Genomic DNA, 72,089 nt, shown 5'->3' with positions numbered 1-72,089 from the left:
GCTATTACAGTGGTAATGTGGTCTTTGGAACACTGCCTAAAAAGATACTATAGGGGTAGCAAGAGCCTTGGACAGTATCTGGAAGCCCAGGGGTGACAGATGCAGGACATCTGTGGCAGAGGATCACGGTCTGTCGAACATGTCATCCCAGGTGCACCGATTGTGGAACCCCTTAATATGAAACCAGAGATGTGGACAATTGTTGAGATCAATCGTTTTCAGCTTGTACTGTGGTATCAGTCTGGGTGATGGTAGCATGCTGCTCAAGGCTAGGGTCATACACATTTGGGCTACATAGCCGGTGGGCTCCTCCATGTCTCTTTCCATATATTCCAGGGAGGTACATCTCAGGACATTCACACCAACATGTACAATGACAGAATCATATGTGTACCTTTTGTTGGGGGACCTCATTATGTGTGTTATGTGGTGGATCCTGTTGCCAACATACACCTGACTGTCACTTTCTCCTTTTATGACCTAGTGAGTGGGACATCACTGTTCCTCACTATCATTGAGCGAATCCGCAAATGTGGGTGTGTGGTTTGTGTTTGGCTGCAAATGCCAGTGGGAAATCTCACTGCTTTTGTGTTTTTGATTAAAAAAATTTTTGTGCATTTTTGGAGTTACAAATGCACAGCACTATCACTATGCCTATTATTTTGGCCATGCTTTTTTGCCTGAGGTGCTTTGGTTGAGTGGCACACTGGTTAGAAGACATATGTGTCTTGTGATTAGTGTTGTGTGGTGGTGGTGGAGTGCATGTCCACCTTGGAAGTCTCTGCTGTTTGTGCAGCTTTTCATTGAGCGAATCCGCAAATGTGGGTGTGTGGTTTGTGTTTTTATATGAAGGCAATTTTGGTGTGTCTTCTGGAGGGCTATGTGTTCCATGTAGTGTGGTGCAAGTGTTGAAAATCTCCTCTTGACCAAATATGCTGGTCTTGGCTGGGGACTGTGTGGCTTCCAGTTTGGATGCATAGGTGCATCTCTTGCAAGTCTGAGTGTAGATAAGTAAGAGGAGAGGGCTGTCAGTATCAGACCTCTCAACCATACTGAATTACTCTTTTTTTACCGAGTTTTGGGGTCCAAATGAAGGGGTGCCACGATTCCCGAGTGGCACCCGTTAATTTCTGACTTTTTTCATTTTTTTTTTAAATTTTTTAAATACCACACTGTTGGAGCTGACATCATCATGTGCGCGATGACATCAGCTCCATCAGGGCTACCAGCCAGTCAGAATTGAGCTCACATTGTCATTTGCGGCTGGTTTGGCTGCAAATGCCAGTGGGAAATCTCACTCGCTTTGTCTGTTTGGATTTAAAACATTTGTTTGCTCATTTTGGAGTTACAAATGCACAGCACTCCAGGAATTAACAACAACTACTCACTGTATGACAGAGCCATTCATTATTGGATCTACATGCACAGCACTCCAGGAATTAACGGTAACTTTTTCATTTTTGAATTAACAGCAACTCGCTCTATGAGGGAGCCATTCATTTTTGGATTTACATGCACAGCACTCCAGGAATTAACAGCAACTCATTCATTTTTTAATTAACAGCAACTCGCTCTGTGAGAGAGCTGCTCATTTTTTGTATTTACATGCACAGCACTCCAGAAATTAACAGCAACTCATTCATTTTTGAATTAACAGCAACTCACTCTATGACAGAGAACACAGCACTCCAGGAATTAACAGCAACTCGCTCTATGAGAGAGCTGTTTATGTTTGGATTTACATGCACAGCACTTCAGGAATTAACAGCAACTCATTCATTTTTGGATTTACAAATCATGAACAGCAGCAGAGTTTGGATGCTCACTCGTTCTGGAGATACAAATGCAGTTCATTTCAACCAGCAGCCAGGTTTGGATTTAAGGTGTGTGTGTGTTACAAATGCAGTTCATTTCAACCAGGTGTGTGTGTGTGTGTGTGTGTGTGTGTGTGTGTGTGTGTGTGTGTGTGTGTGTGTGTGTGTGCGTGTGAATGCCCCTATGTAATACACCTGGTGACTAGTGGTATTTCAGTCTCAAACCCTAAAGTCCCTAGTCACCACCATTTCTGAGCTTTGTCCACATATGTTCTGCTAGGTCTAAGAGTTGAGAAGAGCTATGGTGGGAAGTGAGAATAGAATTTGTATCCCCCCATTATTGGCTTTGTTGTTTGTCCAGCTTTTTTGTGCTAAGAGTTGAGAGCTATGGTGACTGAGGAGTGTGAACTGAGTTTATATTCCCCCATATTGGCTTTGCCCAGGTTTTTGTGCTAAGAGGTTGAGAGCTATGGTGAGAAGTGGGAACTGAATTCACTAAATGATGGTCATTAACTTTCAGTCTTCCTAATTTTTTAGGAAACTGCTGATTTGGCATAGTGGTATGTTGCTCTGACTGTAGTGCATCAGGTCCTGGGTTCAAGACTTGCCAGTGAAATGCATGGTGGTAACAGAGCATTTTATTCTAGCAACTTTCCAAAATTATGCAAGCAATGGTTAAAATGTGTCTCTGATTTTTGACCTTTTGCCTCCCCCCCAAAAAACAACTGAATTTGAAAATAAGTGTGAGAAGCTGTGCAAGATGTTCATAGCTTACACTACTGTCATTCTATTTATAGTGTGGGTGTGGAAGTAGACTTTTATGATGGAAATGTTCTGAATTCGGCAGTTGTGTCATTATTGGTTCATGCATTTTGTTTCATTGCCTCCAGTACAGCCTACTTGAAAAATGTTCCAACAATAAATTTAAAATGTGCTCTAACAAGTGTGTTGTATTATACAAGGAATATAACTTAATAAAGTCAGGAAGGTGTATCAAAGAAAAGAAAACATATATGTTTCTTCTTTTGTGTGCAATGGGCCAATGATTTGAAAACAGCCTAAAGGTAATCTTTATCCACCACTGGCCAGATGCAATTTCTTTGGATGTGGTGTGGGTTTCAATGTTATTTCAATGAATGTGAGTTTCAAAGGCAGAGACGTTTTAATGTCAAGTCTGTTTCCATTGAGACAGTATTGCTTTGTTTAGCAGATGTCAAAATAAAATCCAAATCATTGTAGAAGTAAAGTAGTATGCACACATTATTGTTTATGGTAAATGGGGTGAAATCCGCAGGTAATGGGACATTGGAATGGCTGCAGCGGGTCAGTGGTGCAATATTTTGGTTGTCTGTTCTTCAGTTTGCATTTGAAAGTTGATATCCCACAATTATATTGGAGTGGTTGGGTAACATAATTATGTATGCAAATTAGATATTAATGAGCGTACAGATTTGTACCTATTTTTCATGGGCCTTATCCAGATTTTTGATGTTTCCAGGTTGAGAGGTATGGTCAGTGTACATGAGGCAATTGTGACATTGCCTCAAGATGGCCAAGTTCAGCAGGTTAATAGGTGAAAGCACAGGAAACTGACCTATAGACATGCATGGGGGGGTGACCATTAATAATAATTACTGGAGCTGTTTCCTCATAGAACGCTTAGTGCTGTTACCATGTTTGTGTGGTAAAATACTTGCTATAAGACGTCTGGTAAAGTGCTAAAGTAATATGCTATTGAAAGTGCAGGAAAGGAGAGAACTAGCATATCTAATGACACATTAAAGAGCAGACTTGGGCAACACTCAGAACATACAGTAATTCTGTATCTGGACTAGGCTAGTAACAGGAAAGGTAACTAATTAGTATTATTTTAATAGCCAAATGTCTGATATATTATATTATATGTGTCTCCATGTAGTGTAGCTGGTGTACAATGGATGTGTGAGTGCATATCACATGTCCAACCACCCATGTGTACACATGTCCCATACAGTATACTCACACCTTTTGCTACTTTAATGACAGCACATATAGGCATGCTATGTAAAGGAAATAATATACACCTGGCCTGCAACAAAATATACAGCCCTTGCAGGTCTTGAACCTGTACACAACAGTCAAAGCATATAACAACGAAGCCATCTGAGCTGTGCTACTTTATGATGTTTTCCACCATAGCATGCAGTGCAGTTGGTTTATCACAGGGAAGGAAGACTGTGGAATCAATATATTGATTTAGTTTTCAATAACTTGCAGCACTGTCAGAGCCAAGAGCACCTTAGTACAATTACAATTCTGGACCACTCCAGATGAAGTAGGGAGACCAGTCTATGGACATACAAACACATTAGTAATGATACAAAGGGACCCATGCCACTGACATCTGCTGCTCCCCCCTACACAATGCAACTAATAAGTACACAGTACACTGCTGCAAAGTCAGGCTATGCCATACAGAATGGCCAGACATACACTGACCTCTTACTAATATTGCTAAAATGTCTGAGGATAGTAAAACAACAGACAACCAGCCATCAATACACACAAATGTTTTACTGTGTTTTGCCATCAAGTATTACATTACAAAACATAATTGCCTGAAATACAGGAAGCAATTGACAATTATGTATGCACTTAAATAGCCTCCAATTACACTCCTCAGTTAACCCCCTAGGGGATACAGTATCAAATAATACAATGTAAATTGATTCTTCACATAACAATGGTTCTAAGTGTTTGATCAAACTGGGAAACAGACCTTTTCCAAAAAAGTACATTGCAACCCACTATAGTCCCAATGGTGAAATGTATGACAAGTAACAGCTATAAAACATTCGGCCATGTAATAATTAATATCTCTCACATGTTCTAACAGACTGATTCTAAGCCATGCCCTACTATTCTCCAGACCCATCTCTTGACTGTACAAGGTTCTACATACTGTCCAGCCGTTGCACTCATATGTATGGCCCCTACCTCCCTTAATGTGTCTTATTCCACAACATCACTGGGATGATAGCAGGAATGTCAGCACTAAATACTGCTAGACCATACCTATCAACCTTCTACTGCATTACAACTGGACAAAGCCGGTCATATAAGTGGAAGTCAGAGGTCCAAACACATGGCCATATTTGATATATTGTTATACACTGAGAAAGTTGCTGGTGTAACAGGGTTGGTAGCAACATCTCTATTTTGAGGGATATGAAGTCAGAAACACATATGGATGTTGCCATTTACTGGCAGCAATGACCGGAGTATGCCATTGATTTACCTGTCTGGGTAATACACAAAACATAACAGGCAAACCTCTGGCCATTATGTGGATAGACCTCCAGTTCATAACTATGCAGACACATAACTTTGTCAGACTGATATCCATGCAGAAGGAGCATGTACATGCAAAGCTTGTAAAACTAGCAGTATTCACACCAGCAATACTCAAATTTTGTCCCCAAGTATGTAACGTTCTCCACCAGTTGCTTATAGTTGCATAGTTGGCCTATCTCCACAGGTCTTGTTGCAAGAGTTATTCACACCTGCTGTGTATAACACTCAGTAGCCATACACTCCAGGATGTATTCCTCACAGTCAAGGCAAAGGGACAATGCCTACATTAAGTACTCAGTTATAGGAGTGTATTGCCATGACATTGGCTATTGGAGGAACTACCCAGCTGCTATGCATGCAATTAGCAAGGGAGAACACCAATTGGTGCACAGGCCATCATTTGGTTAAGAGCATTACCTACAAGGGCATGCAGATAACTATTTCAAACATATGTCTACCAGTCCTCCGCATTGGGAAATGTAAATACATGGAGCAACCTGCTGATACAACCCAGTGCAGTGTGAAATAATAAAAAGGTATGTGAAACAGGTCAGCATATAAGTGAATATAGTGTGCATTTTCTAATAATGAGAAATAGGACTTAGCCATATTTATGTCTGAGTGAGATTTGCTGTAGTGATGACCTGCTAAACAGCACCTATGGCCATAGCATCTGCCTCTCTCTGCTGTGACATATAACACAGCTCAGCACCCTTACTCACTCCAGTAAAGGACAGCTCACACATGACAAACACTGGAGTCTCTGCCAAACACTATTGACTGAGCCACTGCTAGGCCAGCTACAGGGATATTGTACATATCCATATGCTACCTCTGAATATGAGTATGATGCACATGTTTGTCATGTAAATCTAAGAGAACTATATAGTGTGTATACACCTTCCATAGCCAGAGAACTGGCAGATTCTACAAATGTGGATGGACAGGGGTGCTCATAGGTGGACTGCTGCCCATCATGGCCCTGCCACAAGTGCCACAGCAGCTGTCACCAGACACATGTTTTGGACTGTCATGGAGGCACAGGCACATGTCAAATCAAACACTGGACATATTCTCAGGGTTAGAAATGCAAATCTCCATGCTATGTGTGGCAACATCCTTGATCTTGGAGATGCCCACCGTTATTATGCTGAGGTCAGAGATAGATGCTTGGGTGAGATGGTGGCAATCATCAACTGTGGGATGTCTGTGTCACAGCATGTGGCGGGAGTTAAGCATCAGCCATGTGGATGTAGGACAGCACATGTGCTGGGAGTACAATGGTGTAAAACTGTAAACCATGGCCACATTTGTCACTCAAACACACAGTCAGAATACTGATCTCACACACACAGACATACACACTCGGCACAACTGAGATTAGAACCATTACCTACCTAGGTCTTGCTATTCAAGTGCTCTGCATTTATTGCACATGCCATGGAGAAAGAAGGGTGAAGTGTGCTCCACAGTCCCTCTAAGGAGAGCAACATCTACTGGCCTTGCACAGTATGGCAATGGGAGATGTCTTGGGTGAGAATAGCCAGGAAATACTATCGGCTACAGAAATATACACAATGACCAACACAGAAATAGTCATACATACATTTGACACACCTGCGGTTAGCAGCCCTGCCTATCTCATCATTCAGTCCATACTGTTATAGAGTTTTGGCACACAGCACATGCCTTATTGAGCTGAAGAGCATCATCAGTTACCTGTATGGTCAATGTTGACAGCAGTCCTCATACAGTGGGCCTTGGGACATGTACTGGGTGTACCATGGTGTAAACATATTACACCCAGCACCCCACCCACATTGCATATAGTACTCACTCATACCAATGATAATGCTATGACAAACCCACAATCACACATTTACCAGGAATATAATTCAAACCTTTGCCTGCCTATGTAATTATTGCTATTACACTGATTTGCATTTATCACATGTGCCACAGAGCTAGTAGGGTGAAGATTGTCCATGGCTGTCCTAAGATGAGCAACATCACTATCCCTTGTAATATATGGTACTGTGCAGTGTATTTGGAGAATGGGGCCTCCTACAAATATACACACTCACACACACTTGAATAAACACACACACGCACACACACACACACACACACACACACACACACACACACACACACACACACACACACACACACACACACACACTCACATATGCCAGGATTCAGAGGGTAAAACACACTTGTCTACTCATTGCTAGAACAGTGTTATGCTGGTAATGCAGGCTCAAGGTAGACCATAGGGTGAAGTGTGTTACAAGGTACCTACAGTGCAGTACAGCAGCAGCCCTTTCTAAGTATAGCACTGGGAGGTGTAGTGAGTGAGAAAGTCCTCAAAGTATTTTCAACTACAAGTTTACAAACTCACAAACACTGTTATACTTAGTAATGCACACAGATACATTTTTCAGTACTGAGATCCATTGATGCAGGTGTACCTGGGTGTGTACCAGGCTAATGTCCATGGAGATATGAGAAGAGTAATGCATGTGAGTACACTAGCATCATGGCACCTGACATTTGTCTGCATGCCATCTATCAACTACTGCCACTTGAGTGATCTCCAGGGTGACAGCTATATTCATCATCCACTCATCTGGATTTCTCCTGAAGAGGGCCAGTGAGGTGCTTTGATTGACATGTATGCAACATATATCGCATAACATGGCCATTGTCTGGGTTATGGACCTGCCCATAAGCATGTTCTCTTGAATGTGGTAATACGGTTGAGGTATCCATGGCATGTGGTGCATACAGATTGTGATTTCCTAGCTGTGGCATTTGTAACACAACTGGGCAGACATGGCATTGTCAGTCAAGCAGGGATTGTCTGTAAGTAACCAAGATGTGACCAGGAACACTTAGAGGTTTTGGGCTCTTTCCATATCAGACAGTTGTTTCATGTCTAGGGTCATACATGTCAGGTATACTTGCAGTCTACACATTTGTTGAAGGTGTCTACTGAGTTACATGGCAAATGGGCCACTGGACCTGCTGATTGGCCTAATGAGTGGGGAGTAGAGAGAGACATTGACCTCTTCATTCCTGGATGACACACCCTTAGTTATGCAATGCACCATATGGAAGGACTTTCTGCCCACAGTGGCAGTGTGGAGGTTAGAGAGAGGTTGTTGTCAAGCTGTGTTCACAGACCTCCTATAAGGACAACAGTCTCCATTGGACTACCAGCAATGTGGTCATTTGTGGACAACACATTGCTTCAACAGGGGATTGGGACACATTTCTTGACATTGTGGCTAAGGCCAGTGTTCTGACAAAAGGTAGAGGAGTCAGTGGCAGCTTTATGCAGGGTAACATAATGTGGGGATGTAAACAGACCCCCCCCCAGTTAGCAATTGTCTGCAAACATTGTTAACCACAGTTCATTCCTGTTGGGCTGGTTATCAGAGCCACACACAACAAACAAGACTAGACACAGGACAATAACCTGTGGTACTCCACACATGACTGTTTGGGAGTCAGACACCACTCATGAAAGTTTTGCAGTTTGACATTTGCAGTGTGACACCACTCATGAATGTTTTGCAGTCTGACATGTAATCCACTGTTTTCACACTGTGAGATCCATCTGTGAGCCCATTTGCAGACCACTTAGTGCCATAGTGATTAATGAATAGATGAGTGTGTTTGCCCATGATTCCTGAGTGTGGAATTGTATCACAGGACTACAAGGCCACATATCTAGTTTTGGACTCCATATTGTTCTATAGTAATATCACATGACAAACAGATTATAGGACTGAAGAGTGTCCACAGCTACCACAAAAGTGGGCCTTGTACAGTGGACATTTGGTAGTTTTCTGGGTGGACCACACAAAAGTGTAGCAAAGCCCACCCCCCAATGGATATGGATCACAATGTTAATGACCCAACCACACAGACAGAGACACACTTGCCAGGGCCAAGCTTTAAATCCCTACCTAACTAGTTTACTCCACTATTATGCATTTATCAGATGCGCAGCAAAGTTTACATATCTAAGAGATGTCCAAAGGTACCTTTAACAGTGAGTGACATCAGCAGCAGTGATAAAGGAGGAGAATGAGAAGTGTAGTAAGTACCAATTGGCTCAAAATCATGTCTCTGCAGACACTTCCACACAAACAAGCACACTTTTACATTTCCCAGGACTGAGATTAGAACTCCTACCTAACTAGTTTACTGTACTATAATATTACATTTATCAGACACATCACAAAGCTTACATATTTCAGAGCTGTCCAAAGTTATTTTTAAAAGTGAGTGACATCAGCAGCAGTGATAAAGGAGGGAAAAGGGAAGTGTAGTAAGTGCCAATGAGCTGAAAATCATGTCTTTACAACTACAGACACTCTCACACAAACAAACACACTTTAATATTTGCCAGGACTGAGATTAGAACTCCTACTTGACTAGTTTACTGCACTATATCATTATGCATTTATCAGATGTGGCACAACTACAGACACTCGCACGCAAACAAACACACTTCCACTTTCACCAGGACTGGGATTAGAACTCCTATTGCTATCTAACTAGTTTACTGCATCATAGTATTACGCATTTATCAGATGCACCACAAAACTTACATATTTGAGAGTTGTCCAAAGCTATCTTTAACAGTGAGTGACATCAGCAGCAGTGATAAAGGAGGGGGAAGTGAATTGTAGAAAGTACAAATGGGCTCAAATTCATGCTTCTACAGCTACTCTCCCACAAACAAACACATGTTTATATTTGGCAGGACTGAGATTAGAACTCCTACCTAATTAGTGTACTGCACTGTAGTATTAAACATTTATCAGATGTGCCACAAAGCTTACATATTAGAAAGCTGTCCAAAGGTATCTTTAACACTGAGTGACATCAGTAGTAGTGATAAAGGAGGGGAAAGGGAAGTATAGTAAGTGCCAATGGACTCAAAATCATGACTCAACAACTACTCTCACACAAACAAACACTTTTATGTTTGTTAGGACTGAGATTAGAACTCCTACTTAACTAGTTTACTGTACTGCAGTATTATGCATTCATCAAATGTGCCACAAAGCTTACATAGTTAAGAGCTGTCCAAAGGTATACCCAATGGTGAGTGACACCAGCAGCAGTGATAACAGAGGGCAATGTAAAAAAGAGTATGTGGGAATGGCCTCAAAATCATTCACCTATGAACGCACACACAAACCAACACACCTTTCCATTTGACAGGACTGTGATTAGGATTGCCACATAAATAGTTATTGGTCCTTTACTGCTACACAGGTATCAGAAACACAACAGAGCCTATAGGGCTGAGGGCTAACAAAAGGAATTTGTACCTTGACTGACTGCAGCACATGTTCTGATATTGGGTAATGGGATGTGTACTGGGTGGGGATGGAGTAAAATAGCAATTCCTTCATACACATACAGTTGGCAGGACCAAGATTCGAAACCCTATCTACTTTAGTAAGTTATGGATTTATTGTATGCACTGTTGAGCTTATTGACCGGAAATACATCTAAGGTGACATACATCAGCAGATAGTGTAGAGTGGAACTATGGGATGTGTACTGGGTGGGAAAGGCTTCATAATGGTACTGTCTCTCTCACTGTCTGTGTCACTCTTCCCCATATGTATGCGTGTGTATGTTTGAATTATTGTAGTATGTTGGCCTTAGATATTGTGTGCGTATCACACAAAACAGATGGGGACTTACCACATATCTGCCACCTACAGCTGGCTGTGGGCTTTCCTGTCCAATGTGTGCACATTTGAAGACCAAACAGTTTACATTTTGGTGTGTGTGCATGGACATCTGCAGATAACAGTTATCTATGGTCCACTGTGGTGTCAGACATGGGCTTTATTTCTTAAGTGTAGGAGCATGCCTAGCATGACCTTCTATATTGAGTGCGTGGATCAATTCTCAAGGTGTGGGAGCATGCCCAGTATGACCTTCTATATTGCTTGTGGGAATCCATTCCAGGGAGAGTTGTACTCCAGTCCATGTTTTTGTGTGCTACAGCTGCACCTAGCAAGCTATTTTTGCAGGATATCTGTAGATAGGTTGCCAATATGGAGACACAGTTGGTCCAAACATGGGGGGATACTGTGTGTAACTACCTATCCTATTACTGTTTGTGTTGCTTGTGTAACATGTTTTGTTTTAGCATAGACTGTTGGACATATGCACTGTTTTACAGTGTAATGTATTGTGTCATCAACTACTAACAGATATCATTGTTTGCTCACAGCTGTTTTCCAGGGAAATATAAGAGCCATGCAGCAGAGATCAATATTGTGAGGCAAAGACTAAACATTGTGGCACAGTCTTACCTTTGTGGAGGGGTGGCTACAGACAACTGAGTGATGGGTCTGTGTAAATGGTGCAGCACCTTGGTGCTAAGCTGGCTGGGGATCCCCTTCTTGTGCATTTCTCAACTTAACTGAATGGCCATATCCTGTTGTGGGCCCACCTCTCAGCTGTACAGATTTGGCCAGGTTATCCAAAGGCAGGACTCAAATATCTGGTGGATTTCCCTTCACATTGTGGTTTACAAGCAGGTTTGTGGTTATGCATTCATGGGTTTGCAGTCATGGGGAAGTATGGGCAGACATTTGAGTTTCAGAATTCACACATTCCATGATATCCATGTATCTATGCCCCCTCTGTAATTATATCCTTTTCCCAACAGTATGGAAGCAATATCTCAGACATATTTCTATAGTTTTACCTTTATCACAGCAGTATTTATGTCTTGGTCCACAATTCTTGCACTAGAACATGAAGAGGCATACTACTGGCATTTGTCAGCATGGCCTTGCATTTGTTTTCTGCTTAATGTGTTATGTTTTTAGTTAGGACCCTACGACATTCCATAGGATGGCACTATGGGTGAAGCATATGATGGCACTATGGGTAAGCCATGGGCATTTGCCAAAGGCCTGTAAGGCCACATGAGAGTGATGCAGGCCACTGCATTTTGTCACTCATACGTTACCAGGCTGCAAGCCAGTGGATTTTCCTGGGGTGACATGGCAAGTGGGTAAGGTGTTCTGGGCAATCCTTCTAGTTCATAGTGATACATCAGTCGGGATGTGTGCAGGGTGCTGCCTCGGGCTAGTGACACACCTGCATGGGACACCATGTCAGCATGCTGCATCCTGTGTGTATTCCATAAAAGACGTGTGCTGATTCTGACATCATTCCCAACAGCAAGGATATGACTGATGAATTACTTGTGGCTGTTGTGTGGGGTGGTGGACTGATTGCATGTTTGATATGGAAGCTTATGGCACCTGACTCACAGATATGACTGGGACCTTCTCCTTCTCTTGCCTTGTATGTGGCCATCAGCAGTATGTCATTACTTTATAACTGTGGTTTATGTGGGCTGCCAATGATTGGGCAGACAACCAGTATTCCATATTAGACAGACAACTAATGTGATGCTAACCTCTGTATTTAATTCCAAAGGTGTATGCAGTTCATAGTTACTTTCTAGGCACTGAGTAGAGTTCTTCCACCTGTGTACTGTTTATGTGTATGGACCCCTGTTCATAGCCTGTCCAGCTTTCTGACAGTAACACATACTGACATCTGGACAGTGAGTGTGTACTAGTATCAGGTGTAGCTGAGAAGCAGATTGGTTGGCACTACAGTTGCTGGAACATGGCCCTGTCAAATACAGTACTGTACCTAGGCCACTGAGACACAACGTCCATGCCTACATGCTGTCCACTTCCAGACAATATTAAACACTCAGAAAAGATTGGCACACTGACCCCTGCATATAGTGGATATACACCAATTATCATTTTGATTGGGACAGCTCAGGTAATCTGTGCTCCACTGATATTACTCTACAAACGTACATGTTACTGCCATTTATACATGGGGTTGGGGGGGCACACCTGACAACTTTCCACATTTGCAATGACTGAACTGGTATTTCAGTTATAACTCTGTTTGCTTCCATTTAGTTTTGTATTATGCTCTATCTTGCTGATTGGAGGCATATCAGTGGGGGTTCCTAATATGGTATTGAAAGATAATGAAATCGAACCATCAAAACTTCGAAATGGCTGCATTTAGAAGATTGCATTGTGGGATCACAGTACAGTGAGGATTGGAATATTTGCCCTTTCCTCACTGTAGTGCGATCTCGGAGTTGAAATATATATATAGTGGGGGGTGTGCGACCCCCACAATAGAAGCTTCAAAATGCTGCCATTTCAAAGTTTTGATGGTTCAGTTACATTATTTTTTGATAATGTAATATGAACCCTATCAGTGGGGTATTCAAGTTAGAGTCTAATGGCATCCATTTCAGTTTCAGACATCTTACACTTCAGAACTATACTGCAACTGCCAGACCTGTTGTGGTATGTCTGTGTAGGTCTGTAGGGGGGCTGTTCACCATTGCCAGCATTTGTAGACCTTTGCCTGACTTAATTTCCGGTCATCTACACCTGTCCTGCTGGTTAAGGCTGGGGGATGGGAATGGGAATGCTCATTGACATCCATGTGTGTGACCTGTGGACACCCACAGTTAGTCGAGCCACCATATGTACTGCAGTGGGAGGTGTCACCCTGAGTACTACTGCCTAGTATGGGGAAACCAGTATTGGTTATGGATTTCATGCTTTCCCATAAAGCTGTCAGCTGACTGCTGCTATCCCATTTGGTCAACCAATTCACTTGCATGCTTCCATCCATAGCATAGATATAACTATCATAATATAGTAATCCATTCAGTAATTGATAGTAAGGGTGACATACCTTGTGCCTGGGGTGGTATTCAGGATGGTGCTGGAGGGATGGCTATGTGGGATGCATGCAGTACACTCCCTATACATAGTAAAGTGCAGGTAGTGCCATGTTTGGCATAACTTCTACTGTATGTGCGAGTCAGAGAGAGGTGTCACTCCCTGGGTCCCTACAGTGTCAGTGTGTGGGTGCTATGAGTTGCCTCTTTGCCAAGGTATAGGCATACTGGGGGCATCTCTGTCTGCTTCTAAGGGCAGGCTCAGGACGTTCCTACTCCAAGTCCCTCTGTGCCTGTGGTGACCTTGGCAATGGTGGTGGGTTGTGCGCCCCCTCCCTGTGTTATACATACTGTGTTATACATACTGTGTAGCATGGCGCATACTGTGAACATTTGTCCACACATAGCTGAAGAGTACTGCAAGGCTCCACCAGATATGTCAAGGCAGTGTAACCATGACCTGAGCATCCCAAACACACAGTCTATAATGATCCTGGTTTGTGCATGTGCCTCATTATGGCATTCTTGTTCTGGAGTTTGTGCATTTCTAATGGGTGTCATCAGCCACAGCTCCAGTGCGTAGCCAGCATCCCCCACTAGATGTCCAATTGGGATGTCCCCCTGGAAAACCCCTGATACAGCTGTGAGGGAGTCTAGATGTGGGAGTCATGATAGCTTCCAGGGCTGCCAGCACACACTTGCATGATAATGCCCTGGGCATCGCACACAATCTGGCAGTTGATGGAAGGCAAGCACTTGCTGTTGATATAGACCCTACACTGCTCACCGGTGGTGCTTTGATGTGGATGTATGTGTGGTATACGGCACCCAGTACTTGCGGGTATTCAGCTATATGATGGAAGAGGCACATATTGCTGGTAAATTCCTCTCAGGTGTTAGGGAAGTGGATGTATTCATTGACATGTGGTAGCATGGCATCCAGGAACTGATGGAGTACTCTAGATGCAGATGCCTGTGACACTCCCATGATATCTGCAGTAAGTGTTTGGACAGTACCTGTAGCTAGTATTGTTAAGGCTACACATACCTTAGTATCCACTGGGATGGGTTCCCCTCTGTTTGTTCTGGATGTGAGGCAATGCTGGCACAGCTCCACAATTTGCTGATGTATGTCCTTGTCTACCCTGTAATGCTCTACAATCTCCAGGTCATGTAGCCCCTGATAGGTCACCCTGGGTCTGAACACTCTCCTCCTCCTCTTGGGTCTGTGGTGGTTGGCAGCATTATCCTCCTCACCTCCGTCAGCCTCCAGCACATGGTGATGTATCTGAACAATGGCAGCCCCTAGCATTTTGTCAGTTTAAATTCCCAGGTTTACTCTGAAGGTGCAGAGGTTGTGGGGAAATGCAGAGAGAGGGGTGTTTCCATACTTTTTAGTGGTGTGATGCTACTTCTGCCTGTCCAATTGACTGTTTCTGATTCATTCCAGATGCCAACTTACTTGCTCATGGCTTGGATTTAGCCACTGTGAGTGTTAGAAACATTACCGGTGATTTGTGGACAGTTTCTCTATTCTGTTGTTGCCCTTTTTGTAATTAATTTTTACTTTGATCTCCTCATATTACAGCTCTGCAGCTACCTGCCAGCTGTATTATATTTGCAGGGCCCATTCTGAGTTGCAAGACTCCCATAGTACTGATTTCTGCATCACTTCACCTTTATATTGTGCTGTTGCCCTTTAATTCTATCTTACATGTCCTCCCATCTTCAGCTATGCAGCCACCTGTCAGCTGTATTATTTGAGTGCTTTCATTGGCCAATTGTGGGTTGCAGACTTCCATATCATTGGTTTGTACAGCATTTCCCTTGTTCTGATACTTCCTTTGCCTTTTCCTTCTACTCTTCCTCTTCCAGCCTGTTGGTAGTGTAAACAGCAATATATGTCCCTTCCCTGCACATGCACACTCTTCAGTTCATGGGGTATGAGTACACATCCTCAGACACACCCCCTCTCCTAGCTGTGCTTAGCTAAACAGACACCAGGCAACAGAGCTCCATTGTGCTTCCAGCAAGCATGACACACCCCCTTTTCATGTTCCTTGCTCCTCCTGCCTACACAATGGTGTTAGAGCACCTACACGGTTAGGCGCAGTCAGACACTTAGAAATATTCCCCTCCAACCTGTAATTCACTATAAGTCGCCTCATTTGCAAACCCCACTGCCTTAAGCCCTAGTTACTGCACTATTCCTGAGCCTCCCCCCTTAGCAACCACTATTCCCTGCCCATGTTTACTTTCTGCATGCCATTGACTATAATGGCAAAATGTAGAAAGTAGTTCTACTGCAGTCCCCCCCCCATTTCTACATGTCCTCATCCCTCCCACTAGCGTACCACATTGTCTGCTCTCAATGGCCGAGTTCGGCCAACATAAAATAAATTTATAATTTTTAAATTTTAGAGTGGTTTTGCATGCCAATGGACATATATTTGTCCATTTGCATGCAAACCCTTATTAATACATGCTTTCTGGAACGATGACATAATGCCATTTTGCAAATTGCAAAATGTATTCGGTTAGTAACAGAATACATTTCTGCAAGCTACACTGTTCCAGCACAGATCAAGCCACTTTGCTGGATCACTAATAGAGCTCATTTGCATGGTTTTGACCAGCAAATGAGATTATTAGCATCCTACACATTTTTCCATGCAGGAACAGTGTAGGGCCACTCATGCATGTCAAAACGGCATGCACGTGGATCGCTAAGCGGCCATTTTCCATGCAGGAGCGGTTACAATGTTCCTGCATGGAAATTTGCTGTTAGTGAATCCAGCAGCATATCCCAATATATAACTCATTTAGGAAGAATAAAGTGTCAGTGTCACCACTGACAATGCCTTACCCTTTTAAGAGAGGGAATATAAAGAATGTGTTATCTGATAACATGCTTTCTGGCACTGATATTTTACAGAATGCTGAAGTAGTGCATTTTAAATTAACAGTCAACTAGTGGAGTACCATATGAATCAGTGTTGGGACCTTTCCTGTTTGGCAATTATTTTGCAGACATGCAGTCCAATATCCCAGAAATGTGTTTGATGAAGTTAATAACTGCAAGTTGGGTACTGTTATCCATTCATCTACTGTTAGTAAACATCTAGAGCATGGGCTGGAATGTGCACATACCTAGGATACTGAAAACAATCTAATGAGAAATGTAAAAAGTTATTGTGATAAAAAAAGCTGTTCCCACCTCATATCTTTTAAATGGTACTTTCCTTCAGAGAGACACAGTCATTAAAGACCTTGGCATTTATGTGGAGATCTCTCTCTCTCTCTCTCTCTCTCTCGCTCTCTCTGTCATTTGATCATTGCGTTTCAAACATGGTCAGGAAATCCTTCAATCTAGCCTAGGTAATTTTGAAAGAAATGTCTTCAAGATCCAAGGAAGTCATCCTGGCATGGTACTCTTCCCTTGTCAGACCCATCAGTGAATACAATGTGCCCTTTGGTATATATATAAATCAAAGTATATTGTTCAACTATTAAGGCCGAAAGAGAAAATCAAAGGCCTTAAATCTTTAAAGTATCCTAACAGATTAGAATAGCTTTCATTGTATTCAGTAGACTTCCAGTTGCTTTAAGGTGACCTATGTTTAACTTTTTTGGGGCATAAAGAGCACAATCCTATTTGCCCTTCTCTTTCTTTGTAAAACCAGTGCCTACACAAACAACTGCACTAGGGATCTAAATCTGCACCAACAAATAAACACACCTCACTGGAGACATAGGTTCTTAACCCACTGTATGCCCATTCTGCAGAGTAATTTTCCACTACAGGTCAAACAAAATACTGCTTTTTCTACCATTAAGGCTAGTCTTGGTGATTGGATGGGTAGAAATAAATGTACACCTATGGCTATCATGTACAGCCTTGCTCAATTTGGGAGGTAAGGATTATTAAGTGCTTGCAAAGGACAGGATGAACTTTTAAGTATATCTTAATTAAAGGTATATATGGTTAGGTATCGCACAGTCCTCATGACCGCTTGCCTAGTATTGTTCCTATATTGCTATTTTCTTAACTGTTAGCAAAGAAGTGCACTCTTCTTCACTTTTGATATATTACTCATACTATATGGTTTTCAGTATAATAAAGAAGTTTTTAACAATGTGTTTTAATGAATACTACTTATGTAGGGCAAAAAATTCAGAAACTCAGTATCTTCTGTGTTGTGATGACTGAACTTTATATCTTTAGATTTAATGGTAGCTGTGCTGTAAATAGTAACCATTCACATTTATTTTGCACTTTAATCATCACTTCATGAATTTCATATTCATATTAATATATATTTGTTTTATTCTAGTCTAATTGACTGCACAAAGCACCATACGGAAACAATTGGGAGTCTATCTGACTGAAATAATTATTAATTAAAATCAAACTTCAGATAGAAAAACACTGTGACATGCTAATGTAATCTCAAGAAGGCACGATCAAAAATTATTTTAATTTTATATCTGAAAAAAAGGTAAATATCAATGAGCTATTTGAGGGTGATTTGGCAACTTGTAAGGGATGTTTGCTGTGTCAGATCTCTTTAGCATTTAGACAATGAAAATATAAAAAGAAAGACCATGTTCTTTGGCGGCATCTGCATGGAGAGTCTCATTGCTCTGAGCTTAAAATAGTTCAATAAACATGTTAACGCTAAACTTGCAGCGTGTGAGGTTAGCTCTTCTTCAAAAATGCATTTGTTGAATCTGCAGTGAAAGAATGACAACCGTCTGCATTGTCACATGCAGTATATTTTGATTATAATATGTAACACAGACTGATATTTACTGTAATACAACTCTAGTATAGACATATGCAAAAAAGGCACATCATATTTCATTGTAGTCTTCTGAGAATTACATATCCCAATATGATGTCATGTTTTATTGACAATATTACATTCAACTAGCAAGAGATCTTGAACTATCTAGCATAAAAGAATCCTTCTAAATCAAACTCAGCAAGATAAAAATTGAGTAACTACAAATATTTATAAGAAATATTAGGCTAAAAAAAAGCATTCTGACCTGTACTGATGGAAGAGATAATGCATTTTAGGTAAACGCATTCTTTTCCGCTTGCCAAAGCCAAAAGGTTCCAACAGTAATGAATCAAAATGATCCTGTTATATGATTGCTATAACAAGCTTTTGTATATGCAAAATGAAATGCGCATAGATGGGCAGGAAATTGTAGACATTTTCATGCCATCCCTCCAATAAAGATCTCCACCTGTAGATTTGTTCTTCTGTACTTCCTTTGTAATATCTGACACTAGCATTTCTAGCTGAAATAGGTTGCTGCCTACAGAAAATAGAAGTTGTTGAAGCTAGACTGTGGCTTCAGCATTGAGCTTCATTCAGAATTCTAAAGCAGCAATTGCAGGCTATCTCTGTCAATACAAAAGTATTTCAAAAAGAAAAAGAAAGGAATCACAGTCATTTTGGAGGGTCTGATTACCTATGCTGAATAGTCCTTTAGCAAATCAAACAACTACCCTGTTTGAACTAAAACTTTTTATCTTACGTCTTCTACTGCTGAGATGAAGCCACTGACCATGCATGCCTTTATCTATCTAGCTTTCATTTGACATGACAACAACAAAATGTTTTGCACAGCATCCACTAAAAGTGTAACCTTTTGAAGATGCTTAAGTAACCATTGCACAAAATAGTCCTGCACTTTCAAATCTCCAATCCTCTATCCCGGCAAATGCCCTACTTAAAGTTTAAAACTGACTTGAAGTACTTCTTATATATGTAATTGAATATTTTTGTATTAATGTACTCCTGGTCTCTAAATAAATTATTTTCAATAAGCTGAAATAATATTTAGGGATCGTATCCCATTTTGAAGTAGAACCCAGCTGGCTTGTTATTTTAACTACCTTCCATGAATGGAAATGCTAATTGACATGTCTATCATATAATCTTCAAGCGTAATAAAATGTATCACAGAATATGCTGCAGAATCAGAAACTGTAAAATATAATATTTCATTGTTTCTTTGTTACAGCTTATGTCCAACTATAAAGAGCTCATTTCAGTGCAGTCACAGATGGAGGAATTCCACAAAAGTTGTAATCTAATAAACATATTGTAATTTTCAAGCCACACAATGTGCAAAATATGGAAGTATACCTACTCACTCATAATAGTGTAATATTCAAGAGAGAAGCCACGGTAACTTTACATGGACTAAATTTTGTGTGTGTGTGTGTGTGTGTGTGTGTGTGTGTGTGTGTGTGTGTGTGTGTGTGTGTGTGTGTGTGTGTGTGTGTGTGTGCGCGTGTGTGTGTGCGTGTGTGTGTGTGTGTGTGTGTGTGTGTGTGTGTGTGTGTGTCTATTTATATCTACGTAAATTATATCTACATATTTGTATTACATTTTTTCAGAAATATTTTCAGAAATATCATCTTGCAAAATATTCTCATTTTGTATTACAAACAAGTGTGCCTGCTGCTGCTAAATATGGACGTTACTTTTAAAAATAGGGAAAAAGCTTCTGGTTCTTTTTTTCATTTTATTGATTATTTCAAAGAAATGGGGCAGAAATACAAAAGAAAGCTGTGCACAAACTAGTGCAGATGCGATTCCAAATCTGATGAAAAGTCAATTGCAAATAGTAACTCATTCAGGGTTGGATAATTAAAACAAGCTAAAATAGTAAAACAAACTTTAAAAACAAAAAAAAGATGATGATTGTTCCAACAAACACGTTTATTGTTAGCACTTTCGTCTACTACAATCAGTAAACTTCTTCAGACATCATTCATTCACACAAGTTTAAATAGCATGTATAACCATGACATCACTTCCTGAGATTCTTAAAGCTGCATTCCACTTAAAATTCACTTGTCAATGCAAATGTTATGACTGCATCTAAAATATCAAATAAAAAAATCACTATTAAGTGTAATTATAAAACATATATGTGTGTATATATATATATATATATATATATATATATATATATATATATATATATATATATATATATATATATGTATGTGCATACACACAAACATTTATTATCTGTCTAGTGATTTTAACTTTAAAACACACTTCAGGGAACTGTATTCATTTAGAGCGGGGGAAGTTTGGGTATTTAATCTTATTTGCCACAATAGTTCTCATTCCTCTAACCTTAATGGCCAATCCCCCCCCAATGTCTTGTTGCACTTGATCAATAACCATATACCGAAATTCATGGTCAGTGTACTTCATAACATGTCTAGCCAGGGCATTATTATGTTTGGCTTTAGATATATTATACTGATGTTCATAGATGGGTTGTTTTACACATCATTCTGTTTTTCCTATATAGAAACTTGGGCATAATTGACATTGAGCCAGATATACCACTCCTTTTGTTTCACATGTATATTTCCCATTGATGTTAAAAATCTTGCCACCTATTTTGAATTTTGTAGTAACCTCTATATATTTACAATAGTGTCAGTGCCCACATTTTTTCACATCCCTATGTGTATGTAAGATTTCCTTCTAGACTCTAATAGGTTTTTCAAATTCAAGCCACATTTGAAAATAATTCTAGGTATGTTGCCCAGTTTCTGGTTAATTCCAGTATCTTCATTTATTAAAGCCCAGTTTTTAATCAGAATATTCCTAAGTGTCTTGGCATCATTTGAAAATAGGGCAATGAAGCTCAAATTATAGCGAATATTGGACATATTATTTCCTATGGTGACATCCTGCACTAGATAATCACAAATGTACATATCGACATATATATATGGGTGTGTATATGTACATAGATATGCATATACACACCCAGATATATACATATGCAGAGCATTATATGTCTACACATATACAGATAGTGATACATATGCACATATATGTATACCACGCTGCCATTCCTGCCAGCAGTCCACTGCTGTTGTATCCTCAACACAAACGGTGGGGCTGGGGCCATAAATGTGTGGGCTTCACCTACACAATACATGTGTGCCCATATGCACTCCAGATGCCAATGTATATTACAGTGGTATATTGCCCTGTATTGAGTCAAGGGGGGGGTGCGCCATACATAACCTAGGCTGTTACAAAATGTGGGGGTATCAGGGGTGAGCCACCTTAAGGTATCTGGATGTACAGTACCATACATTTCACCTATCTTGAAATTACTTACATAAAGTGGGTTACTTCAGGCCTACTTCCTCCTGCCATACAGACTGGTCTGTTAGTCAGTGTGCCCATGATGGTGTCAGTTATGCCATGTTATGTAACAGTTATATCCCATTTGGTCAACTGAAGTCTTTACCACCTAGTGATTGTGTTCAGAGTGTAGATAGAGGCTGCTGAACTATACACCTGCATCACTTATTGTTGAATGTGTGGTATCCTGTGGGCCAGTCTGTATGATTTGAAGGGCTTGGCCTGGACAGCAGCAGTTGTGGACCTTTCCAGACTACTGTATTAGTATAACTGTTTCACAGTTGCATTACTCAGTTTATATGGATCTCAGTGTCTGAACAGCTATATGACATGGCATATAAATCTGTAATAGTACAAAAATAAAGGTTTTCCATTTCTGCAAACCGGTGTGTGGTGTTTTATCCTATGACATCTCTGTGGGAATATGTTGCAGGCAACAAATGTCATTTGTATGGGTAGCTCATCCAGTGTCCAGTTGTTAGGGTGTTAACTTTAGGCATAGTGGCTGTTCCATATTGTGTGTACCTAGTACATAAGTATCTTACTGCACATATCTCTGCATGTGTATGTGTAGTCATATGTATAGGTATATATATATATATATATATATATATATATATATATATATATATGTATATATATATATATATATATATATATCATATATATATATATATATATATATATATATATATATATATATGTATATCTGTATCTGCATACATGTGTCTGTGTATATGTATCCTGGGGATGTTGATAACATCCACATTTTACATTACCTAGGGAGCCAGACTGTACTGCATGATATGTTACCAATACCAGCCTGACATCATACAGGTGAGATGTAGTACTGTTAATATCTTGTGCCCATGTCATGTCAGGGCCTGGTTATAGGATCTGCAGCACTTGGTAGTGTATTGCAGGGTGGACGTGTTTGGCTGTGGGTCAGTGGGTATACCTATTTGTACAAGACGCATATTGTTTGAGGCCTATCAAGCCCATTAGTGGTGCATGTGGGCATATATGATTTAGTTAATCTTCCATTGATATCTACACATGTATGTCCATATAAGCCTATATGCATACATATATATATATATCTGCTTACATATATATAACAATGCTCGCATATACCTACCTAAATATATATATGCTTACATATATGTAAATTGCTGTGTATATGTAGACATAGAGGTGGGGACTTATATATGTGTTGATGTAGGCATTTGCACGTTTATATGTTCATATATATTGATATATATATATATATATATATATATATATATATAGATAGATATAAATATGTTGTATCTGTTTAGATATTAAAATATTTACACACACACATACAACTAAATGTTGGATTACATTCTCTGTACTGTTTAATGACTGGACTGGATGATATGTTTTTGAAAACATCAGGGTTCTGTATATTTGGCATGGCTTAGTAATAAATCACTTTGTCTATGGTGTGCAGGGTCCTGGGTTTGAGTCCTGCAGAGGCTGGTTGTTTTGTTGCTGGGCAGAACACAGACCGTTGGATACAGAGTGATTAAGGCACTTTAAAGCAGTTGTAAGTAGGTTTGCACGTATTTGCGCTGAGGTAAGCACTGCTAACTTCTTGTTACAGTTCTTATACACAGTTAGCTTCTAAACTCCTTACCCAGTGTAGGCATTGCTTATCCCCATGTAAAAGGCTTAGACATGTTTACTGCTACTTAAAAGTGCTTACTAGCGCTTACCCCCACACTAATTTCTTTAAAGGAAAAAAAAAAGGGTTCATAGGAAAATGGTGAAAAAGGGGCACAAAGAGGGGAAGACAGTAGGGGAAATAGCTAGGGATGTGCAGGAAGGGTGTAAGGAAGGTCCATAGCTGCCCATTTATTCTACAGCAACAGCTATGCATATAAACTGAATTTGGAGGTAGATTTGGACACTCAAACCCTGGGAGAAGGGTGAGGACAACAATAATAAGTTATGATGCCAATTCAACCAGATTTCATGTGTCCAGTGGACATGTGTGCAAAATGGACAGCTATGTATGGGGAGAGTTTTTTTGTGGGAACAGTTTGCCCTTTTTTCTTTTTTTCAGGTAAGAGTGGAAAGTTGGGGAGGGGTATTAGGAATATTTGTGGAGGTAGGTTGGGTAAGTTAACAGACAAGACAAACAAGATGCATACAAGGGCGGAAGATGACACATATGTGGGGTAAACACCTTGATGGAGAGGGGTATTGGGATATCGGAAGCTCACAAGCCCCCTAGAGGTAACAGTGGGACTGAGGTCCCCACCCATGGGCAGTCACCACTGCACCTTCACAGCCCCGAAGGTGGCTGTGCTGGTGGCTGAGTCTCAGAGCCAGGCTGACACTCTAATCGTGACACGTGGCCCTCAAGCTGGAGTAGAAGATCACCAAACTGCTCGTTGATCGCTCTAAACACCACAATCTTGACCTGGTGATGGGTGACAGGTGCCTCTCCCCACCCACTCCCAGGGAGGGGTGAGCCCCTTGTCTGAGGCAGTTCCAACCAAAGGTGGTGCAGGGCCAATGGATAAGGAGGTCCGAGTTGCCACGGCCAGCTGAGGTGGGACAGGTGGGTCCGCTGGGACCGGCCTTCCCAAGCATGCTTTTGTTTTTAGATTTCATCATCATATATGGGTTAGTAATAATCAACACATTCCAGGGTTAGGTATAACAGCAGGCATACATATTCCCATTAACCCAGACACCAGATAAGGAGCAGTTGCATAGCAAACAGGACATATGCATATATAGGACCACAGTGGTAATAAAGACAGCATGCAGGTACATTGATGGCACCATGCCACCAATGTTGGAATAATTCAATATAGCACATGCATGGGAACCATTAATATATTTATCAAACAATTGGACATTATCAGAGTGAATACATACCAGCTGGGGTGGGTATGTTGATTATTGTTGGAGATATGGTGGGGGGAGAAAGATGTCAATTAACAACTAGTATATTCCTGTAGTCCACATTACTTTCCTAGTCAGTGCTGTTATCTGTACCTTACAAGTCTTACTACACTACCCTACCCTATAGCCTTACTTTGGACAGTGATATGGCTGTCATCATCATTACACATGCCTCGGTTTTACCTGCAGTATACACCTCTTACCTGGTATACCTGTGGAGGGAATGTTTGTTAACACTAACTAACTGTTTCTACACATACTCCCAGATTCCAGGTTGCTGTTTTGCACATAGCTATCCAACTCTTTCTGCACAGACTCTGGCCATGTGTTGACCACATGCTGGTGTGCCTGGACATATCTAGAATATTGCCTCTTCCACCTTTAGTGACCTGACACACACGTATACATGCTTTCCTACACAGTTATATTATGTAGCACAGTGTGGGTGACAGTGACCAGTGATACTTTATTATTCAGAGAAACTGCAATACTCACAATTCCCTACAATACCAAAGTGAACTGTTCCAGTACAGGTTAGAATGGCCTGTATTTCTCAGCACAGTGTTCGTATCCAACATACCTGAAGGAGCAATGTTTGTTAGCACTACCTGACTGTTGCCACACAAAGTTCCAGCTTACACATTAGTATTATTCACATACATCTCACTCTGTTACTGTACACACTCTGGTCACAGCTTGACAGCAATGGAGTGTAGCTAGGACATACTTGAAATATTACTCTCCTAACAGTTTCGGGGGTTGCTACAGTGACAGGTGTATCCTCATGATGTTTGACAATCACTTGTATTCCCTGTTTGCTGGCTACACATCTGGGATCATCCCACAGACTTACCAGGGGGACAGGCAGGAGATATGGGCACATATACTGGACATTCTGGCCTCATCTGTACAGTTGTGGGGTATGCATCTGTATGCAGCCTAATTCCACTCCCAGGTTTCAGACCATGGCTGTGTCTGCTACAACTTAAACACTGTCCATCACAGTTGTGTCTGCTATATAGCTATTGCTGTATATCTCCTATCTGCTTTCTGTCTTATTAATCCCCTTTGCTTTTGCATTCTGACCTTGTATTACAACACTCATATACAGTTTCCTAGACAGTTATATGTTGTTGGACAGTGTTGGAGACATGATGTGTAATACCTCATTATTCAGAGTAACTGCATATCATTCTTGTATTTCTGTGCACAGTGTTGCTATCTGACAGACCTGTGGGAGGAATGTTTATTAGCACCTCCTGAATGTTCCCACACACAATACTAGAGTCCACATTACTATTATGCACATACATCTCACTCTGTTACTGTACACACTCTGACCACAGCTTGACAAGTTGGGGTGTAAATGGGACATATGTGGCTTCTTAGTCACATAAGGTATTGGGAAGTTGCTAGTGTGCCAGCTTTGTTCTCATAGTTGTGTGTCAATCAGTTGTATTTCCTGTTTGCTGCCTATACGTCTGGAATCATCACACTGATTTCCCAGGGGGACAGGTTTTTAGACAACAGATATGGGCCACTTTACTAGACATTCTGGACATATCTGTACAGTTGTGGGGTATGATTCTGTATGCAGACTACTACCACTGGCAGGATTTGAACCATTGCTGTGTGTGCTAACAAACTACAGCTCACATCTCAAGTTGCATGTGCTATTCGATTTTTGTTGTCTGCATTTTCCCTGTTTACTGTCAATGTGTCTCTCAGTTCTACTAAATGACCTCTGGGGATTACACCTGTTATATACAGGCATTCCTACACATTCAAATTATGGTGCACAGTGTGAGTAACAGTGCTTAATACTGCAGTACTATTACATGATTGCATATCTACATTGCCGTATGATACCAGGATATACACATGCAGTCCAGCAGTTAGACCTGTTTTGTCAGGCTATTACACTTCTATTGACTTACAGACAATATGAGATTCATACTGCTATATTCTCTATTGTATGCAGTACTTGCCTTGAACAATAATGTTTTATACTAGCAATTAATTTACTACTAATTTTATTCCAATGACAGTAAATGCATGGGTATTACTGACCTGCCTCACATTGCAACCTCGCCAGGTGACTGATGTGAGCCTCCTGGTTCGCGACCCACTCCATTGCAGCTGTGGGGGACATAAGAGGAATATTTAGCCATACCCATCCATGATATACCTGAGCTGGCAATTATTACACACATACTTGGGTGATACTTACACATGTCTGGAACATCCCCAGATGCTCTAGCCTCTTGGATCCACTCCTCCAAGAGGTTCTCCTTCCACCGCTTCAGGTTGGCATAGTGGTGCCTGACCTGCTCACCAGTTCAGAGTATGCCAGTGGCACTGTTGAGGTTACGTGCAAGATGGTCCCAGGCCTCAGCCTTATATTGGGATCCCTGGTACTAGCCCTGCAGCAGTCTCTGAGCATGGTCTTTAACTAGAAGTCCTGCCATGACCTTGGACTCCTGAATGCACCAGCACTGGGCCTGGAAACGCACTCCTTCTCCCCTTACTGCCATAGTGCCTGCAAGGGGAAGCTCCAACCAGTTAAGAGATGTATTCCCGCCTCTTGGGTTTAAGTAGGGCTAATTTCCTGCACTTTTCCATGATTGGCCAGTTTTGAAAAGGCTTAGCTATGGGCAAACCTGCTTACCTAAGGTTGGCATTGTTTAAAGGGGTATACCACTGGGCACAATGAGTTAGCTGGTCTACACATTGCTCACACCTCCTAAGCTGGCCTGTGCAATGCTTAGTGTTGCTTACATTAGACTTTCATTATAATGCCTTTCTGGCATTGTGTTATTATTCAGTACACCTTATATGTATGCCTGGTATCCATGATTAATGTGTACGTACACTCTGTGGGGTCCTTGTGTTCTAATGGGGACTTAAACACTCTATTATGATTACACCTCACCTCTGGGCTTACTGCTATACTCCAGTTCACATATTTATGTTGTGTAGTGGGTTATGGTACATATGACTGTATACTGATTCCTTTCACAGGTTCAGTTTGGTAATACTATGGTGAGGACTTGTTTGCTACGACCTCATTTTTCTGTACTTCTTTGATGGCTTGCTAGATAACTGCTGGGACTATGGCGTATAGGGTCCTGGGTTCAGGACCTGCATGGCTGTTTATTTTGTTGATGGGCAGAACAAGAGCCATTGGATACAGAGTGATTAAGGCACTTTTAAACAGTTGTAAACAGGTTTGAAAATGGTAAGCACTGCTAACCTGCCGTTACATCTGCTTACACAGTGTTAGCTTTAGAATTGCTTTACCAGTGTGGGTATTGCTTACCACCATGCAAACGGGCTTAAGCCCACTTACTAGTGCTTAAATATGCTTAATAATGCATATTTGTGCTTACACCTGCTTACTAGTGCCTTATTCATTATGACACTGACACCTCACATGTGCATTTACTGCAGTACTCCAGTATATATATATATATATATATATATATATATATATATATATATATATATATATATATATATATATATATATATATATATATATATATATATATATATATATTTATTTATTTATTGCCGTTGGTTTACCAGGATAGTCCATTGGGCCATAAAGAACCCATTTTCAATGGAGTCCTGGGGAGAAAAGCTCCATAACAGAAGGTATTTTCAACATTTAACAGTAACAATATTAGTACAGAGAGTTATTAATATTGTGTAAACAGAAAAAAATGTAGAACTCATCAAATTAGAATAGCAGTCATAACAGTTAATACAATAAGAAGAAACATACTAGTAATAAAATAAATGTAACATAATACTGATTAGAGAACAAATATCATAGCTATAGAAGTAGAATATGGTATTGAGGAGAATTAAGTAGAGTTAGTTATGTGGGGTGGGAGCAAGAGCATTCCCACTGAGATGCTAGATGAAGGTGAAGAGACTTTTTGAAGGCAGAGTGGTTAGAGGTGGTGTGGATGAGTGGAGGTAGGGAGTTCCAGAAGTGAGCGAGGCTGAAGGAAAGAAGGTTTTTGCCTGGGGGATGAGTCGGTTTGTGTACTTCGAGTAGATTTTGATTATTTGACCTTAGAACTCTGTTAGGTAGGTGCATTTTAAAGGCAGAAGAAAGAGAGGGACAGAGGGAAGGGTTGAGAATAAGCTTATGGGCTAGAGTTAGTTGAGTATAAGTTAGTTGATTGGGAAGTTCTAGCCATTTTAGCTTATGGAGGGAGAAGCAGTGGTGGGTGGAGGACTTTTGGCTGGTGGCAAATTTTGCAATTTTATTGTAGCAGGAGGTAAGTTGTTTTTTTAACAAGGACTGAAGATTAGTTAGTAGTGGGGCACCATATAGAAGGGATGAGATTAGGAAGGAGGTAGAAAGAGTGATTTTAGTGGCAGATGTGAGGTAGGTGTTCTGTCTATAAAGCATGCCAAGTTTCTGGTGTGTTTTTTTATGTTAATTTGCAGGTGGGAGTTAAATTTCAGTAGGTTATCGATTTGGACCCCAAGAAGTTTGGTTTCTGACACTATTTCAAGAGGTGAGTTGTGTTGAGTTGTAATTGAGAAGGTACCCATGTCGAGAGGGATGACTTTAGAAGGAGTAAATAACATTAGTTTGGTCTTGGTAGCATTGAGAGCTAGATGATTACATAGTATCCATTGCTCTGTGGAACAGAAGGCATCTTGAGTAAGTTTTTGTAGGGTAGTGATAGAAGAGGCAGAACAGATGATAGTTGAGTCATCTGCATATTGGATGATGCTAGAGAAAGGGATAGATTTGTGGAAGTCATTTATAAAGATGTTGAAGAGAAGAGGACCCAGTATGGAGCCTTGGGGAACTCCTGTAGGGGTACCAAGGAAAGAGGAGGTAGCTTGTTTCCATTTTACAGCTTGATTTCTGTTAGATAGGTAGCTAGAGAACCAGTTCAAAGAGGAGGAAGATAGATGAAGTTTGGAGAGTTTGTTTAAGAGCAGGCTATGTGAGATAGTATCGAAGGCTTTGGAGAGGTCAAGAAGTAAGGTGGAAACAATTTTTCCAGAGTCACAGGCTTTATTTACAACCTCAAGGAAGGAGAAGAGGGCTGTCATGGTGCTATGATTAGGTCTGAAACCGTGCTGTGTGGGAGTTATAAGATGGTTGTCTAGGAGGTGAGGAAGGAGCTGAAGTGGGACACATTTTTCTAAGAGTTTAGAAATGGGGGACAGGATGGCTATGGAACGGAAATTAGTAATGTTATTATTGTTACCACCTTTATGTAGAGGTATAATAAAGGCTTGTTTCCAGATTTGGGGAACTGTGTATTCTTGTAGAGAGCGGTTAATTAAAATGCTAATGGGGTAGGCAAGGGTTTCAGAGGCTATACTGAGAAAGTAAGAAGGGATATTATCAGGAGCATTGGTACATGGTTTCAATTTCTGAAGAAGTTTCTTAATAGTAGATGTTGGTATTGGATTTAATGAGAAGAGGGGGCAGTCAGGAGGGGGGAGTTTTGAGGAGGTGGAGATGAGGATAGAGTAGGTGTAGAAGAGGGGCTATAGGAGTTAGTGGGTGAGGAGTAGGGTATAGAAATAGAGATAGTGGGGGTGGATGAGGGGGTATTAGATAGTAGAGAGGTGTTGGAGAATGAGGAGGTTAATTTAGAAATTGAATCAATAAAGAAAGAATTGAATTGGGTGGCTAATTCATGATCTGGAGCATTTGGGTCTGGGGTGGGAGTATCCGGTTTACTGGGGTGGAGGAGAGTAGAGATCCCTTTCCAGAATTTCTGTGGGTTGTTTTTATTTTGGTTTTGGAGTGTAGAGAAGTAGTTTTGACGATCAGAAGTAATGAGTTTCTTTACTTTGTTTCACAGCATTTTATATTCGTTAAGGAGTGGTGCTGTCTTGTGTTTTTGGTAGCGTCCCCAGACTTTGTCTCTATGTCTCATGATAGCAAGAGTAGTTTTGGAGAGCCATGGGGTTGATTTAGTTTTTATTCTTTTAGTCCGTAAAGGAGCTTGGGAGTCGAGTAATTTTAAGAAAGTTGAGTTAAAGTATGAGACTGCATCGTCAAGGGATAGTGTTTTTAGACAGTTCCAATTAATTGCTTGCAGTGAGTTTGAAAAGATTACTGGGTCGAAGTTTTTATGGTCACGGATTGTAATGTGGTTGTGAGTATGCTGAAGGATAGTGGGAAGCCGGTGGTAAAGGTGGGTAAGTGGTCACCAAGTGGGTCGGGAAGAGTGCCAGTGTTGGTGAAGTAGTGAGGGTGGGAGACTAGAATCCAATCCAGTATACTCCCATTGGAGAGGTTTTTGGCAGGGTGGGTCACCAAAGTGATCAGTTGTGAGAAATTGTAGAGGTTGATGTTAGTGGGGTTTGTAGGAGACTGTATAAGGGCCCAGTTAATATTAACATCTCCTAGGATTATGGTTTCATTTTTAATGTTACTGGATAGCCAGGAAAGGATGAGTTCAAGTGTGGAGATATTGTCCCCTGGGGGGATGTAAAGGGAAGCTATACATATAAGTTTGTGATTATTGATTTGCAGCATTGTAAGGAGAAGTTCGGCATTGTTAAAGTGTGGAGTAGGTTTGTTATATGGAGTAACTACTAGGGAGGAAGTGTATAAAAGGGCTACTCCTCCATCTTTTTTGTGAGGTCTGTCTTTTCTTATGATGGAGTAGTTAGGAGGAACTATTTCAGAGTCTTTAATGTGTGGTTTTAGCCAGGTTTCTGAAATAGTGAGGATGTCAGGTTTATTATATATGAGCCAAGCATGTAGGTTTGGGACTTTGTTTACTACACTTTGAGAATTTAAAGAAGTAAATAATAGAGATTTCTTTATAGTAGTAGTAGTGGTGGGGCCTGGGTTAGGATGGATGTCTCCAGATATGAGAGCGGTTATCAGGTGTAGTATATAATAGTCTATGTGAGTAGTTAGCAAGGAGATGAGATTGGGTTGTTTTGTGAATTGGAGGGGTTTGCTAACAGTTATGGTGGAAAAGTTAGCATAATAGGAGATAAGTTTATGTCGAAAGAGAAGGAGGTTTTCTGATGAATATAGGTGGGGGGAAATAAGAGAGTATGAGGGTGAGAAGGATGTGTTGTGAGGGTTGGTTATATGAAAGGGTTGGGAGTGGGTGGAAATTGTGGGTTGGGAGAGATGGTAGAAAGAGGATAAGGAGAATAGTAGTAATAGTGAAAGGAAGGTGAAGGGGTGTTTAGAGGGCATAATGGAGAAGAGTTAATAGAATAGTGGTATTAGAATAGAGGAGTATGCAATATAGCAGATACTATATAAATAGCAACGGGATATATCTGGTTAGAAGTAGTGTGTTAGATTGTGATGTAGAACTGTTATGTGGTAGATAGGATATATGTAAAAGCAAAAGAGATAAGTTTACATAGGAGTAGTTAAGTATAAAAGTATAAGGTTGGTAGTGGAAGTAAAGTCTAAAAGTATAAGGTTGGTAGTGGAAAGAAGAGATGGGATTGGAGTAGGTGAGAAGGAATGCAATGCTTAAGTGATATAGCTGAGGTAGATAATTAGAGGTTAAAGTGGGTGGAGATAGGGAGGGGTAGTTAGTGGTAATAAGTGTTTAATTGGATAAGAGTTTCAGAGGGTGTGGCTATGGGGGAAGATAAAGCTAGATGCACTGGGGGTGGTTGGGATTTGGGGGTAGGGTAGGGGAGCGGAGTGAGCCCGCAGGGCGAACGGAGCGGGAAGAACCAAGAGGTCCAGAGGGGTTCCGGAGTCAATCAGTGAAAGAAGGTTTACAGTGGGGTAAGTAGGAAGGGAGAAGGACCTGAGGTGTTGGGCAGGAGTGAAGTATGAGAAGCTAGAGGGAGGGATTAGAAAGGAGGTGTTACAGCTAGAGTGGGCTAGAAGAGTTAGGAGATACAGTAAAAGGGGAGAGATTAGAGTTAAGATAGAAACATAGAGATCTGCAGAGGAGTCTGAGGTCTTGTGCCACTTAGAATATCCTAGGGGCAATACTTGGAAAAAGAGTGCAGCTAGTGTGGATCGGGGGGGGAAGCTAAGGCTGCTCGCTATCCTGGCAGGCTAGAGTACTACAAAACATCTATTAGACCAAAACATAAGTTATTAAGGGTTCATCTGCAGTTACACATACTTTCTTAGATTCCCGTAGGTGAAATGTCCAAAAAACAAGGGGGAGTGAGGCAGCTGAGAAGCCTGCTTAGTCGTTTGATATTTTACTGGAGCGATTAGGAGAGCTGAGTTTTAAAGGTAGGTTTTGAGGTATCCTCGTAGGTTTACTTGCAGGGGTAACTCAGGGCAGAAAGCTATAACAGGGTGGAGAGTTTAGAGAGAAAAGTAGTGTTAGATAAATTAATAAAAAAATGGCTTGTGTTAAGATTGTAGTGAAATAACAGTAAAAAGTAGTACATCAAAGCAATTTCTAGCAGTTACAGCATCTGAATAAGTAACATTGCATTTCTATGCTAGGTAAGTTAGCCTCCAAAAAATCACAGCTTTGTAGTCGATGTAACACAGTACACATCAATATGCAATTGGTCCTAGAAAAACTCCAAATTACTTTAAAAATATGTTTACAATCAACTAGTCATGGCGTTTGCTGATCGTTGGATCACAAAAGCTAATACAACGATATATTGCAGTAGTTTTTCCCTCCACAAATCAGCTGTTAAATGCAGTCGTCACAAAACCCAAAAGGAGATGTTATGGCAGAGATTAAAAACGAAGCACATGGTAATAACATATACATCAACCCGAGCCCTTGCTAGTGCAGAGAAAATCAACCAATATCACAAAAATAGGTAGAAATACAGTCAATAAGTAGTTAGATACTATATATATGTTATTTAGTGAGTTTTGCAACATAAATATTACTCATAATATGCTTTGCCTTGGAAAATGGAATCTGCTGAAGTGGGACTCGAACCAGGAATGCCTGCTCATAAGTTGAAAGCTCTGCCCACTACACTATTGCTATGCTGCTTCATTTGTATGTATCTTCCTTGTTATCCTCTTCAGCCATTTAAGCTGCATTAACCATAGCTAAGCGAAGGGCATACCCCCGCACTTACGGTTAGCTGTAATAGGATTAATAAAAAAAAAGGTTTCTTCATTTTATTTATACATTCTGATGTTGTTATACACAAGGAGGACTGTTGCAGGGGATATGCGGTCACCTGTGAGCAGTCTCGCTCATTACATTCCACTTTCTGCTATTCTACATTGTGGGGGCGTGTTTATTCTAAGAGCTCTGCTTTCAGACACACACCTGGCACTCTTACACGCTCAGTGTAAGCCTAGGAGCTCGGGCAGCGCACCTCATTAATATGCACGGCACGCTGCTGTCCTGCTCCTAAATGGTCGCTTCCAAGCAGGACTAAACTAGTACTGCATGGAAGATTAGTAAGTCCGGGGGCTTGCCTGTATTGTTTATTTATTTATTTTTTTTATGGACCACTTCCGTATTTCGAAATATTGAAACTTCGGCGTTATAGTCTCGGCCATTAGAAGTTTATATATATATATATATATATATATATATATATATATATATATATATATATATGTATATATATATATATATATATATATATATATATATATATATATATATATATATACATATATATATATAGGTCCCCTATGAAATCCAGAACGTACAGTATCCTATTGCCCAAAATACCGAGATGAAAAGCCTGAAACCACACATTACCGAAACGTTGAAAGAGCGAAATTCAAAATTGTGAAACTAATACATACATACAGCACACACACAAACATACACACACCCTCCCCTCATAAATAAGCAACCCACCCTACACTAAAGATAAGCAGGGGGCTTCGCCCCCCTGCACCCCCCATGTGGGGGGTTGTGCCCCCACACCCGCTACTTTTTTATTCTAACTCCGAGATTACATATACACAAGGCAAATTCACACCCACACATTACAGTTCCTCACACACACACACACACACACACACACACACACACACACACACACACACACACACACACACACACACACACACACACACACACCACAGTCACAACACACACTTATACACACTTAAGCCCCTCACAAACACACTTACGCATACATACTTACCTGAACCACAACACCAGAAGTGCTAACTCAAAACCCCTTAACATCAGGATTTTGAATTTCATGCTTCTGGTCTTTTAGTAATGTGGGGTTTTGGGCTTTTCATCTTGGTATTTCAGGCATTGGGATACTGTGCATTTGAGATTTTGTAAGGGACCCATATATATGTATACATAGTACACATTGCACATATACATTACAGATTATCTCATAGGAATACAAAGCAAATATGATAATAAAAGGTTAACAATGATATAATGCATCAGTATAGTTCATTAAACAGCAATAAAAACACCTTTTTTTTTTTTTTTTTTTTTACAAAAGTAGCAGCATAGGGTAACTGTTATGAAGTTGGTCAAATAGTTCAATAGAGCTGTGTAACTATAGGAGGCAGTGATGGTGTATTTAGTTCTAGGAGAGCAGGAAGTGGTATTAGAAGGATTAGGTAGGATGGGAACAGGAGCACTTCCATAGTAAAGTTAGGTGCGAGTGCAGCAAGGTTTTAAATGAGGAGAGACTGCTGGTGATGGGGATAGGAGATGGTAGAGAATTCCAAAGGCGTCCAAGAGACAATGACATTAGGTGATTTCCAGCTGGACATGTGGGCTTGTGCAATTTAATTAGTTTTTGGGAATTCAATCTTAGAAGTCATTCTAGTTCATGCATTTCAAAGGTAGTGGCTAGGGAGGGACAAAGAGAGGGGTTGTAAGTGAGTTTGTGTGCTTGGATGAGTTGGGTATAAGTGAGGTGGTTAGGTAGCTCAAACCAGTTTAGTTGGTGAAGAGAATTACAATGGTGAGAAATGGCTCTGTGACCTGCTGCAAATTTTGATATCTTGTTATAGCAAGAGGAGAGTTTTGTTTTGAGGGAGGATTGCAGGTTGGTTAGGATAGATGAACCATATAGGAGGGATGGGATGAGATACGTATCGGCTTTTATAAGCCTGGTGGAAGGAGAGATAAAATGATTATGGCGGTATAGCATACCAAGTTTTTGTGTTTTTTTTTATATTTACTTGTAAATGTTTGTCAAATTTTAGTTGATCTATGAGTACTCCTATTAAATTAGTGTTAGAGACTATTTCTAGGGGAGTATTGTTTTTGCTGGTGATTATGAATGCGTGTTTATCTAAGGAGGAGGTTTTGGAGCCGGTGAATAACATAAGTTTAGTTTGGTTGCATTAAGACCCAAATGATTGTCTAGCATTCACTGCTCAGTAGAGGAGAAGGCACTTTGAGTAAGCTTATTTAGAGTGGGGATAGAAAGGGAGGAGCAGATAATGGTAGAATCGTCGGCATATTGGATGAGGCTGGAGTTTGGAATGGCTTGGTAGAAATCGTTAATGAATATATTGAATTGTAGGGGGCCTAAAATGGAACCTTGGGGGACACCTATGGGAGTATTAAGGAAGGGTGAAGTGGCTTTATTCCATTTGACTACTTGTTGCCTGGTTGTGTGGTAGATGGAGAACCACTTGCTACAGGAAGGGGATAGGTTTAGTTTGGAGATTTTATTAAGAAGCAGGTTGTGGGAAATAGTATCAAACACCTTGGAGGGGTCGAGGAGAAGGGTGGACATGAAATGGCTGGAATTGTGGGCTTTGTTAATTGTTTTGAGGAAGGAAAGAAGGGCAGTGGAGGTGCAATGACGGGTCTAAATCCATACTGTGTAGAGTAAGAAGCTGATTGTTGATGAGATAGGGTAATAGTTATCCGTGAAATAATTTTTCAAGATGTTTAGACTTAGGGGATAAGATAGCAATAGGAGGGAGTTTGGAATGTCATTGTTAATGCCTTCTTTATGTAGAGGAATAATAAACACTTGATTCCAGAGCTGGGGGGATCTGGCTTTCTGAGATAGATCGATTAATTAGTATGCTGATAGAGAAAGCAATGGCTTCTGCGGCTACTTTTAGGAAGTAGGAGGGAATTTCATCAGCGGCATTGGAACCAGGTTTTAATTTTAGCAGAAGTTTTTTTTATGGTGGATATAGAGATGGGATTGTAAGAGAAGGGTGGATGTTGGGGTCAAAGGATGCTAGGGGACGAAGGGATGGGTGCAGGGTGAGGAGGGTTTGCAGAGGTATTGGTGAAGGACAGTGTTAGCTTGCTTATGGACTCTGTGAAGAAAGAGTTAAATTGGGTGGCTAAGTCCATGTCAGAAGCATCTGGGTTAGGGCAAGGGAAGGAAGAATCAAGGTCAATGAACAAAAAAAAAATATACATATATATATATATATATATATATATATATATATATATATATATAAACACACACACACACACACACACACACACACACACACACACACACACACACACACACACACACACACACACACATAAAACATGCTGAATGCCAGCTCTGTTCTAAACTACAAACAGCATGATGAACATATTAACACAATATAGCAGTACTGACATATAAATAGGCAGAATAAAAAAAAAATTATGAATGCTTTGGCAAGTTTACTGTCTTCTTTGAGTGGTTGTCCACTTTTATCCTCCCTCGCAGCCATGCAGTTGCAGATACAGACTGCAGTAACAGGGTAAGCTGATGTGTGCAGTGATGTAGTAGGCTCTCCCGTTGGGCCATGTCCCTGGGAACATGTGTCCGGACATAGGCAAACCCATATTTGCTAGGAAAGCTGGTTGCTGAATAAATATATGTACTGAAGGTATGCCGGTGAACTGTCTGTAGCTGGTTTGCATACCGCTATTTGTGCTATCCACTGCAACAGCAATGCTTAGCTGATAGCATATTCAGTGGATATTTCTTACTTTATGTCAGGGACTTTAATATACTAGTCTGAATGTGCCAACAGGCAATTCATAAACTACTTACTGCAGGATACAGCTGGCAAATCCTGAGAATATACCTGTCGTATCGCATATGGGTCTATGGGAGGTGCCCATGATCAGGAAGTTCACACCAGCTATGGCTTTGTTTTGCAGTAGTAGTATTGGTCTGCCTCTTCAGACTGCCACTTCCATTGAATAATATGACTGGCATGGCTCTTCACAGCTCGTGAAGCTCATTCTGTCCATTCATACAGATCACGGCCAACTTCTCCCAACGTATCAGGGGTCTATATCATATGAGGAAATCGAACAAATTGTGAACGCTCATAATATCAAACGTACCAGACTTCGAAGTGCTTTTTCTGAGATCGCAGTACAGTGAAGAATGGGATGTTTGCCCTTTCCTCACTGTAGTATGATCTCAGAGTTGGAATATATATTTAGCGGGGGGTTTGGCGGGCAAGTTCCAGTGCATTCGATATTATGAGCGTTCGCAATTTGTGTGATTTGCTCATATGATATAGACCCCTTATCAGACCAGTGTACAGGATCTGTGCCCTGAGGCACCTACTAGAGTGCTAATGACCAATGCCAGGACAGCTGTGTGCTTCTGCTGCACTGGCAGCGTCAGCAGCAGTTATACAAACTATTATATCTGGTAAGCTATCCATTTTTTGTAACGATATCTGTCATAATTTCAACAATTCTTGTCTTGCAAATTTATGTCCTTGCCAGCCTTTATGTATATCATTATACATCATTCCTCCTTTTAATGAATCATGTTATTTTGTAACACCACGATGAGAGATTAATTTCTTTAATGTTTTGATTTCATGACCCTACTGTCAGTGTTGTATCTAAGTTTCACATGCCGCCTATCTTTGTTTATGAATGTTTTCCTGTCTTTGTATGCACTAGTTTATATGCATAATCTTTACATCACTGCATACTTGTTTATGAATAAAGCCCTCAGAAACATTATATATGTTAACACTTCACTTTTTTTCAAAAGGTTTAAATGCTTATGCACTTTGGAAAGCTTTCTTTTACTACTTAATGTGTTTATGTTTTTTTTTATTTTTTTATGGAATGCATTGTTATACAATTGAATATATTTTAAGTCATTATATTCTTTGATGGAACTGCTTTTTGAAATGCCTTATTAAGATGTATGGTAAAGCAATTGTTTTACTCCTTGAAGGACATTTTATTCTGAAATGGTAATCTGAATGCATGACTATTAAATAAAACATTTTCAGCATATTTGTTTTGTTTATATAAAATTTGTCATACAGTTTTGACTTGTGATATGTGATGACTAAATGAAGCAATGTCTTTGGAGGTAGTGTTAAATTAGACAGCATTGTTGACTTCATTACAATCGCTTTCATAATTAAAAAAAATGAAAAAAGGCATCAGAGTTTAATGCTTTTCCTTTCGCGCGCGTGTGTGTGTGTGTGTGTGTGTGTGTGTGTGTGTGTGTGTGTGTGTGTGTGTGTGGCACCTATTTCCTGAAGGATGCTACTGTCAAACTACAACGTGTGTAGCAATTATTAGTGAGAGAGAAGCATTGTGCTCATTACCACATAAACAAAAACACACACAAAAAATAACTTCCAAGACAGCAGTTATTTTCCTTGTTATCTTCATCTGCTAGAATAAACTGTGGTAATTTATTCTCCATTCAGAGTATCAGCGAGTAAAGAAAAGATTATACTACAAATAAACAGATAATGCTAGATAATTAAAAACAGAAAAAGTTTGTCACGGAGCATTATTATAGAAATAGCGCAATATTTGCTGATATATTCTACTTGACAGCATCAGCAAAGTCTGTTTTAGTAATGTGTTTCAGAAAGTAACAGCACAGTTCTTACCCACATTCTAAGAAGTATTTTATGAGAACAGAATGCAAAATTAAGCAGTAACTAATTTCGGATTATGGACTTTGTAGTATTTACCCATAAGTGTTGGAGTTTGACTTTGAAGGCACACCCAAGTGTTTTAACAAAAATATAAATGCTTGAATACTACATAACCTGCATCCCAGTATTAAATATTACTGCTGTGTTTTATATATTTTTTTGACATTTGAAAATGTGTACCATTTCTTGTCCCATATATTTTATGAACTAATATATAATTAAATATAGTCAGTTTTACTAGTGAAAACAGGAGCCAGGTTCTTTTCATAATACTAACTACCGTATAAAGTTCTGCATAGTGGAATTGCGACTAATCAGTTTGGATAAACTGATTAGGCATATAGAGAGCTCCCTTAAGCTAGTAATGGTAGATCTAAAGAATAAAGTATAGGGTGACTTTACTGACTCACATATGTCAATATAAGTCTTTCATATGGCATGTTGATACTCATTTGAAGGCTGATGTGGAACTAGGGCGGGGTCAATAAATTCACTCCATTCCTCATTTAATACCACAACATCTTATGTCATTTATAATTTTGTTCAGTTGTTAAGTAATCATAGATTCTTAACCGCTTAGCACTCAGTCAGCTAATCAGCCAGGGGTGTTTTTCATATATATATCAGCAGTAAATAAGCTAAAGGGATATGTTCTGCCAAAAAGACATATTACTCATGAAAGGGCATGTTTCCACTGATATACTCAAGATAAACAAGAGAGTGGTAAAACTTTTGCAAGGTACTTGTATGAATTATCTGAAAATTGTGGGTCTGGTGTAGAGCCATGAAGAGATTCATTTGCCACTGACCAGAATGCTCCTTTGGCTTTTTACAGCTTTTGTCAGTGTTGCTATTAATTGCCCATGTTTGCATAGCCTAGTGTTCATTTATACAAGTTGCTAGTATATGCTGAGCTGCTAATCTCTGAATTGTGACCTATTACACCTGATCTAATCTATTTCTTCCAGAATGACTAAAGTATAGCCCTGCAAAATCTAGGTTAAGTGTTTCCCTGCTTTTCTACTAAGTTTAGTCTGATAATAGTACACTTTTTGTCTTGCATTTATAAATATAGTTACGAACTCCCTCTGATTTACTATAGTGAAATAAGAAAGCAAATCACGACATTTCTAACAACTGCCCACCTTGCATGGCCTTCCCTGTGGTAGCACAAAGTAGCTCATACTCTACAGGAGCTTAGTGACTGTGCTGTCCACTGTCACAGTTGCCACATAGCCTCAAATTATCTGTCTTTCAGTTTTTCCCGGTTAGGGGTCGCCACAGCGGAACTCTGGTCCGCTAATGATTGGCAGTTGATTTTTACGTGCTGGGCCTAACGCACAAACTTCAACGCAGGAACGCCCATTCACGCATGTCGACACACAGAAGACGCTAACGAGTATCGAACGGGCAATGTCTAACTGTGAGGCGACAATGCTACCGCAGCACCACCACCGCTTACTTTATTTACTTTATTTAGTCAGGCAATGCACCCTTAATAACCAAACCTCATTTTCCTCATTTTGATCATGTAATAATTATCAGAGTATCCTTACAAATTAAACACAACTTATCTCATTTAGTTCATATAATAAGCCACTTTAAATCCTCCATAAGAAAATCTGCACGACTACAATCATCTGCAGTATAACCCAGTAACTATATCATTAACTGCATATAATTCTCTGTTTAATTCCAATACATTCGCAAAATTTCTAGACCAAGACTGAAGGTCAATCTGCTTCTTTTCCTTTTGTCACCAGCCTCATAGCAGTTGGTATCCTTAAGCAGTATAGTAACTGCCTTGTAATCACAGCTAATATACTCTAACTAAACACAAGAAATTCTGTTTCTGAGTAATGAAAATATTTAACAAGAGTAAAGGTCTCACTCTAACAAAATCCATGGATTGAGCAACATAGACAAATACTGTACTTTACATCAACCCATGCTAAACTGCCTTAGGCTGAGGGTGTAAAAATCATTGCCAGAATCAGCTGAACCAATGAAAAACTAGGTGTCTGTGAAAAGTTATCAGAATATCACATTCTAGCAGATTCATAGGTGCATAGATTAGTACTATGCTAACTGCCCTTGCGAGCCATTTTAAGCCTAGCCAATTATCCCTTGTGAGACTCAAGCCCTGCACCTTCTGTTTATAAGGCAAACACCTTAACCATTAGGCCACCCTCCCAACCATCTTCATCAAAGAGTCCTCCAGAGTTATATTATCTCAAATCCAGAAAAAGATTTTAGTGACGAGTGGCTTCATAGTCAGACTCAACAATTCTAATCTCATTAGGTTGGACAAAGACAGGGTGATGGGGAGTTGTCTTTCAGGTGTCAATATCTTTGATATCTGATGGGCCCTTAAGATGCCTTTGCCCAACAAATATGAATAAGACATGGTGGTGAACACCATGGGATGGAAAATCTTTAGAGATATGCAGAAAGACATGTAAAAACTTTCCTTACATGCCACAAACGCAGGCAAGATTTGGCATTGAGTAGAATTCAAGAATGACAGCTAGGTACTAGGAAAACAGAACTTGATTCAATAACTGGCAGAACAGTTGCTGTTATTCTAAGGGGATCCAGTATGTATCAGTCCTGGATAAAATGCTCACCAGTCCTAACTAGACTGAGAGGGATGTTCTGCATCTCAACTGACAAGACTTCTACATACTGGCTAAAGCATTTGCTGTTCACCCAGTGCTTTTTTTAGCAGAGTGCAGCTAATGGGCATCCTATTGTAACTATCATATCAAATCCAAGACTGAATCACATTAAAGTAGCTCAGCTCAATGCTAGAAGAAACAATAGCAAACTGCCTAACCTTAAGGCTCTCTCCTCTCTTTGGAGCGTATCCATATCTGTGCATTTACTGAAATTTGTCTTAAATATTTAGAAAACATTCCCTTCATTACTGACCTTTGCAACTAGCATGCCTTCAGACCTAATGGCAACTGTGACAGTGTTTCCATATTTATTGGGGAACAATATGTCTTCTAGATAATTTCTCAGAGATCCAAAAATGGAACTCATTGAGTTCCTAGTCACACTAAACAGGACCAAGTATCAGTTTATATCGTCTTAGAGGACACCCTGTATGGTCTCTAAAAGTCATTTAAGTTTCCTAAATGTACTTAATGAACTCACTATAAACAAGAACTTCATTATTTTGTTAGGTTCCATCTAACCCTCAATAAATTGGAGTACAACTACCTCCAATGTGCTAGAAATTCTTAGATTTAGTAAACAAAACTTTCCTGGAACATCCATATTGTTAATAAATCCACTAATAGACATAATATTTGTTTTAGTTAGTTAATTAGTTAATTAGTTTTAGAAGACAAAATATTATTGATCTGTCCTTATGAATGTAGTTTCTTTACTTACTATTCCCTGGTATCTCCTTCCCTCATAAGCTAGCTACATTCACCTTCAAAATCACTAAGCCCAGTGAAACCAATTTCAGGGATTTCTAATGCAGTAATTTAATCAAATTCTATGACGAGGCTTCAAAATTAATTTATATCAGCATCCCTCCAAATGCTGGCATAAAACATGGTATCACTAGGGAGTTCTATGGAAACTTACATAAATGTATAAAACTGGTACTCCCTACCAGATCTAAATATTATGGGAAATTTAAGTGGTTTGCAAAATACATAATAGACCCTTAGATCATGGACAACATCAGAAAACTTATTAATAACTCAACACTACTATCAGATCTCTTAGATCTGCACATAAACTTAGCATAGCCAATGAAGCTAAGGACAATTACAAATCATTCTTTAGCTATGTTAGGAAACCAATAAATATCACAAAGCATTCCTCCAAACATATTCATAATACCAATACTCTGACCCTGAAAATATTGTCAATATACTAGTAAATTCAGTGTGAATTTCACGGCAGAGAAGAGTATCTAAAACCACATATCCATGAATCTATCAGATCCCCCATCATCACTAAAGGTCATGTACTGAATTATTCTTCAAGACAATACTTCTGCCATGGGACGTCATAAAATACTTGCTGTTTAATAAACAGGGGTCAGCAAGTCTTGGCATACCCACTCCTTAAACTATTCAACCTGAGTTTAGCCACTGGCTTTGTTTCTGGGGTATTGCACACAGCAGTAGTGATGCATCTCCAAAATTGTGGCCCCTTCAGAGACACAGGGAATTCTAGGCCCATCAGCCTGAAAAATCATATTTGCAAAGCTATTGAATGTATATTTACTTTATCAAGTTTAGATCCTATCTAAATAATCTGGATACATTCTTTGAAAGGGCAAAACAGGCTGTTGACAGCAGTCATGATGTCCATGTGGTGTACCTTGAACTGGCCAGGGTAGCTGACACCATCCTCCATGCTAGCATAGTGAGTAGGTTTAATACATTATAAATGTATCTTTAGGTAGTAAGGTGGAGACCAAACTGGCTAACAGACAGAACCCACATGGTGTGGGTAGTAAAAAGGTGGTCACTCAATGGTGTGTTGAAGGGCTCAATAATGGGCCCTCTTTTGCTCAGCATTTACTTTTGTGATCTACAGACCATGAACCAAGACCTGTGGCTTAGTAAGTTTTTGGATGACTGTAAATTACCTAATTGGATGTACTGAACAACTAGAAAGATCCTTGAAATTTCTAAGTTATATCACTATAAACTGTCCCTTTATTCAGTATCTTATTGCCTTCTGTGTGGAGATCAATGCTTTGCCTTTCATACCACTATGGACACAGTGGTCCTTGATCTCCTATATCTATGCAGACACCAGAATTAAGAATCAAAATCTTCACCAGCAGGTAAAAAAAGTATTAATAATAATAATAATAATAATAATATTAATAACAATAATAATAATCTGGAGAGAAATGTTCATTATACAGCATCTATCCCACTTGTGGAATAGAAACCATCTTCAAATTAAGCCGTGTGGCATATGGAACTGAATCATAGGATAGGTATTCTCAAGTTCACCCCTGGTTTGATTGGCCTTGCCTTCCTTGAAAAAAGAGGTGTGGTCTAAGGGTGGGTACTAGCAAGGAGTAAATGGTTGAACAACTCAGTTTCCATGAATTTTCTATGTTCTTATGATCTTGATAAAACTAAAGATGGTAAAAAAATTAAAGACAGAATTGTAACTGAGATTGCTACTACATAATTGTCTGAAAAGTTAAAGATATAAGTGAATTTAACTTTGGAAAAGGTAATATTGATTGCAGGAAAATATGAAATGGCAAAACCACCTAATATAAATATGATAAATTATGTGTCTGAAAAATAAAATAAAATACAAAGAAAGTGGCAAATGCAGTAAAAAGTAAATATGAAATTTAACACAACTGGGTATTTTGCTGTTTGTAAATGAAGGCTAGTTAAAAAGAAGCTACTGATAATAAAACTGAGAAAAACTTTCAGAAAGCATTATTCTTGCATTAATTGATTACTGTGCCAAAGTCTCACTCAAGCTGACAAGTCAAACTCCTGATTCATAGAAGCCCACTAAGCTTGAAGATTGGAACAGGTGCTGGTGCTACTATGAGATCTTGTCTTTCTTACAGAAGCACCTTAAAACATTCAACACTGCATGAAGCAAAAAAATGTATTCCCAGCAGGAAGACTTAAGCGCATTGCCATATTTTAGCCATGTTTGAGTGGAAAAAGAACAGGTATTAGTTACAGATGTATGTGCTGGATGATCCATACATGAATAATCTGCTTAGAACATCTGTGGCTTGCAAGATAGGGACGGACACCAGAATAAACCAGATCAATGCTGATGTGTTTATTGAAGTTGGTTTGCTTAATTGTAAACAACTATAGATAAAATTAAAGCCAAACACTCTCCCAGATCCTTGACTACATGCAAAAGAGTGCCATTTCCTATACTGTCCAAAATAGATGTGGGACTTAAATGAATGCAAACATTTGGTGTGACTGAAAGTATAACTGCATTGACTTAATGGTATGTGTCAATGGTCTCAGTCATTACAAAGAATGGCAATGTCTGAACATTTGAAGCACTTAAAGGTGCAGTCATGCAGAAAATATATTCTAGAAGACATAGCACTAAGCCAGGTTAATGTCAAGGTGTTTTACACATTCAGTGTCTTAAATGCTTACCCCTAGAAAAAGACTGCCAAAAGCTAAAAATCATAATTACTCAAACTAGGGGGTTCTGTTTTAAGACACTACCATTTGCTATAACTTCATCACCAAAAATATTTTAATATGAGACAGGTAATTTTTTGAAAGGACAATAAGGTATTGTTTTCATTATGGATGCTATACTGCTGTTTGCTTCTAATAGAGGCACATTAAAGATTAAAGTCTGAAGTTGAATAGAGACAAGTGCTGTTTTGTAAAATCTGAGTCATTATTTCTGTCACAAAGTAAGGGATAGTGGAATCAGACAAAAAATGAGCAATGTCAGAACAATAACAACACAAAAGAGCTTTTGTTTGCCAAGTTTGTTCCAGATCTGTCAACAGTGCTAGACCCACTTACCGACTTGTTAAAGAAAGATGAACCCTGGGCAGGGAAGGATTTTCAGTCCAAAAAGTTCAGCAAAATGAAGCAAACATTAATGACTGTTGCAGTGCTCCCCTACCATGAATTTACAATTGTCAGTACTAACACCAGTACCTAGAGTGTAATTGCTGCATTACCCCAAACGGATGCATAGTTGCTTATTGGTTTAGAATGTAAACTGATGTTGAACAGAGATGCACAAAGATAAAGAAAGACAGAGAGAGCCTTACATGTGTCTGAACATGTAAAAAGTTTTTCTGGGCTTCCATTTCCAGATTTACAACAAATCATTGCTTTTACTGATTAATTTCTATTATATAGAAAAGGTGACCCCAAATGTCAAAGCTTGCCTATGAGACTGAGACTTTACAATGCCAGGGTAATGTATATGCCTGGAAAGCAGTTAAATTGTATCTGGCATGTTATCTAAAAATCTAATACAAGACCAGATGCAGACGTTGATGCCTATACAAATAGTATTATGGTAATTCGTTCATTGACTACCAAATGTTTAAATAACCTAAAATAAGAGCTACTAAAAATAGTAATGAGTTACAAGTAATTATCAAATCTGTGAGACAGCAGGAAGGGTGGGGTAAGCAAAGGACACAGATGAGGTATCTTGTGCAGAAATATTGCACTATTGGTGCGCATTTGCCCAGTTTTCTACTTTAGCAAGACAGAGTAGCCATTTCCTCTTTACAGGCTGTAGAATGATGATAAAAATACTAGAAGGACAGCAACGCCTAATAAAATGTTATGAAACAGCCAAGATGTCTATATATTGACCCAGCATCAACACCGACATTGCAAAGCTTGTGTCAAAGTGATGATTATGTATCATTCACAGAGCATCGTAAATAACAGAACCATTACTTCTCACTATAGTACCACAAGTTACATGTTAGGGAATAGCTGCTGACTTGTGTACATTTCAAGGTAAACCTGCTTAGAAGAAATGGACTACTGAGCTATTGAATATATCAACCACACCTTGCCAAAAGTTCATTGCAAGCTTTAAATCCAAGTTTGCCAGATATGGAATACCAGCTGAACTGGCTAGAGACAACCTTATGCAGTTCATGTTAACTGAACTCCAGTAATTTGATAAGGACTATGGCTCATTAACTAACATGTCAGTTTGCCAATATCTTCATTATAATGGAGTTGCTGAAACACCAAACCAAACTGCTGAATATATCTTCAAAGAGCGGGTGTGGCTTATTGTACTACTTCAGTTACAGCTCAGCATCACCTGAGTAAATTTTTCTCAAATTATGTTTGAAAAATAGCAATGAACATAACAATGCTAAAATCCAAGCATAAACTAAAAACTAGCTGTACAAATTTGTCATGAAAATGATAAAGGAGCAAAGAACTTCTTCTTCTAGCTTTTTCCCATTAGGGATCACCACAGCGGATCATCTGTCTACTCATGATTGGCAGTGGAGTTTTACAGTGTTGAGTTGCCAGCCTGGTGCCCAACCTTCCACAGAAGGCACACACTCACACCTAGGTTCAATTTAGAGTGTCCAAAACACCTACTGCATGTCTTTGGGATGTGAGAGGAAACTGAATCCCCCAGAGAAAACCCACATGACCACAGGGAGGACATGCAGACTCTGCACAGAAGGCACCCAAGCTGAGAACTGAACCAACGAACCTCTTGTTGTGAGGCAGCAACGCGAACCGCTGCCCCACTGTGGCTGCCCCTTAAGGAGCAAAGAACTAACACTTTACTTTTATTTATTTATTTGACATTTGTTTACCGGGAAAGTGTGACTGGGTATGAACCTATTTTCAACTAAGGCCCGGGAAGAAAAGCTCCACAGTAAACATAAACAGAATTAAAAAATTGAACAATGGTTACAAATATTAAGACAATAATAAAGTAGTACAATATGTGAAAGACAATAAAAGATAAATAAGCAAAATATAAAGGCAAGCAATAAAGTTGACCATACATTATATACAAGGTAATAAGCAAAATATAAAAGCAAGCAATAAGGTTGACTATACATTATATACAAGGTAGAAGAGAGCTAATACTTTATTTTTATTTATTTATTTGACATTTGTTTAAAGGGAAAGTGTGACTGGGTATGAGCCCATTTTCAACGGAGGCCTGGGAAGAAAAGCTCTACAGTAAACATAAACAGATTTAAAAAAATGAACAATGGTTACAAATATTAAGACAATAATAAAGTAGTACAATATGTGAAAGACAATAAAAGATAAATAAGCAAAATATAAAGGCAAGGAATAAAGCTGACTATACATTATATACAATGTAGAAGAGAGTTCCTAATGTGCATGTCGTAAAAGCCATATACTTTTTTTCTGGCAGGAGAACTAGATAATAAATTTCAGTCAAATTCTGGGATAGAGAAAGGTTAATGTAAGAATATAAAGAAAGGACATTAGAATGTTAAGGAATTAAAGTGAGGTGAGGCTAGAAAGTATGTAAAACAGGAAGAGACATAGGATATATCAAGAGAAAGTCTATTAAGAGTGGGGGAAGAAGGGAATACAGAAGAGTACTAAGATGGCAAGGAGCATGGGCTGATCCAATTATTGGTTAAATTTTCTTTCAGCCTAGACTTGAAGGTAGAGTAGTGGACTACAAGTTCTGGAATGCTATTCCATGATTTGGCAACACAGTGAGGGTACAGACTAACCACATTAGATCTTTGAGGTTTGTAAATAGACAGTAGATACTTGTGACAAGAGTGTAGGTCTTGAGATGGAATATAGTGTTGTAGTAGTGATGTTGTAGTTTGCAAAAATGAGGAGTTGTACAGTAATTTGTGAGTTAATGTTAGTTGATTAAAGGTGAGAAGGTGGAGTAGTTCAAGCCAATTTAGGAACAGACTTGAGAGCATAGCAATGGTGAGAGCAGTGTGCCTGCCCTGTGGCAAATTTTGCCACTTTATTATAACATTTACTAAGTTTTGGCTTGAGGGAAGAATAAAGATTGGTTAGGATAGGTGAAACAAATAGAAGGGAGGGTAAGAGACAGGTGGTGCAAGGGTTACTCTTTTGGAGTTGGCGTTGAATTTTTTAGCCCTGTACATCATACCCAATTTTTTATTAGTTTTTTTATGATGTTGCTGATATGTAGGTCAAACATAAGAGTATTGTCAATAGTTATACCTAACAGTTTTGTATGTGACACCACATTAATTAAAGTAGTGTTCTGAGAAGTAATAGCAAAGTTAGAAGCATTTGGAGAAATGTGTTTTGGTAAAAATAGTAGACGTGTAGTTTTTTTGGTTAAGTAGTAAATGGTTGTTGGTGAGCCAATACTCTATGGAATTTAATGCTTCTTGCATTAAACTCTGTAGATGAGAGAGAGTCTTGGCAGAGCAGATTAATGTAGAGTCATCAGTATATTTAATTAGGGTGGCTTGTTTGCTGGCAGTATTAAGATGGTTAATAAAAATGTTGAAGAGAAGTGGACCTAGTATTGAGCCTTGGGGTACCACAGTGCTAACAGTTAAGTGAGGAGAGAAGTTAAAGTTCCATTTGACAGATTGATATCTGTTAGAGAGATAGCTAGTGAACCATTATAAAAATGTTTTGGTCAAGCCCAGAAGAAACAGCTGGGATAACATTTGGGGAGGGAGGCATTGTCAAAGGTTAGATCTAAAAGCAGAGAAGAGACAAATTATCCTGAGTCACGAGCTTTGTTGACAGTGTCAGTAAAGGATAGTAGAGCAGTGGTAATGCTGTCTGCTGGTCTGAATCTATGTTGAGTGGGAGAGAGAAGATTATTGTCAAGGAGGTATTGAAGAAGCTGTTTATGGATACATTTTTCTAAAATTTGTGATAGTGGTAAAAGAATAGTAATTGTCATATAGTTAGAGATTTCTATGGAAGTGCCACCTTTGTGGAGAGAAAGGATGAAGGATTTTTTTTCCAGAGGGAAGAGACATAAGACTCCTTGATGGATCTATTGATGATTATTTAGATTGGGTAGGCAATTGAGTCAGCAGACATTTTTAGAAATTTGTTAGAAGATTATCTGCAGAGGGAGAATATGGCCTGAGGTTTCACAGAAGGGATTTGATAATGGAAGTAGAAACCAGTTGAAAGGATAATGTGGAGTGACAGGTAATAAGAGGTTGAGATGGTAGAGGGAGATTGAGGGAATTTGTTAGTTATGGAAGCTATGCTATCAATGAAGTAAGAGTTAAACTGAGTTGCTGTATCAGGGGAGGTACTAACACAGGATGATTGGGGAAGGACTGACTTCTTGGGTTTAGGATTTTTTTGATCCTGTGCCAGAAGGTTTTTGACTAGATTTGTGCTGATCTTGTGGCTTTGCATAGAACTGTTTTATGTCTAAATTAACCAGTTTATTTACCAGGTTAAAAGTGCTTTGAAATGTTGTAAATTACTGTGAGTCTAATGTTTTAGGTAAGTTGTCCAAGCCATTCGATTTTTTGCATGAGTCATCTATTATAGACAGAAAGCCAAGGAGTATAGCTGGTTTTCACTCTTTTCCTTCTGGTAGGAGCTAAATTGTCTAAAGTGTTTAGGAATGTAGAATTAAATTGTTCAACTACACCTAGTGGTAAGTCTTTAAGGAAGGACCAATTGATGGAGTTTAGTAAATTTGTAAAGGCCTGGTGGTCAAAGGTGGATAGATTTCTACTGTCTTGTAGGTGTGTTGTATACATGAATGTGAAACAAGTCCAGTTGTACAGATGAGGGGTGATCAATAATAGAGTCTGAGAGTGTTTTGGACTGAGTGAATTTATTAGGATGCGAGCCCAAAATCCAATCAATTATTGAGCCATTTTGGTTTGCGGCACTGGTAAACGTTAGGTGAGTAATTAGTTGAGAAAATCCAAATAGGGTTATGCTATCTGTGGGAAACTGTAATTTAAGTTTCTGCTAGTCATTGCTGACCTCACCAAATATTACTGTTTCTAGAGAGATATTTTGTAATACCCAAGATAAGATACTTTTCGAGTTGGTAAGTTATTGCCAGGGGATATGTATAAAGTTATAATGCAGACTTTTATTATTGTTAAATTTAAGGTAGGTGATAAATAGTTTGGCTTTGTCAAAGGAGGATACAGACTGGTTGTAAGGTGTTAGGGAAAGAGAAGCAGGAGATATTACTGCAACTCCACCTCCTTTTCTTTTAAGTCAGTCAGCTCTGAACATATTAAAGTCTGGGGGAAGTACTTTGCTATTCTTTATGTGTGGTTTAAAGCCAGGTTTCAGTCATTACTAGTGTATCAGGATATTGCGCAGTTATCCAAGCATGAAACTCAGAAATGTTGTTCCACGTGCTATGTGTATTTACTGAGATAAGTTTAAGCATATTTTGTGTACTTGGAATATGGGTTGAAGATGTGGATTGTGAGGTGTTGGGACCAGGGTTCGGGCAGATGTCACCAAAAAGCAAGAGGAATTTCAAGATTATGTAGTAATGACAGGATTTCATTTTGGTAAACTGTCAGTATGTATAATGTTAAACAGGTACAGCTGCATTTGAAATAGTTTGGGTTTAAAGAACAGAATACTGTCTGTGTGAAAGAGATGAGCAGTGACGAGTAGTGAGTAGTGATTTGTGTTATTGGCTTAAGAGGTAGTGGCTGTAGGAGAGCTTGGAATAGGTTGGATAGGGACCAGATATGATGACAGTGAAGAGAAGCAGAGGAGCATTAGTGATAGGAGAGTAAGGAGAATAATTTTACATTAGGGATTATTAGAGAGTTAATCATTCAAACTACTTAAGTGGATGATATGAGGTGAGTAATAAAGTTTGTAGAAATGAAGGAAGGGGAGTAGTATGCAGATAGGGTGGTAGTGTGATAGTAGGAATATCCTGAAAGATTGAGTGTATGGGTGAGGAGGGTGGAGCTAGTAGAGGAAGAGGATGATGGCATGGAGCTGGTAGAGGAAGGGGGTTGGTATGGACAGCTTTAAATATAGATGTAGAGGGGTGGGAAGGATTAGGGAACAGGGTAGGGGAGCAAAGGTGTGCCCGGAGGGCTCACAAATAAATAATATTCCACCCAAACTCTACCTGTCCTTCAACCAGATCAACCAGTGTGCCTAAAGTTAGGGGTGGGAGGAAAGAGTGGGAGATAGCTAGGGTTATAGTACAAAAGCAAGTGAACCAAGGTCCTACATTGTGCAAACTGAAGATGTCATCATAGTTAGATGCAGCAAGAGACACACGCAATAAGTCCTAAATTATCTCAAGGTGAAACCTGAGTTCTGAAAGTTATTCTCGTGGGATTGATTTATGGAAGATGAAGTCCTAACCCAATAAGAGTGTCCCTGATTTAAGGAAGATGAAGCCCTTAACCAATCAGAGTGTCCCTGTTTACTTGAACACTCTATTGCAGTCCATTATCTGACACAAAGTTGGAAGTTCTGAATATGAAATAAGTTCCAACAGTCTAAGTATTGATCAGAGAGTGACTGTACTTAATTCTGCAGAGACTCTATTACTGACAGACACTGGACAAAATTCTAATCATTCTAATTATCTAACTATTTTTCCTCCACATACTCCAGTCTTATTCATAATACTCAAAGTGATCTTGAAGTTTGCATCCTGGTGAGGTATTCAGAATCAAACCAAATTCAGTGGGTAGATAAGTAACTGATTTGTTTTTCCTCATCTAAAAATGTTATTATATTGCTGACAAATGTGAATGTTTACCTTAAGAAGTAATATTTCATATACAGATAGAAAGATAGAGAAAAAACATTCTGAACCTAACATTTGTAAATAGGTAGGAAGCATGTGTACAATCCAACAACATTCAGGAATATTAAATATGTGTATTGATAATTCATCATAATCTCCCACCCTCTCTCTCTACCTCTATCCTCAGGCAGGGTGATGTGATGATAAGAAGTATATGCAGCTCTGTACTGGTATATTCTGTGGAAATATATTATAGTACTGTAACTTTAAGATGCCATGTATCCCATTATACTTAGAATCCCATGTGCCAGGTGGTATTCAGTTTATAAGCTGAAACTATTAATATTATTTTTGCTGCAGTCATTTTGTGTGCCATTAAAGTTGCTGTTTGACTTAAAAAGGTGATGCTTCCTGACATTACTGAAGCTATTAATAAAACAGAGTGGGTTATATGGGAATGAGATATGACAATGTGAGGAAATGTGGTGTAGCAATCAAAAATATTATATTTGATATATTAGCAATTTATCCATTGGTTTTGCTGTAGAATAATGATAGTTTGCAAACATGCACTATTAACATTAACTTACTGCATTGTTGGATCCTAGGGGAGAATATGCTTTCTGAACTGTTCTTTAAAGTATTTTTTTGCTGTAATTGTTTAAGATGCACAACATGATGGCTCAGATGCTAGGTCCCATTACAAAAGGATTAATCATGCTGTGACATGGCTACTGACTGGATGGTTAATATATCAGCATTGTGATATAATCAGCAATGAAGATGCCAACATAAGCATTACGAAAAAAAAATGTGTATTCACTAATGTAGTACTTGTTAGAAGAACCCAATGTAGTAACACTACAGTAGTAATAATATTAAAAATGTCATACTAAAAAGTTGTTTCAGAAGTGACATCCAACAGCAGAAAAAAATCAAGATTACTAAGTGTCGCTCGTCTTGTGTATTCAAATAAGACAATGAGGCTTGAGTATTCATTTAAGTTGTTTGTTACCCACAAACACATCATGATGGATGACTAAAACATAACACCTAAACAAACTAACTGACTGACTACTACACACATACATGCTTTCACACCAGCTGCTCACTCAAAATGGCACTCTTGCTTGCATGTGCTCAGTACTTATAATCATGTGCCCATAGACTGGAATGGCTCTTAAAGGTACAACACACACTCTAATCTACATCCTCCATCTTTGACTATTTTGTCATACAAATGAAAATGACAATTAGATGAGCATGCAAATTATACAGACATATACAAACTATAACAATTATGTCTAGGTTGCCATGCATCTGGAATTAGGTGTTGAGATATGACCTGACCTTGTAATGTAATAATCAGAACTGGGTTTAGAAACTGAGACAGTCACTGGGGAATGTTCTGCTTCAGGATTTTCAGGGATACTTTCAGGAATGGGAACAGATGATGAAATGTTCTCTGGAACAGGAACATTGGACAAATCTCTCTAAGAATTAGAGTCCCCATTACAGACAATATGCTGTAACTCTGGCTTGGACACTAGTAGTAAATGTATCAGATTCTGCCTGAATTCCATGCCTTGCGACTCAATAATGTACAATCTCGGTTTCTCACACAAATGTTTCACAAGTCCTGTTCGGTCAAATCCTTTTGCTGTCTGCATCCTCAATATCTCTCCTTCTTTTAATAGATTCAGAGGCTTGCTAGATTTGTCATAGAACTTTTGGGACAAATGCTTCTTTAGGAGTTGAGCTTTTACTGCTTTGTTGTTTTTAGCACTTGGAATTAACAAATTTTTACTGATTGGCAGTGTTGTTCTGGTTTGCCTTGATATAAGTCTCTGAGCAGGTGAACCAAGTAAATTGTTGTGAAGAATATTTCTGAGATTAAGCAGATTAAGAAAAACATCAGTACTGTCTCATTTGGATTTCGCTAACAGCTGTTTTGCACTTTGAACTGCACATTCAGCCAAGCCATTTGATTGTGGGTGTTCAGGACTACTAGTAACACAAACAATGTCCCATGTTTCAGTAAGCCTTTTGAACTGCTGACTTGTAAACTGTGCACCATTGTCATAAACGACTTTGTGCAGACTACCATAGACAGAAAAATGTCTCTTCAACTTTGTAATGGCAGTGCGAGAAGTTATGTTAGGAAGTAGCCCCTGTATTCTCTATACCTTTCACAGCGTGCAAGATCAGTGAAAGGAGCTCTAGCAGGCAATATGTCTGTCATGTGATCCAGGAACAGCCTACAGGGGCGTGCACGAGTGCTCCTGCACTAATTTTGCACGGACTAAGCCCCTGTATGCAAATCACCCAATTTGCAGGAGAAATCTATGCAAATGAGGTGATTTTGCAATCCAGGAAGCTTGCAACCGACCGTGCAGGACTAGTGCAATCTGCAGAAATGTACTCAGTTAGTATCCGGGTACATTGCTGCAAAATCCAAAACGGAGCTTTGACAGCTCCAAATAAAGGTTGCATATCATGTAGTAAGCATACCAATGGCCAAGTATAAGGCCATTGGCATTGCAAACAAAAAAAATAAAATAAATACAAAAATCAACTTTTATTTTTTATAGGCGATCTTGGCAGTTTAAATGTAGGGCAGTGGCGCGCAAATGGGATCGGGGGGGGGGGGATAACAAAAGAAACCTAAATTAAGCACCCTAACTAAAATCACAATTCTGCCATGGAAGTCAATGGCAGGCAGAAGACAACATGGCCAGTGAGTAGTGGTTGCTAAGGGGGAGGCACAGTGTGAGACATGTAACTATGCATTAGCAGGCAATCCTATGCAAATGAGGGGAATGATAGTGAATCCCAGTTTTCCCCAGCATGCTAGTCAGGTCCCAACAGTGTAAGAGTAGGAATAGCTTGGTGCAAGCCTAGGAGATAGGTTACATCATGGGGGATGTGTGTCAGGCAAACTTTAAGTGGATTGGAGCCCTGTGGTTTGGGTTTGCTCCTAGCTTAGCACAGCTAAGCTAAGGGGTGTGTCTAAACCTGCCTAGCACTCTTTACATTGCCTAAGCAGGCATGCGCACCACGCGCCAGGTTTTAAAGGCAGAAAAAAAGTTAAACCAGGCAATAGCAGCAGTGTGCACATTTGAGCACTCTATTTGCGAGGCGTACCCCCAGTCTTAAACAGGAAGGCAATGGGAAGGGAAAACAGCAGTAGGAAGGTAATCAAGGAGAACTAGCATAGCTGGCAGGTGAAATGTATCAGAATCAGACAATTACACAGGCAGCAGACCAGCCCAGCTCAGAACACTACTATAAACTATGCAAACACCTTCCCCTCTGGTTTTACCCACACTCTACACCACTGGTGTAAACAAGCAGGGCACTTTTAACACTCACAGCAGCAAAATGATAGGGGCTGCAATAGCTACCATACAACAACTTGTGGAAGAGGCTGAGGGTGGTGAGGATGTGAATGCCGTCGACCAACCCACAGTGAGGAAATGGAGAAGAGTGTACAGACCCAGGGTACCTATCAGGGGCTACATGAGCTGGAGATAGTGGATTGCTATAGGGTGGACTGGAACCTCCTACAGCAAATTGTTGAGTTGTGCCAGCCACGCCTGACACACAGAACTAACAGGGGGGGACCCATCCCAGTGTATACCAAGGTATGTGTAGGCCTACGAATACTAGCTACAGGTACCTTCCAAAGGTCAACTGGGGACATGATGGGTATTTCAAAGGCATCAGCATCCAGGGTACTCCACCAGTTCCTGGATGCCATGTCAGCACTTGTCTGTGAGCACATATATTTCCCTAACACCCGTGAGGCGTTGGCCAGCAATATGCAACTGTTCCACCAAAAAGCAGAATACCCTGAGGTAGTGGATGCTATAGACTGCACGTGAATATGCATTAAAGCACCACCCGGTGAGTGGGGTAAGGTCTACATCAACCGCAAGGGCTTCCCTTCCATCAACTTCCAGGTCGTGTGCGATGCCCAGGGCATAATAATGAATGTGTGTGTGCTGGCTGTCTTGGGAGCTATCATGATTCCCACCTCTGGCATCTGATGCAGCTGTACCAGAGATTTGCCAATGGGGACATCCTTGACGGTCACCTAGTGGAGGATGCTGAATATGCACTGGAGCCATTGCTGATGACACCAATCAGAAATGCACACACACCCAAACAAGAACTCCATAATGAGCCATACGCACAGACCAGAATCATAGTAGAGCATGTGTTTGGGATGCTCAAGTCACGGTTCCAGTGCCTGGACACATCTGGTGGAGCCTTGCAGTACTCACCAGCTACATGCACCCAAATTGTCCTTGTATGTGCCATGATACACAATGAGATCCTGTGGAAACAGCTGCAGCAGGAACAGCACGGAGCAGGGCCACACAGCCCCCCACCATTGCCAAAGCCTGCATAGGCACAGAGTGACACACATGAGGAACAACCTGAGCCTGCAACAGTAGGCAGAAGGAGGCATGCCCAGTATGCCCTGGCCTTGGCAAAAAGGCAATGCATAGCACATACACTGACACAGGAGGGACCCAGGGAATAACATGTCTCTCTGACGCTCACATACAGTAAAAGGGATGCCAGACCTGTGCTTAACCATGTGTAGGAAGTGTACTATGTGCATCTGACATAGGTAGTCCTGCTGCACCACCCTCAATACTGGGACACCCACAAGGTAAGTGACTCACACATGCCAGTCAGGGACATTCACATACCCAACAACAGTTCTAGCCATCAGGACAGGTGTAGACAAACACAAACAAAGGCTGTGCTATGGCCTCTGAATGAGGCCTATGGGCAACCTCCCCTCCAGGCCTACACAGACAGAGTACAGCAGGTCAGGCAGTGGGATGTCAGTTCTGAAGGGTAGGAAGTCAGAAACTAATATCTAGGTAAATAAAAGCTAAGATCTGTAGTTCACTGTTATGCCTCTAGTCAGCATGATAGGTAAGACTACAGAATGAAATGGAGTACCTGACATACCATTACAGCCCTAAAAATGTGTACAAGTGTCAAGTGTGCCCCCCATCCTACGTAGTAATGTCATAACAGTTAGGTGCATCCTTCCCAATCCTGTGTAGAAATGTAGAAATAGTCACGTGTGCCATCCACCATCCTATGTAGAAAGTAGTAGCAGTCAGCTGTGTCCCCTCAATCCTGTGAAAAAATGTAGAAATAGTCAGGTGTGCCCCCCCATCTTATGCAGAAATGTAGTAATAGTCAATGCCAAATGATTGACGGATACCCTGCAGAGACAGCATGCTACCTGTAGGTGTACAACACAAAGGTCAGCACTGAAGTACAAGCTACCTGGACTCAATCCAGACATTCAATACAGATGGACAAACTGGGCATGCTCACACACTTAAACACATGAAGGCCATGTCTGCAAACACCAGTGAACCAGACATATCTGGCCATCACTGAAGTTAGTGCAGATACTCCTCAGTATGCACCACTCATGCTTTGCACACACAGTGGATAGGAATACAGGCATATATGTATGGACAACACACTATAATAAGCCAAAGGTAGACAAACATAAATGTGTGAAAGATGGTGACTGTGACAAGGAGCCATCCAGGCCTGTCCCACCCAGCATACAGCCAAAGGGCTACAACCACATAAGGGTCAGATGTCACTCACTGCAGATACTAGCCACTGGTATCTGTCAGCATAACAGACTATGTGGTGCATGTGCTAGCTGTGCAACATGACTGTACAAGGAAGTAGTCCTCTAGCAACTGTATACATGTACCTGTGAAATATGACCCTATTTGTGCCCACATGTGGCATGTCAACACCTAGATGAATGGGTTATGGCCCATGCACACACACTTCCCCTCCCCATAGCCCTACTATGACAAACATGCTGAGGTCATCCACTGTGAAATACACCTCTGGGAGAGTTGTAGTCCAGTAATCTCCATGGCATGTCCCATAACTGCATACTGCTGTAGTGTGATAAATTAGTTAGGTAGGAGTTCTAATCCCAGACCTGGCAAGTGTTTGTGTGTCTTTGTGTGTGTGTCTGTATGACTCGGTCTGTTTAGAGAGCCATGCTTTTTAGTGTGGTCACACTCCCTACAATTGAAATACTCTACTTTGGTAAGGCTGCTGATGTCATCCACCTAGAAATACACCTCTGGGAAGATTGTAGCCCAGTAAACTCTGTAGCATGTGCCATAACTGAATAGTGCTGTAGTGTGATAAACTAGTTAGGTAGGTGTTCTCATCCCAGACTTGGCAAGTGTGTGTGTTTGTGTGTGTGTCTGTTTAACTCTTTGTAGAGAGCAATGCTTTTTAGGGTGGTCACAATTGAACTGCTCTACTTTGGCAAGGCTGCTGATGTCATACACCTAGAAATACACTTCTGGAAAGGTTGTAGCCTAATAATCTCCATAGTGTGTCCTATAACTGTGTACTGCTGTAGTATGATAAATTAGTTAGGTAGAAGTTCTAATCCCAGACTTGGCAAGTGTGTGTCTGTCTGTGTAGAGAGCAATTCTTTTTAGGGTAGTCACACTCCATACAATTCAAATGCCCTACTTTGGCAATCCTGCTGATGTCATTCAATGCGAAATGCACCTTTGGGGAAGGAGTTCTACTGTAATCCCCATGGTGCATCCTATAACAGCTCCATGCTGTAGTTTGATATAGACCTCTGTTAGGGGTTCTAAACCCACATATGTCATTGTGGATGTTTTGTGTCTTTTTCACTGTCTGTGTAGGGAGCAATGCATTTTAGCCTAGCCACACTCACTACAATTTGAATGCCCTACTTTGGCAATCCTGCTGATGTCATCCAATGTGATATACACCTTCGGGGAAGGAGTACTCCAGTAATCTCCTTGGCATGTACTAAACTGCGTAGTGCTATAGTGTAATAAACTAGTTACTTAGGGGATTTAATCCAAGACATGACAGGTGTGTGTGTGTGTGTGTGTGTGTGTGTGTGTGTGTGTGTGTGTGTGTGTGTGTGTGTGTGTGTGTGTGTGTGTGTGTGTGTGTGTGTGTCTGTGTTTGTAACTCATATCCTGTGCATTTAAGTGTGTGACATCTGGGCCCAATGTGGAGCTAGTTTTGCAAATTTCTTATATGGTGGCCCTAGTATATATCACAATGTCCATTGTACAGAGATAATAGATGTGAAATAGCCGAGAGGCTGGGGTGCAAATCTATATCCATACATGTGAAATCAAGGCCAAGCAATCACAGTTAGCGACCCAAGTATTACTCAGAGCACACTCTCAATCCATGTCTCATAGACACACACACACACACACACACACACACACATACACACACATACTTGCCTAGGCAACAGCCAATATGTGGGTAGCACACTGCATATTGGCCACTGATAGTAACTATGGAGTGATTGCAGTGGGCTGCAGAGGGTATGGCACCCTGTCCATCTGTTCAATAGGCACACACTTGCAGACAGTGCACCTTCCCCATGTTCCCCACTGGACACCTGCAACACCTGTGGTGCCATCAGATGTGACCCACAAAGGACATAACATGCCTGGAAAACATGCCCTATATGGACAGATGCCACTGACACCAGGGAGTGCTGTTAGCATGCTATCAATGTAGGTGCATGGTAAACCTGCTGTCCATTACCAGTTCCCGCCATGGGTGGCAAAGACTGGCACATCTGATGATAATCTGTGAACACAACATGGGCCAGACACCCCAGGTACAGTTCCACATGTCACTGTACATGCATGTGGGAGGGCTTCACATCCCAAACACCATCCATGTCATGGACTAAGGAACACATACATGGCAAGCGATGTACAGCATTGGCCACATGCAATAGTCACCCAGGTGACTGGATGGTGGATACAATACCCACATGTGTGGACAAATGCAGACACTACAGCTCTGAGCCACAATGCAGACCATTGTCATATTGTCTGATGTCAATGTATACCCATCACCTAGCCTTGTATAGCCATCTGGCACAGTTGACCACTACAGACCCATGCAGAAATGCACCCATGCATGTCAGTACTTGAACCCTGTGTGCTTATGTGTGTGTTGTATGATGCGTATGATCACATCCACAGTTACTACTACCCCCATTGGCATAGTGAAGCATGTTATCTGATGTCAGACACGTCCCCATACCCTTTGCCTATATAATCTCCATATGACCCATGTGGTGCATGTGATATCTGCACAGTAATGTGTTGTGGCAATCTCACTAGTGACAAGTTATATTCCTGGCCCTGCCAAGTGTGTCAATGTATGTGTGTGTCCCTGTGAGAGTGTGGCTGTGTTAACACTGGCACCTGTTTATGCAGACAGGCACGTGTACTAAACCTACCATATAGCTACCATATCCCTGTTGCAGATGTCACTCACCATCACATATATGTTCTGAGGGCTCCACATCAGGTAACCTATGTGGTGCATCCAATGACTGCATGGAACTGTGATAGCACTACATAGTCATCAGTGGTTTGATACCCTGTGCTGGTAGGTGTGTGACACAAATGTGGATAAGTTTTACTCTCCCACCCCTCCCTGACTTGTCTTTGCCTCTGTCTGCCTCTCTCACTCCCTCACTGGTGGATGTGGAGACCTACACCTGCTTTGCTTAGGCAGCAGCATGTGTATTTTAAGTGATGCTCATGATCAGCTGATGGCCTCTGCATGAATTGCAGCCCTCCCCTAGCTGATTGAATGTGGAGCAGCTGTGGTAACATTTCCATAGCCAATTGCATGGAAACACACTCCAATATCTAGGAACATCATGTTGGTGTTGGGCCTTTTCATTCACTGTGAGCAGGAACTCGATTTATTGTTTGGCAAACAGCATGTCAGATGGATTGGGGATTTACCTCTGACAACATACACTGTGAAAACAGGCCAACACACAGTAGGGGGATGTCCCTGACCTGACTACAGACTGTAAGTGCTGCTATACTGTATTTGGAGTAATGTTGGTTTAACAGGGTGTGTGAGGATATGGCTGTCCTACATGTTTTAATACCTGCCATGTCAGTTCTATGTTTATGAGGACTCCCCATCTGTAGGGTCATCTGCAGACTGGGCAGTGTGTGGTACCTTTGGTTTCATGTGTTACCCACAGAGCATCTGTCTGTGAATTGCGGAAGGTAGTGTGAGGATTGCAGTCTGTAGATGGTGAAAGCCGTGACAGTTACTGACTTCATATCCCTCACAGGACATATTTTGCGACAAACCCTGTTACAACAATAAATGTATGAGGTTATCACAGCAACATGTCAATATTGGCCTTGTGTATGTGCTTCTAGCCACAACTCAGTCAACCTTTGTACATATGTTATACATTAAGAGGTGCATATGTGCTGTACACCAAAATTAGTGTCATCATATCTGATAACAAGTCAGTGAGATATCAGACTGCTACACATGTTATGTACAGTAGGGGTTATTTTTGAGGACATAACCTGGACATTCTGTGGTTGTTTGTACAGTACTGAGGTCTGTCTACTTATGGTGAATGTCGACAGCTTGTGTATTGTTAATATGTACTTTAGTCTGTGTACAGACTGTGCTAGATGTCATCGTTCTAGGTCCCTCCCTATCCTATGTTACATGCTGCTCCACTGTATGTTACCGTATTGGCTTACATGTTTGTAGGGCCATACACACACATGTCCATACTACAGACAGGCATCAGACCACACTCTGTAGCAGCCCAGTATATGTAGGGTTAGTGTGTGAGTGGCATGTATGAGGATGGTGTTGAACAGATAGTCCATATACTGTAATATTATGCAAGCTTACCATATGTGGCTGTGGCTGTGTTCATATTGGTTGTAGTTATACACTTTCACACAGGTGTATCTTACCCTGTGCTGTGACATGCCTGTTGAGCCAGCTATATATGCAGATACATGTGCATTCTCTTGCAGGAGATGTAGACCAGTGTTGAGCCAGTCTGCCTGTAGCCTGCACAGTGTTTTGTTACATGCCTAGCAACTTAATGTACTTACCCAGTGAGATGTCATGTCCAGATATTTGACAGATGTACTGCTGCCAGGCCTCTCTTAACAATCATGTATGTCAGACAGAGCAGTGGGACGTTGAACAGATGTATGTCAATATCTAGTGAGTAGTATGTGGCCATGGCACCTCTGCAACAGCAGTTATATGTGTCAGGACAAACAGAGGTATGTGAATGTATAACCTATGTGAGAAAATGTATATCTGTCATTATGTGTTATACCTATCTACATGGCTGTTAACATCCATATTGTCAGGCTTGGTCCACATGTTCTGCACTAAGGGGTTCTGTGTATACATCTGGACTGTACAGAGTGTGTCAGAATATCCACAACTATTGGCCAATATCTCTGCTGTAGTCTACAGGAGCATTATGTGCTTGCAGTGTTACTGTACTATGATGTCCTTAGGATGTCTATCAGTAGCCAATGGTGCACATGTGAAAAGCAGATGTGACCTCCCACACACATCATGTCTGTGAAGACAATCTCTATTACAGTAGCAATAGTCTACTAATATACCTGCTATACATAACTGACATCCCCTTGCACTAAGAAGTTGGGACTATAGGGGCTGAGGTAGGTCTATACTCCATGTTCAGGACATAGGGTGAATATATATCTACATATGATTATCCAGATATCTATATAGATAATCACACATGAACATATCGACATATATAGATGGGTATGTATATGCACATAGATATGCATATACACACCCAGATATATACATATACAGAGTATTCAATGTCTACACATATACAGATAGTGATACATATGCACATATATGTATACCATGCTGCCATTCCTGCCAGCAATCCACTGCTATTGTATCCCCCACACATACGGTGGGCCTGGGGCCATAAATGTGTGGGCTTCACCTACACAATACATGTGTGCCCATATGCACTCCAGAGGCCAGTGTATGTTACAGTGGTATATGGCCCTGTATTATTAAGTCTGGGGGGGATGCACCATACATAACCTAGGCTGTTACAAAATGTGGTGGTATCAGGGGTGAGCTGCCTTAAGGTATCTGGATGTACAGTACCATACATTTCACCTATCTTGTCATTACTTACATAAAGTGGGTTACTGCAGGCCTACTGCCTCCTACCATACAGACTGTTCTGTTTGTCAGTGTGACTGTGATGGTGTCAGTTATGCCTTGTTTTGTAACAGTTTCATCCCATTTGGTCAGATGAAGTCTTTACCATCTAGTGATTGTGTACAGAGTGTAAATAGAGGCTGCTGAACTATACACCTGCATTACTTACTCTTGATTGTGTGGTATCCTGTGGGCCAGTCTGTCTTTACTATTGTACATTTGAAAGGCTTGGCTTGGACAGCAACAGTTGTGGACCTTTCCAGACTACTGTATTAGTATAACTGTTTCACAGTTGCATTACTCAGTTTATATGGATCTCAGTGTCTGAACAGCTATATGACATGACATACAAATCTGTAATAGTACACAAATAAAGGTTTTCCATTTCTGCAAACCTGTGTGTGGTGTTTTATCCTATGACCTCTATGTGGGTATATGTTGCAGGCAACTAATGTCATTTGTATGGGTGGTTCATCCAGTGTCCAGTTGTCTGGATGTTAACTGTAGGCATAGTGTCTGTTCCATACTGCGTCCACCTACTACATAAGTATCTTACGGTACATATCTCTGCATGTGTATATGTACTCACATTTATATGTGTATATATATATATATATATATATATATATATATATATATATATATATATATATATATATATATATATCTGTATCTGCATATATGTGTCTGTGTATATGTATCTGGGGATGTTGATACCTTCCACATTTTATATTACCTATGGGAGCCAGACTGTACTGCATGGTATGTTACCAATACCAGCCTGACATCATGCAGGTGGGATGTAGTATTATTAACATGTTGTGCTCATGTCATGTCAGGACCTGGTTATGGGATATGCAACACTTGGTAGTGTATTGCAGGGCAGATGTGTTTGGCTGTGGGGGAGGGGGGTGGATATACCTATTCATACAAGACGTATATTGTTTGGGGCCTCTCAATCCCATTAACAGTGCATGTGGACATATATGATTTAGTTAATCTCCCATTGATGTATACACATTTATGTCCATATATACCTATATGGATATATATATCTACTTAAATATATATAACTATGTCCGTATATACCTACCTAGATATATATATGCTACATATATGTAATTTGCTGTGTATATGTAGACATATATATGTGTTGATGTAGGCATTTGCATGTATATATGTTCATTTATATTCATATATACGTATATATTTATATATATATATATATATATATATATATATATATATATATATATATATATATATATATATATATATATATATATATATATATATATATATATATATATATATATATTTATATATACGTATATATATATATATATATATATATATATATATATATATATATATATACATATATAGATATGTTGTATCTATTTAGATATTAATATATTTACACACACATACATCTAAATGTTGCAATACATTCTCTGTACTGTTTAATGACTGGGCTGGATGATATGATTTTGAAAACATCACAGTTGTGTATATCTGGCATAGCTTAGTGGTAAATCGCTTTATCTATGGTGTGCAGGTTCCTGGTTTTGAGCCTTGCAGAGGCTGTTTATTTTGTTGCTGGGCAGAACACGGGCCATTGGATACAGAATGATTAAGGCACTTTAAAGCAGTTGTAAGCGGTTTGCGCGTGTTTGTGTGGAGGTAAGCACTGCTAACTTCCGGTTACAGTTTCTTATACTCAGTTAGCTTCTAAATTGCTTACCAAGTGTAGGCATTGCTTACCCCTGTGCAAACAGGCTTAGACCCACTTACTGCTGCTTAAAAGTGCTTACTCCTGCTTACCCCCATGCTAATTTCTTTAAAAGAAAAGAAAAAAGGGTTCATAGGAAAGTGGTGAAAAAGGGGCACAAAGAGGGGAAGACAGTAGGGGAAATAGCTAGGGATGTGCAGGAAGGGTGTAGGGAAGGTCCATAGCTGCCCATTTCTTCTACAGCAACAGCTGTGCATATACACTGAATTTGGAGGTAGATTTGGATACTCAAACTCCTGGGAGATGGATGAGGACAACAATAATAAGTTGTGATGTCAATTAGAATGGATTACATATGTCCAGTGGACACATGTGCAAAATGGACAGCTATGTATGGGGTGAGATTTTTTTGTGGGAACAGATTGCTCTTTTTTCTTTTTTTCAGGTGAGAGTGGGATGTTGGGGAGGGGTAGTAGGCATATTTGGGGAGGTTAGTTAGGTAGGTTAACAGACAAGACAAACAAGATGCATACAGGGGCAGTATATTACACATGTGGGGGTAAACACCTTGATGGGGAGGGTTGTTGGGATATCAGAAGCCCATAAGCCCCTTAGTGGTAACAGTGGGACTGAGGTCCCCACACATGAGCAGTCACCATTGTACCTTCACTGCCCTGAAGGTGGCTGTGCTGGAGGCTGAGTCGCAGAGCTAGGCTGACTTTCTAATTGTGACATACCTGGTGTAGAAGATCACCAAACTGCTCGTTGATCGCTCTACACACCACGACCCTGACCTGGTGATGGGTGACAGGTGCCTGTCCGCTCCCAGTCCCAGGGAGCTAGCCCCATCCCCTGAGGCAGTTCCCCAAAGGTGGTGCAGGACCAACTGACCAGAAGGACCGAGGTTGGGCCCCTGACATGCTGGTGCCCGGTGCCACTGTCAGCTGAGATGGGACAGGTGGGTCAGCTCGGACCGGCATTCCCAAGCATGCTACAGTGTTTATATTTCATCATATATGGGTTAGTAATAGTCAACACATTCCAGCATTAGGTATAACAGCATGCATAGATATTCCCATTAACCCCAGATATGGAACAGTTGCATAGCAAACAGGACACATGCATATATGGGACTACAGTGGTAATAAGAACAGCATGCAGGTACATTGATGGCACCATGCTACCAATGTTGGAATAATTCAATATAGCACATGAATGGGAACCATTAATATATTTATCAAATGGTTGGACATTATCAGAGTCAGTACATACCAGTTGGGGTGGGTATGTTGATTATTGTCAGAGATATGGTGTGGGGTGGAGAGAAAGATGTCAATTAACAACTAGTATAATCCTGTAGTCCACATTACTTTCTTAGTCAATGTTGTTATCTGTACCTTACAAGTCTTACTACACTACCCTATAGCCTTACTTTGGACAGTGATATGGCTGTCGTCATTGTTACACATGACCCGGTTTTATCTGCAGTATACACCTCTTACCTGGTATACCTGAGGAGGGAATGTTTGTTAACACTAACTGATTCTACACATACTCCCAGATTCCAGGTTGCTGTTTTGCACATAGCTATTAAACTCTTTCTGCACAAACTCTGGTCATGTGTTGACCACATACGGGTGTACCATGACATATCTAGAATATTGCCCTCTTCCACCTTTAGTGACCTGACAGACATATATACATGCTTTCCTTCACAGTTATATTATGCAGCACAGTGTGGTTGACAGTGACCAGTGATACTTTATTATTCAGAGAAACTGCAACACACAATTCCCTACAGTACCAAAGTGAACAGTACCAGTACAGGTTATAATGGCCTGTATTTCTCAGCACAGTGTTCGCATCCAACATACCTGTGGGAGCAATGTTTGTTTGCACTACCTGACTGTTGCCAGACAAAGTTCCAGATTACACATTAGTATTATTCACATACATCTCACTCTGTAACTCTACACACTCTGGTCACAGCTTGATGGCATGGGAGTGTAGCTAGGACATACTTGAATTATTACTCTCCTAACAGTTTCAAGGGTTGTTACAGTGACAGGTGTGTTCTCATGATATAGGTGGCAATCCAATAAGCACAGAAGAGGTATCAGGGGACCTGGGGACCCAATACAAGGCCATGTCCAACCCGAATTAATGGACATGCTGACTCTGTTCAAGAGAAATCTAGACCTGTGTCATCTCTGTGTCACTGCTGGACAGATGCACAACGGCAGATAGCCTGGTATAAACCTATGAACCTATGAACCTATATTCTTGGCTACACATCTGGGATCATCCCACAGACTTACCAGGGGGACATGGGGACAGGCAGCAGATATGGGCACATATACTGGACATTCTTGCCTCATCTTTACAGTTGTGGGGTATGCATCTGTATGCAGCCTAATTCCACTCCCAGGATTCAGACCATGGCTGTGTCTGCTACAACTTAAACACTGTCCATCACAGTTGTGTCTGCTATATAGCTATTGCTGTAGATCTCCTCTCTGCTTCCTGTCTTATTAATCCCCTGTGCTTATGCATTCTGACCTAATACAACAGCACTCTTAAACAGATTTCCTAGACGGTTATGTGTTGTAGGACAGTGTGGGCGGCAGTGATGTGTAATACCTCATTATTCAGAGCAACTACATATCATTCTTGTATTTCTAGGCGTAGTGTTGGTATCTGACATACCTATGGGAGGAATGTTTATTAGCACTACCTGAATGTTCCCACACACAGTACCAGGTTCCACATTACTATTATGCACATACATCTCACTCTGTCACTGTACACACTCTGACTACAGCTTGAAAAGTTGGGGTGTAAATGGGACATACGTGGCTTCTTAGTCCCATAAGGTATTGGGGAGTTGCTAGTGTACCATCTTTGTTCTCATAGCTGTGTGTCAATCAGTTGTATTTCCTGTTTGCTGCCTATACGTCTGGGATCCCAGGGTAACAGGTTGATAGGCAACAGATATGGGCCACTTTACTAGACATTTTGGACATATCTGTACAGTTGTGGGGTATGATTCTATATGCAGATTACTACCACTGACAGGATTTGAACCGTGGCTGTGCGTGCTAAGAATCTACAGTTCACATGTTAGTTGCATGTGCTATTCGTTTTTTGTTGTCTGCATTTTCCATTTACTGTCTATGAGTCTCTCAGTTGCACTAAATGGCCTCTGGGGTTCCACCTGTCATATGCAGGCATTCCTACACATTCAATTTATGGTGCACAGTGTGGGTAACAGTGCTTAATACTGCAGTACTATTACATGATTGCATATCTACATTACCGTATGATACCAGGATATACACATGCAGTCCAGCAGTTAGATCTGTTTTGTCAGGCTATTACACTTTTATTGACTTACAGACAATATGAAACCATTTTGAATAAGAGTCTACTAATACCAAGTAATGCTAATCATTCCATTCAAAAATATCTGTAGCTACCGTCGACCAAGGTAGTTCAGGATTCTGGCTTAACTAAAGTGGTTCATTTTGTTGATGCAGTTTACTATTATTACAAAGAGAGCAAGCTGAACATTCCTTCTCAATATCTTTTGACATAGAACACCAAAATACTAGTCCTCTCACCCTTCTTTTGGTAGAATCAGTTCCTGGGTGGTTATGATGCACGATTGTAATATACACTTGTTGCAAAGATTTTGGAACAATAAATTTTGGACCTTTCATGATGATACCATCTTCCATCAAAATCTCATCTCTGTAAGGAAAATACTGTTGCACATTTACTGGTAAACAAGATTGCTTTGAGGGCCATCCTTGACTAATAGAGTGGTTGAGCTTCTGGAGTACTGGATCTGAAATTGTATAAGTTCTAAGCTCATCAAGATGTATGGAAGAAAATGTTCTCACTGACATGACTTCAAAATCAAGTTTCTCATTTTCATACTGTTCAGTGGTGTTTCTGGGTGATTGGGATAAAGTATCTGCAAGATAAAGAAGGTTGCCTTTTGTGTAAACCAAGTGGATATTGTACTTTTGCAATTTTAACATTATGGGTTGCAATCTCGAAGGAGCTGCGTGCGTTGGCTTTTTCAAAATAGTGGCCAAAGGCTGGTAGTCAGTTTCAATTTGAATAGGGCAGCCATAAATATAATCATGGAACTTCGAACATGCAAACACAATTGCTAAAAGCTCTTTCTCTATTTGAGCATACTGCATCTCATTTTGCGTTAGAGTTGGGGATGCATAGGCTACTGGTCAAGCCTCTTGCAGAATGACTGCACCAAGACCAAACTTTGAAGCATCACAGGAAAGCATTACTGGTTTGTGAACACCATAATATATTAAAGTGGGTGAACTGGCAATTTTCTGTTACACAACATCGAATGCTCTTTGGTATTGTTCTCACGAGGACAAGGTTACATCTTTTCATATCAGCTCTCTTAGTGGTGCTGCAAGTTGACTTAAATCTGGAATGAATTTGCCCAAATAGTTGACCATGCCAAGGAAATATTGTAAGCAGGTGATATTGTCAGAAGCTGGCATCTCAAGAATTGCAGTTTACTTGGAAGGATCTGGTCATAAGCCTGAACTGGTAAACAAATGACCCACATAAGTTACTTTTTGTAGTCTGAATTTACATTTCTGAAGATTCAGCTTAAGATTCACTTCACAAGCATGTTCTGGAATTTTCTTGAGGTTTCTATCATGTTCGAATTCACGATTGCCTCCTACAAGAATATCATCCACTATTATAGCACATGGATAGCCAGAAAAAAATTTGTTCCATCGCATGTTGGAAGACTTCACTGGCAGTATTCATCCTAAATGGCATACTTAAAAATCTGTACCTTCCAAATGGTATACTGAAAGTGGTTAGTAAGGAAGATTTTCAATAAGTAAATTTGCCAAAATGAACTTTTTTGCATCTAAGACAGAAAAAACAGTGGCATTTGGCATAAGGGCAGCAATTTCTTCAACTGTACACCTTGAATTATGAGGTTGTTTTAGTGCTTTGTTCAAATCTCTTGGATCACTACATATTCAGATATCATCTGGGCTTTTCTTATGAGCTACCACCATGGAGGATATAAATTCAGTTGGTTCTTCTACTGGACAAATTACTTCTATGTGTACCATTCTGTCTTGTACTTTTTGACTCTGCTCTGCAAGGCTACTGGAACTTTCTGTGCTGGTCTGATGACTGGGCTTACCTCATGGTCTAATTTCATGGAGTACACAAAAGGGAGTTTGCCTAATGTCAAAAATATCAGCATAGTCAGAAAAAATAGTTTGTGCAAAATTCTTGTTGTTACACGTGCTTATATGGTGGACTTCTTTATTAAATGAAAGTAATCCCATTCTCAAACTGTCCTTGGGGCCTAATAATGGCTGCACGTGTCACTTGACTATGTAAAATTGCAAGTCATAGCTGTTCCCAGCAGAATAACATGAAACCCCCACTGAGCTTTTGGTTTGAATTTCTTTACCACCATAAGGAAAGAGCTTTGCACACTTTGCCAGATCAAGTTTCTCACCAGCTTTTACTCTAGCAAGCACATCGGCTGACATAACATTGTACTTTGAACCAGCATCAGCTATAAGCTCTTCAGGTCTCCCATTAATCCAAACAGTACAAAATACTTTGTTCTTTTCCAACAATTCTACTGCACTGACTGTTTCACCAAGCACAGGCACAACCTTAACATAAAAAGTAAGGTGAAAGCTTTCTAAATGATCAACTTGCCTCTTTGAATGTTTTTTTTTTAATAAAAGAATGCACCTCTTTTGATTTACAGATCCTTTTGAAATGATTCCACTTTTTACATGTGTGGTAATGCTAGCCAAAAGCTAAACACTTCTCTTGCTTGGGCTCATGGCCACCTCCACAATTAAGACTGTTGACTATGAGGCTTGTCACAGGTTTTGCTGAATCACCCCTCTGCTTTACTGAGTGTACCCTGGGTTTTACTGTAGCTGCTCTGGGTTTCATAGAAACCATGCCCTTAGACCTGTACCTTTTAACCTCGTGCTGCATGCTATCAACATTAGCATTGGAAGGCACTGCAAGTATGCTTTTCTCATTTGTAAGAATATTTGTGTGCTTTTTTGTGAGGAGTTCATATATCTCACAAATCTCT

The sequence above is a fragment of the Protopterus annectens genome, chromosome 4.part1, assembly GCF_019279795.1.
Source record: "Protopterus annectens isolate FY-2018-M chromosome 4.part1, PAN1.0, whole genome shotgun sequence".
Taxonomy (NCBI): domain Eukaryota; kingdom Metazoa; phylum Chordata; order Ceratodontiformes; family Protopteridae; genus Protopterus; species Protopterus annectens.
The sequence above is the reverse complement of the archived record's forward strand: the minus strand, read 5'-3'. Positions refer to the sequence as shown.